The following is a 72,089-nucleotide window of genomic DNA, read 5'->3' as shown; positions in this document are numbered from 1 at the left end:
GCAATGACCAGGGCAGGATAAGGATGCTAGCTACCACTGACGCGATGCCTGCCATGTACCCAGCCTCCTTTTACTTGTTACGTTACCTACCCACATTCACATATTCAATTCTCATATCAACCCTTTGAGGTCAGTACTATTAATACTCCATTGTACAGATGAGGAAACAGGCACAAGTGGTTCATTGACTTGCTCAGGGTCATCTAGCAAATGAGTAGAGGACCTGAAGTTCAAATCTAAGCAATTGGCTCCAGTCTGGGCTTGGAACCAAGATAGGGGTAGGGGTTGCTTTGGCTGCCATATGTATTTCTCCTTGCCTGCATCCTATGGACAGATATAGGACTAGTTATCCAGGAAGTGGATCCTGTTTTGATCTGCTGTGTGGTCACAAGTATTGGGGTGGAGGGATTCAGCTTGGAATAGGCATCCTTCCTGCTTGTGTCTACCCTTCTCCATTCTGAGGATTTGCTCAGATACCACCTTCTCTATGTTTACTGCCTTCTCTATGCTCAGTATTTTGCTAACGCTTGCCTGGGGCACTTGCTGTTTGTACCTTGTTTCCAAGTTACTGGCACAGATCTACTGATGCCCCCTAGACAAGTCATAGCTGTTTGAAGGCAGAGGCAAGTTCTTATTCCTATGCGCAGATTGCCCACCTCAGAGCTTTGCTCAGTCATTGTTGTTAAATGAATAAAAGAATGAATTCAGAACCCTTGAAGAGAACCTAAAAAACTCCCTGAAAAGTGGAAACACCACATGTGGAAGTCATTTAGTGCTGTTCCTGAAATATTTCCATCTTCCAGGCACATGATAAAAATGGCATTCCTTTACTTTCTTTGAAATTGTAGATGGCCATATAATCTGTTTTGAGAAATGAAATGTGAGCAGAAAGGGAATGAGTGTTACCTCTGGGGAAGAGATTTAAAAGGCAGTGTACAGTTCATCACGTTCTTTCTCCGTCATTATGATGGCAGTGTTTCAGGTGGTGACTGCTCCACTAGCCTTAGTGTGGGAGTGGCTTGGAGCAGAGGCCCCAGACGACCCCCATGGACTTGTGGCACAGATGAACAAGGAACATTTGTGATTTTAAGCTACAGGATTTTTTGGGCGGGGGTGGGTGATGAATATGGTTATTACCAATTGTAGTGATGATTTCAGGGGAGTATACATATGTATAAAAAGTTATCAAGTTGCACACTTTTTTTTTTTTTAATTTTATTTATTTATTTATGGCTGTGTTGGGTCTTCGTTTCTGTGCGAGGGCTTTCTCTAGTTGCGGCAAGTGGGGGCCTCTCTTCATCGCGGTGCGCGGGCCTCTCACCATCGCGGCCTCTCTCGTTGCAGAGCACAGGCTCCAGATGCGCAGGCTCAGTAATTGTGGCTCACGGGCCCAGCCGCTCCGCGGCATGTGGGATCTTCCCAGACCAGGGCTCGAACCCGTGTCCCCTGCATTGGTAGGCAGATTCTCAACCACTGCGCCACCAGGGAAGCCCTCAAGTTGCACACTTTAAATACATGCAGTTTATTGTATATAAATTATATTCTAATAAAGCTGTTAAAAAAAGAAAATATTCAAATCCATATTTATTTTGAGGGCTCAAAAAAAGGAAAAAATCTTAAATTACCCTAGATGCTATATTTTTATTCTAAGCAAGTATTTAAATATTTTCTTCATGTAACATTGCTTATTTTTTTATGTCTTTTGATGAGCAGGATTTCGTTTCTGACTTGAAAGATCAATAAAGAGAATTATTATAGCTCTTTTTGGGGAAAGATTACTATATTTTTAGTTCAAAATTACCTTCAGGGAACCAGGAGTAACCTATCCTGTGACACCTTACACACACTGATAGAGAAGCTGATCTGATAGACGTCAAAAACAGGAGCTATCGTGTTGGATGAAGATTGCTACTAGCATGATCTACTCAGGGAAAAATAACCTTTCATAAGGTACGGGGATTTTAATGCTGTTTGCTGTTGCAGCATAACCTAGCTCATCCTGACTGATGTGCCATGGGAGATCTTCTGGGGGATGATTCTGAAAATGAACATCACTGTTGCCAAGCATGAGGAGAGAGCAGAGAGGAAATTGGATCTTGAATTAGAGGCAAAGCTCTGTTATTATCAGTTCAGAATCCAATCTGAAGAATGGCAGAGGGGTAGAAATGGAACCATACGGATTGACAGCCAGGAAGATGCCAACTGGAAATGGAAGGGCCATTTGGTCTCTGCACCATGGCTAGGGAGGTGGTGAGGAGCAAGGCTTGTGGGTGACATGTGAAGGGATGGGTGGGTGGTGGGGTGCAGAGGTCATAACAGTGATGCATGTTCTATTCTGTTCGTTTAGTGTTTTTCAAATTTTGAATTAATTGCCATTATTTAAAAGTCCAGATTTTTGACTTCTCTGGAAAAAGCAGAAAATCTGAGTGATGTAGTATAAGTATATAGTATGAAACTTTCTTAAGACACAGTGTATATGCTGTAGGTCCCTACTGTCTGTGGCCATACTGGCTTCATTCATTTCTGTACTTGCCTGATCCCTGGAACCACTGGAATGGGAGATCCCTGTATGATTTGGACTTGGGAACCTAATTTCAACCTATGTTATATCTATTAAATGTTATTAGAGGCAAAATAGTGCACTTCCATCTCTGGATGGCAGCTGCTCTTTCCAGCACTAAGGCAAGATTGTCTTAGGATCAGTTTCAGTGCCTAAAAGAACAAAGATGTGCAAACCCTTTACATATTTTGCTGAGAAGAAGACAAAATGATTCTGGGTTGAGACTCAAGATAGAGGCATTGAAACCAGGGGCTTTTAAAAGTGAAAATGGCTTTGGGCAGAGGAGATTGGGTGGTTGTTGGTTCTGGCTCTGTTTGCCAATTAGCCATGGCCACTTTCCCTTTCTGCAAATGGGCTCGATTGAGAGAAGGTGAGGGTGAGGTCTGGGCAAGGGAAAGTGGAAAGTGGGCAGAGTGAGGGCTGTGGAGAGGTCTGAGCCTGGAGGAGAAAGTTATATTAAGGCTTCAGAGAAACTTTGGCAAAATTGTTTCGGCTCAGCAGATGAAAGAAGATGTGGAACAAACACAGGGAGAACAAAGGCAGTAGAGGAAACCCAGGCGGGCTCAGGAGATAAGTCAGGGGAAGAAGACAAAGGCAGCTAAATTTAAACAGGAGAGAAAAGATGCCTCACCCGGGGCCAGGAGCGTCTATAAATATCTGGAAGGCAACAGGCTCCAGAAAGAAAGGAAGAATTATTCACTGTCTTCCCAGATGTAGGACAGAAACAGAGGCCAGAAGGAAGCCGGGATGGCGTCAGGCTGCTGGACGCAGGAGAATAAAGCGGTGTTTGTGCCACAGTAGGAACTGGGCAGTGAGTGGGGACTCTGGCTCCTGAGCGGCTGCTCAGAGTGGGATCTCTTCCAGGCCTCCCAAGGCTGCCTGGCCTGGGGCTCTTCAGAGACCACTAGCCCCTAGCACAGATGCATCTCTGCTGACACATAGGAGCCCTGTAGGAGCAAAGGAGTACACTTGGCTCTAGGTGCCGAGATTGACTGGTGGCCTTCGAAGTCCCTTCCCTTCTCTAGCTCCTGTTTTCCTCTTTGTAAAATGGGGGAAATTGCTGGTAACCTACCAGGGATAGTGTGAGGATCAAATGAGCCTTTGTGTGTGAAAGGGCTTTGGAAGCCCTAAAGCCTGTGACAGTTGGAAGATGTTTGCTCTGCCTGATAACCACCGGCCTGCGTTTTCCCAGGCCCTGTGGATAAGCTGGTCAGGGGCATTGTTAAGGGGTAGGAAGTTTCTCCCTTTCCAGTTTCTCTCCGTCTCTCCCTCCTTCACTTTCATGATCCCTTATGTTCCCTCTTCAAACATTCCTTGATGCACTGGCACCACCTGAGGCCCTGGAGATATGTCTCAGAGCAAAGCAGAGTCCCTGTCTTTAAGGAGTTAGTGATTCAACAGGAAAAGGAGGACATGAACCCAGATCACTTCCTTCTGGTGCAACAGTGCCACAGCAGAGGCAAGGGCTTAGCCACAGGTGACCAAGGGAGAGAGGTGCGGTCCAGGCAGGAGGAACAGCATGTAGCCATGTGCAGAAATGGGAACAGCACACTGTGCATTAGGGAACCACAGACAGTTCAGTGAGGGCTGTAGCATGGGCTGCGTCTCCTGCAGAAAGGTTTGAGATGAGGCTGGAGGGGGACCCGGGGCTGTGCTGTGCAGGGTCTTGCAGGCTGGGCCAACGATGCTTATTCTGTCAATAGAGGGGATTCACTGAAGGGTTTGGAGCAGGGAGTGCCAGGACGCCCTTTCCATTTTAGATAGCTCTCTCTGTAGTCAGTGTGGGTGATGGACTGAGGTCCGTGGTCTGAGCAGAGCACTGCCCCACTCCTGATATGGATTTGCCAGGGGCGATTTGAGAAACCTGAGTCACCAGCACTCATGGAGAGAGGGAAAGGGTTACTCCTGGGGCTGAGCTGAGACTGATGGGTGAAAGTGCTAATTAGCAGAGGGCAGGTGTCCAGGAAATTGCTGAGATTGTGCTTCCTTGCTTAGGCTGGAGATAAGATACCACTCCCATCCCATATTTCTCCTTGGAGGAAACACCACCCTGGGGCCCAGTTTCCATAACCCGGGAGCAGGGCCAAGTGCGTTCTCTAGCTCCTTTCTCCTGCCTGTTGGCATTTCTGTTTGAGAAATGAAGGGAGTGGGCTTGGTAGAATAATGTCATCATTAAAAGTCCCCAAATAAGATGACCATGTTGTATCTGCGTTTCAGAATCTTCCTGGAACTCTTCCATCTTTGCCGCTGCCTCGCCTAACTTACCTGCGCTTATAGCTCACCCCTTTCATCCTCTCCGATTCCCTGATGATACGGTGTTATCTTGTTCACTCTGTTTCTGTCTGAATACAGAGCCTGCATATGAGCTGAGATTGGTTCCAACTGCTCTGCTCCTCAGAGAATTCCCTGGTTGTTTGCTTCAGTAGCTTGAAATAAAAACCCTGATGTTAATCTGAGGATGACACCAGCTCCCTGTGCAGTGTGGGGCTTGTGAGGAAGCGCACTGGTGTAGCCAGGCCCCGGGGAAGGGCTGCGAGCATCACCTACGCTGGGTGTAGGCCACCCGGTCCTGTAAAGACTCACCCAAAACAAAAAAACAAACAAACAAAAACACTCCCCAGATAGAGAATTTCATGGTGGAAGAAGGCTTTAAAGATCACGTGTAGTAGACATATTTGGAGGACACACCCAGCTTCCGCAATCTAACCTGAGAACAGTCCTCTGCCTTGCCACCCCCCATCCCACATACGCAGAAAAATGGACTCAAGTAGTGATCCTTTTATTGCATATTCTTGCTGCTCCAGACACAGCTGATTGGGAAAGGGGTGGACACCTGCCTCAGGAAAACCCACCCAGAGGCTGAGCTGGTCCAATCAGACCATCTCCAGAAAATCCAGAATTGGGTTACAGAGAGACTTGTTTAGCTTGCTGTGAGTCTTGTGCTTCTCAGGCCATGCAGAAATGAGGTCTGAGGGGGCCACGCTGGGTCATCATGGGACATGTGTGAGGAGGACAGAGAAAGTTTATTTGCAGAGAGAATGGATTAGAAACAAATTGAAGGACCATGTAATTAGAGAGAGTAAAAAAGAGAGGGAGAGAAAGAAAGAGAGGGAGAGAGAGAGAAGGATGGAGAACTTACTTTGGCTCTCGAGTGACTTTGTGTCTTTGGTGTTCCTGCCCTTGGCTCTGTAAGATACTGCTATTCTTCCAGTAAACTCCTTTTGTTTAAGTTAGTTTGGATGAGTTCTTTGTAACCAAATGATTGGTCAACTAGTCTTGTTCCTCCACAATCAAGAAAAGTTGCAACTAAAACTTTCCAGACCTCTTATTTTTTTTGGAAACTGAGAAAGATTCCATCATGAGCTTTCTTTTTTAACCCTTTCAATATCTCATACCCTCTGGTTAGGAAGTCCTTATTGAGGTCCAGTCTAAATGTCTTTTGTTACATTTCAAGGCTGATTACTTTTGTTCTATGACAGGCCATTTTTCTTTATATTCTATCCTCTTTTCCTTACAGTAACTTATACATAGTAGATGTTTGTACATATATTTTCCTATTGAATGGAGAAAAATTCCGTAACAACCATCAAGATTCAGCTGAAGAAAAAGGAAAGAGAGGGAGAACCATATGCCTTTGGACTATTGAAAAAATATCAACTTTTTTTTGGGAAAATGGTGCACTCTCCTAAGAAAATATGGTAGAAATGGGGATTTATGGTCCTGGTTGAAGAACCCAGAGTGTAACACTAGATTTGTCGCTTATTAGCCCTTCTTAATAATTTTGCAGCAATTTAGAATTTAGAAGAGTGCAAGAGATTCTGAAAAGAGAGAGATCTTAAATGGAACCCTTCTGAATGGTCAAGGATTTTTTTCTCTTGGCCCTCAGGGACTTTTTGGCTGACAGAAAATTTCTGGTTTTTCATGCTTTCTGATAGATAGGGGGTCAGAGCAAGGATGTCATGTCAGACAGGTTTCACATACTGACCCCATCTCAGAGTGGCTTTTGCCAAGTGACTTAACTTCTTTAACGTCTGTTTTTTCTTTAAGTGGGACTAAAGATAGTCCCTATTTCATACGGTTGTGTTGAGTTGTTTGTAAGGTTCTCTGTAATGTATGAACTGTTACTAGTAGTCTTAGGAACATGACTTTTAGGAGGTCACAGGGCTGGGGAGGATCGTGGAGTGTATCTGCTTGGATGCCTTCAGCTGCTATAATGGAAAACTTTGATTGGCTCTAATAAAAAGTATTTAAAAAAATCTGCCATCCCTGGAAGTCCTGAGGTGGGATGCACAGCAGGGTTGCTTGAGATAGTAAAAGAGGTATCATCACCCGCCTCTCCTCTTTGCCATCCTTGGGAACTGTCTGCCTCCAGGCTGGCTCCCTGCGAGGTCCCAACTAGCTGCAAATATTCCAGATGTCCCATTTAGACACACACATTTCTAGAAGGACAAGAGACCACATCTACTGTGTCTCCCCACTACAATTCTCAATTTGTTCTCTTCCCCTTTCTCTTTCTTTCACATCTTGTGTCTCCCTTCTTTCCTCCCTTCCTTCTTTCTCTCTCTCTTTCTTTCTCTCCCTCTCTTGCTTTCTCTCCCTCTTTCTTTCTCTCCCTCTCCCTTTCTTTCTTTCTTTCTTTTTCTTTCTTTCTTTCTCTTTCTTTCTTTCTTTCTTTCTTTCTTTCTTTCTTTCTTTCTTTCTTTCTTTCTTTCTTTCTTTCTCTTTCCCTCTCTCTCTCTCTCTCTCTCCCTCTCTCCCTCTCTCTTTCTCTCTTTCTCTCTTTGTTTCTTTTCTCTCCCAGATAGACAGACTCATATACACACATGCACAGAAGCGATAAAGGATGGTGCCGGTGTACATGGATTAAATAGAGCCCGCTGATGATGGGAATAGGTGCATCAGTTTGGGCGCTAAGAAATGTCAGGCCCCAGTTACAATAACAATCACACACGGACAGACACACACACACACACTCACACACAACTTTTTAACGTAAGAGAAAAGGCAGCTGAAAAATAGAACTGTGAGCTGGCAGAGAGATGCCAGGGTCCCAGAGAGCCCATCTCCTCTGACAGCAGTGGAATGACTTTCCTGGCTGCCTGTCCCACAGCTGCAGTGCCTGCACCCACAGCCCACTGCAACCCTGCAGGTTAAGGCAGAGAAGGTGTCACTCCCAGCCCGACACCTGAGCCACTGGGCGGCTTGGTGTCAGTCTGCTGCTCATCCCACTCTCCTCTCACACCCCAACTCCACCATCTCCACTTTCCCTCCAGCCAGAACTTGCTCTCTAGTTATATTAGGGCTGGGACCCTGCTTTGATTTCTCAACCATCTCTTTTCTTTTCCCAAAAGAACTGGAGTTCCGTCACCTGCTGTTATGGACTGAATTGTGTCTCCCCAAATTAATATATTGAAGCCTAACCTTCAATGTGACTGTATTTGGCGACAGGGCCTTTAAAGGGGTAATTAGGGTTAAATGAGGTCATAAGGATGGGGCCCTAATCCATTGTGATTGGTGTCCTCATAAGAGGAGAGAGATTCCAGGGATGTGTCCATGTTAGGACACAGTGAGAGGGTGGCTGTCTGCAAGCCAAGGAGAGAGGCTTCAGGAGAAACTAACCCTTGATCGTTAGTACCATGATCTTGGGCTTCTAGCCTCCAGAACTGTGAGAAATAAATTTCTGTAGCCAAGGCCATGGTATTTTGTTATGGAAAAGTAAGCAAAGTAAGACACCTGCTGTTACCTGCTGCCATGTTCCTTGTATTGATGGCTTTAAGGCAGGTTGTTTAGTTTAGAAGAAAGATGGCTTTGAAGTCCTTCCTGTGTTTGAATCTTGGTCCTGCCACTTACTAGCCAGGTAACCTCTAGCAATTTGGGTAACCTCTTTAATCTTCATTTCATTATCTGTGGAAGGGGAAAGTAGTATTTTCTCAGAGGTTCAAATAAGTTATATGCAAAGTGCTTAGTACTGGGTCTAGAGTATGCTACTATAATAATACTAAAATGAAGTTATTAAAAATTCTGGTTTGTTACATTGATATAATAACACAACTTACCTTGTACATGTTGTGTTTGGCATGAAGTTGGGGCTTAATAACTGTTAGGTTCCTTTCCTACAAATCCCTCATGTTGCACCCGTTTGCATGCATTTCCTGCCAGGTGCTGAACTTGCTGCCTGTGGATCCCACATTCCAACTGCTAGACTGGCCTTCCTGCCCTTGTCATCATATCCCTCTTATTTGCTTAATTTTTTCCCCTTAATATTAATTACTAGCTTACCTACTATATTTATTCATTTATTTTTTACATATTTACCTTTTTGTTTTTTCTCCCACCTAGAATTTTTTTTTGAAGTATAGTTGATTTATAATGTTTCAGGTGTACAGCAAAGTGATTCAGTTATACATACATATACACACACATATATATACATATATATTCTTTTTCAGATTCTTTTCCATTATACGTGTTACAAGGTATTGAATATAGTTCCCGGTTTTATATATTGAATATAGCCATCTTCAAATACATAAAAACCTACCTATAGAAATGAGAGCCAACTTTTTCTGAGTAGCTATAAGGAGGAGGGAGCTCTGACCAAATTACAAAACAAAAATGAAATAAAAATAATTCTAACGGAAGAGTAGATTTTTTAAATTGAAGTATAGTTGGTTTACAATATTGTGTTAGTTTCATGTGTACAGAATAGTGATTCAGTATTTTTGCAGATTATACTCCATTATAGGTTATTACAAGATAATGGATATAATTTCCTGTGCTATACAGTAGGACCTTGTTGGTTATCTGTTTTATATATAGTAGTGTGTATCCCAAACTCCTAATTTATCACTCCCCACATTTTCCCCCTTCGGTAGCCATAAGTTTGTTTTCTATGTCTGTGAGTCTATTTCTATTTTGTAAATAAGTTCATTTGTGTCATTATTTTTAGATTCCACATATAGATGATATCATATATTTCTCTCTCTCTGTCTGACTTACTTCACTTAGTATGATAATCTCTAGGTCCATCCATGTTGCTGCAAACCTCCTAGAATTTTAAGCTTTGGGAGGACCTGGCACATTATAGGCACTTACTCTTAACTGTTGAGCAAGTGAATGAAGGAATGAAGGAGTGGTGTGGGCGAAAGCCAGATCCCAGGGGGAGGAGGGGGAAGTAACTCTTTCGGTGGCTAAATGTTCAGGATCTGGAGCCAGAGGAGCAGGATTCAAATCCTGGCCCTCCCTCTTCCCAGCTGTGTGATTTTGACTCAGTTGCTTGGACATGAGGATTGAATGAGCAAACACAGGTAAGTGCAGAGAATCGTGCCTGTTGGAGCCTGGGAAACATCAGTTAGTGCTCCTGAGAAATTACAGAGAAGTTTGTGAGGAAGCAGTGATGGAGAGTACCCATCTTCTCCGTATCCGAATGAGAAGGAGGGGAGAGCCACTGGGTGAAAATTAGACAAATAGGCTCAAGAGCATGAAAGTGGGATTTCCTCCTTGTGGGAGTTAATTCTTTTCTGGATCACTGTGGTTCCCTTTGTATCACACTCAGCTGCAGAGCAGAGACTTGGGACCAGGCATTTCTACCTAGAAAAATCCACAGGAATAATGGAGTCCAGTTAGCTGTGGACTAATGTTGGTGTGGAGGTAGCTCTTCTTCTCATTCTATCTGTTGTATGAGGACAGGAAGGTTCTCAGCAGGTTAGCACTTACCGGAGACCATAGAGCTGCAAGTGTTAGGGCCAGATCGTAAACTCAACCCTCCTGAGTCTAATGCTAGTAAACAGTCTCTCAGTCATAATGGAGTGGGGAGGAAGTAGAAACTTTGGTGCCATTTTCCCCCTGAAATGAAAACCAGTCTTATATCTTCATGTAAGTGGTATTTGGACCCTCCTGTGAAAAGAAATTGGTTTTTTCCTTTTGCAAGCTTTGGGTTTCTATCGTGTAAGATTGTAAGAGTTATCACAGCCTGTGTGGAAGCTGAACTTAACGCCATGGGGTCGATCAATTCTAAAGCAATTGGAGAGTGGGGAGCTGAGCGTCTTTTACTGGGAAAAGGTAATTGTCTTTTATTGACTTTTTTGATTCTCAAGAAGTTTTCCTGCAGTGGGTGACTATGGAGTTGCCTTAGTGCCGGTTGTTGAAACACAGGAAGGTCTCTCCAAAGGTAGAGTTGAGCTGTATAGAAGAAGCTCAGTCTAGAGTAATGTAGTGATGGCAGAATGGGGCTTAAGGCTATGCCTAGCCCATGACTGTTTTGTTTGGAATGCATAATATCTTAAAAACATTTTTTTGGCCAGTACTAAAAAAATCAGACTATTTCACATAAAGATCTGGATTTCCCATTTAAAAAAAAAAAAAAAAACCTCTGGCAACGCTGGACCTTGTTCTATGACAACAATTGGCTAGACCCAAATAGTGATGCTCCCTTCAAATGAGGCATGTGTCTTTCAGTTTGTCACAGTTCCCTCCACCATATGTGTGGTCTTATACCTCTCACATTTCACTTATTACTGTAGTGGACATTTTAGTTTGTAATCCACTAAATAATGGAAATAGCACTGCACTGGTAATACAAGACTTGAACACCAGTTCTGATGCCAAGATGCTGTAGTGGTATTGGGCAAGTGTCTTAAGCTCACCAGACCTTGGTTAATTCATACATGAAAGGGAATATTGTCTCACCATGTGAAGGTCTTTGGGAAAGCTGATTCATTCATTCGTCTAAGCATTCAGTTAATGTTTATTGAGTATATATATTACATACTCAGTAATGGAGAAGCAGTGTGACAAAAGCAGATGTGAATCTTATTATTCAGTGGAGGAAACAGGTAACTACATAAGGGGGAGAAATACAGGGTGCCCTGAGGACACATTACAAGAACATTTTGCCCAGTCTAGGGTTCAAGAAAGGCTTTCAGGAAGAAGTGAGGTTTAAATCAAGACTTGAAGGATGAGCAGCAGTGGGTAAGGGAAAGAGAAGAGTGTCCTGGGCAGAGAGAACAGCACGTACAAAGACTGGAAGCAAGAGAAAGCAAGGTGTGTTAGAGAAACTTAAAGGATGTGATATAGGCAGAAAAGGATGGAAAGTGAAAAGAAGAGCTGGAGTTAGAGAAATGAACGAAGGCCAGATTATGAGGGGATTTGATGTCAAGAAGTGCTCTGGCCAGTTTAGGACTTTTAGTTTTGAGACTTGTCTGTCTCTTTAGCTATTCAAGAAGGAGAAACAACAAGTAGATGGGTGGACAGATCCCAAGTATCAGCATGAGAGACAGAAAGCAGTTCCCAAAGAGTAAACAAAGAAAACAATTATTAGCTAGTTAATGATGGATCACAGTTGAGTCTGATGCAACTAACTCATCACCGAAATGCATTTATAGCTAGCAAACAGAACACATGATGAAAAGATACTTGTAATAAATCATATTTTAATAGGAAACAAAAACTGCCGGCTCAGCTCCTTTTGTCTTTTATCTTGAAAACTTCACTATGTGTTGTCAATTAACTGAACTGGTGGCAGAAAACATCTGAAAAATTAATTGGCTTCCAAATGGGTTTCCCAGAAACCCATTCTTATAAACTTGTAACGGTAACTGCAGAAACGTTGCCTGGGTGATATTTAAACATAAAGACAGTAACAGAAAGAAATCATCACCTAGGGCTCTTTTAAAACTTGATCTCTCTATGTTTCTGAAAAATCTAGGCTTCACCAACAATTAGTTGACATTTCCAGGTAATTGAGGACAAAAAGTTCTCTTGATCCAAATACATCGGTTCTTCATATCCTTTGGGGGTGAAGAATCAGGACCAGTCTCATCACTGTAATTGCCAGTGGGGATGGGAATAGAAAAATCTCTTCTTCTGGGTGGTTATCAATGTAAAGAATTCCCACTGCTCCCTCTGCCCATTGTTATGGGGAAAATGAGCATGTTCACGTCCTCCCTCATCTGTGTCAGAGTCCTGGGCCCCCCTCCAAGTCCAGCGCTTGTTTTAAATTGGAGCAGAGTATGAGGCAGGTCTTCCCACATAGTCTAAAATTTCCTCTTTAAAAGGATTATCTATATTCTGGCACAGAAGCATGAATAAAAAGAGCAACCATCTCTATTCTTCTGACTATTTCCCTTCATCTGAGGTCTGGCCCATCCAGGTTAATTATAAATGATCAAGAGCCACAGCCAGGGCTTGGCTGGGTGAACTGTCTCCATGGAGTGACTGGAGAGATCCATAAAAATCCTCAGACTAATAACTCTCTCAATAGCTCTCTCTGAGGTTAGATGTCCCATCATTAGAGATTCTTTCTTAAAAATGTTATTTATAGAGGAGTAGTATATTAGAACCAAATCAATCTGTTCAGCAAACATTTATTGAACCACTACAATGTGCTATATTATATGATAGGTGTAAGGAATGAATAATAACGCTTATGGTAAGAATCACTATTTATTGAGCTATTAGTAAGGGATAGGTACTGTGCTTGGTGCTGTATATACAGTGTTTTATTTAATTCTTTGAAACTCCTTGAGAGGTAAGTATTATTGCCTTTATTATGAAGATGAGAACACTGAGATTTCGAAAGATTAATTATCTTGCCCAAAGTCAAAATCACCCATATAGAGTTTGTTGGAGGCGGATTTGAACCCAGCTGTCTGACTCCAAAGCCAAAGCCCTCAATCAATATGCTGTCCTTGGGGGAGTCTACAGGTTGGGGGGAGAGGAAGACATGTAAACTGGTATAATGATAGCAAGAGTGATTTGTGCCTACAAATAGTGACATAAAAAATGGCCAGGAGGGCCAAAGAGGGAGCTAAACTAGATGTTTGAGTGAAGGTGATATTTGAGCAGGACTCAATGGGAACTCAATAGAAGTCTGGAAAATACTCCAGGTGGAGGAAGCTAGAACATGTGCAAAGGATGAGAGTGTGGCATACTCAGGGACAGCCAGGAGTTCCACGTGGTTGGAGAAGGTCAGGTGGGAGAAGGCTGGAATGCAGATTGGAAAGACATATTGGAGTAAAATTGTGAAGGATTTCAAATGCTATCCCACGGAATCTGGATTTCATTCTACCGAATGGTGGTCATAGCTTTATCATACCAAATGGCCTTTTTAATAACAATTTATAATTAAGTACAACTCCTTACCCGTCCTAAAATAAAATGGCACAACATACCTACACATATCCTTTTAAAGCAAAAATCAATATAACATTATTATTATTATTATTATTATTTTGGCTGCACTGTGCGGCATGTGCCTGTTCCCTGAGCAGGGATTGAACCTGTGCCCTCTGCAGTGGAACCACGGAGTCTTAACCACTGGACTGCCTGGGAAGTCCCGGTATGCACATTTTTTAAGACATACAATTGTACACGTAATAGACTATAAAATAGTATAAGCAAACATAACATTTATGTGTACTGGGAAACCAAAAAATTTGTGTGACTTGCTTTATTATGATATTTGCTTTATTGTGGTGGTCTGGAACCAAACATGAAATATCTCCAAGATATTCCTGTAATATAATTGAACCCCCAGACAAAGCTTAAGAATAATGAAAGGAATACAAAAATATCTAGTACTTAAAACCTAAAATTTGCAAAGTCTGGCATCCAATCAAAATTACCAGGCCTGCAAAATAAAAAAAAGGAGGAAAATATGATCCATAACAAGGAGAAGAACACATCAATACAAGTAGACCCGGAAATAAATAGATGAGAAAATTATTAGACGAGGACCATATAACAGTATTAGAAGTATATATCGTACATTCAAGAAAATAAAGGAAGCAGCAACATGTTAATGTCTTTTTATAAAACCCAAAACTAACTTTTAGGGTGAAAATATGCTGTCTGAGATGAAAAATACACTGGATGTTTCTAAGAACAAATTAGCACTAAAGAAGAAAATTTTAAAGTTGAAGATATAGCAATAGAAAATATCCAAAATGAAACATATGGAGAAAAGTGATTGAAAACAAATAAACAGACTATCAGTGAGCTTTGGGACAATTTTAATCAGCTTAATATACGTACAGTGTTGCAGTTACCCCCCAAAAAAAGGAGAGAAAGAGGGAGCCAAAAAATGATTGGGAGAAATAATGGCTGAAAAATTTCCAAGTTTGATGAAAACTATAAACCTTCAGACACAAAAAGCTCAACAAACTCTAAACAAAAGAAACATTAAGAAAACAACATCAAGGCATATCATAATCAAATTGCTCAAAGCCAATGACAAAGAGAAATTCTTGAAAGAAGCTAGAGATTAAAAATAGGACACATTATATACAGAGAAATAAAGATAAGAATGACAGCCTTACTGAAAACAATGCAAACCAGAAGACAAACAACATCTTAAAATACTGAAAGAAAAAAAAAAAGTTCACTTAGAGTTCTAAACCCAGTGAAAACATATTTCAAAAACTGAGACAAAATAAAAACATTAAAAAAATACAAAACTGAAAGAATTCATCACCAGCAGACCTATACTACAAGAAATATTAAAGGAATTCTTTCAGACAGAATAAAAATGATACAAGTTGGGAATACGGATTTATGCAAAATATTTAGTAAAGAACACCAGAAATGGTATATCTCAATATTAGATTGAACTCTGATCTTACTCCTCAAAACTGCTCTATTCACAGTCTTTCCTAACTCAGCTGTTGTCACTCCATCCCTCCAACTTTCAAGCTAAAAACCTGAGTTATCTTTGACTCCATTCTCTTTCCAACACTCCATATCCAACCTATTAGGAAGTTCTCATGGCTCCACCCTCAACATATATCCAGAGCAGAGTCCAACTACTTCTCACCACATCTACTGCTACCACTGTGGTCCTGGCCACCATCGTTGCTGACCTGGATTACTGTTAAGTCTCCAGAAAGGTATTCCTAAATCCACCCTTGCTCCTCTACATTCTAGTCTTGATAGAATAGCCAGAATCATTCTTTTAAAACATAAGTTATTTCATGTCACTCTTATGCTCAAAACCTTATAACGGTTTCCTGTTTCACTTAGGGTCAAAGCTGCAGTTATTATACAATGACCTACAGGGCCATACATGATCTACACCACCTGCCCCCACTCCTCTGACCCTGTTTCCTGCTATTTTTCTTCTCACTCATTATGTTCCAGCTATACTGGCCTCCTTGTAGTTTCTTGAACACACCAAGTACACTTTGGCCTTAGAAAGCCCACAGGAAGTCCTCCCGCTAGACCTCCTTCCCCCAGACACTTAGTTGGCTCATGCTCTTACCTTTTTAAAGCCTCTGTAAATGTCATCTTCTCCACGATTCCTGCCCTGATCACTCTGTTTTATACTGTCTCCTTCCTATTCCACCTGTTCTCCTTCTTTTTAAAGGGTACTTCTTATCTTCTAATGCAGTATATAATTTACTTATTTATTATGGTGATTTAATTATTTCTTATGTCTCCCTCATTAGAAGTTAGGGTCCATAAGGGCAAGCATCTTTGCTGTTCTGTTCACTGATGTATCCCAAGCACCTAGATCCATGCCTCTCACACCTAGGGTGCTCAATAAGTGTCTACCGACTGTTGAATAAAAGGCCTGCTCTAGGTCTCACAGTTGATGAATGACTGACCTGGATTCTGAGCCTAGTTCTTTCATTATCAAAGCCCATAAATTGTCTCCTTTACTAATGTTGTAATGCTAGCAACATAATACATACTCAGTCTTTTAAAAAATGGAACTCTGTGTTATTCTCCATTTGCTTTAATACTGCATTTTAACACATTCAATTAGGAAATTTAAAGAGATATTATTTTGAAAAAGTATTTTGTAAACCACTAAGGTGCCTATGATTGCTAGTCATTATTAATCTCACTTGAGTTAATCATGTACTTACATAAATTTGTTTTTAAGGAAAACTATACTATCCCACTAATTGGGAAGTAGATTCATTTGACATAAACTGAAGGAACATTAAATATACATTAAAATAATACATAGCTATTAAATTAAAAAATAGTTTATGACCTGCCTAAAACATCTCCTCTCCTCTTCCTGGTATCCTTGCCATGATTTGGGAAATACTCAGATGCTAGAATACACTATAAATAAACCATGATGGAACATGTAGTGTTCTGCATGTGAAATGGTAGTGATTATATGATTATTACTACTGTACTTTTTGTGGTTCATAAAGAAGCCATGCGTTCAACCCTCATTCCATCCAGCTGGTACAGGTGATTATTTCAAAGATGCATACTAAATTTTGTCTCCAAGAAACACACATTCATACAAATGGAGAAAAATATTAAGATCAAGGGTTAAGTGTATCCTTTGTACATGACGATCGTCCTTGAGAATACATATTTCTAATGTGAAGTAAGTGATTATATATGATGAAGTCAATCGCCAATCAAGCCTTTATGAACCACAGTGGGTTCCCAGAGATTATCTAGCTATATCCATTAAAGGGGGATGTTAAACTGCTGTAACAAAGAGACCCCAAATGCAATGACTCATTTTTCCTTTGGGGTAAGTAGTTGGGCTCTGTCCAGGCCAGAAGTTGTCCAGACTAGCTGAACAGCTCTGGTATCCTCTTGGGTATCCCACTGCCTGCATGTTAGAGGCTGGGTGGGTGTTTTGCTCAGTCTCCGGTTGGAAGGAAAGGAGAAAAGAGAATATGTAGAAGGCACAGCTGTTGTCTTAAGGGCTCCATCACTTCTACTCACATTCCATTGGCAGGAACTTAGTCACATGGATGCCCAACTCCTGGGCAGTCATGTGCCCAGCTAGCTTTCCTACCATAGAAGAAGAGGAGAACATATTCTGATGAAGAGCCCACAATCCCACCCACACTGGCCCCAACCCCTCCTTTTAAAGAGGAAGAAGCAAAAGCCCACAGGGGGAAAATGATTCACTTCTATCACTAAGCCAGTTGGGAAATTTCAGTTATTCAGTTATTCATTCAGCCAGCCCAGCACATATTTATTGAGTATCTAAGTGCCAGGCATGGTTCTAGGCCCTGGAGATAATAAAATAGACAAGGTCCTTGCACTTAAAGGTTTTACTTTATAGTTGGAGGAGGAAGACAATAAACAAGTAAGAAGAGGAAAGAGAACTTAAGATTAGAAAGAAGGCCGATGAGAGAGTGGGAGGGAAGGACAAGGTGTGGTTGGCACCAATCATGTAGGTTATAAAATAATGTCTAGGTCATTATTATATGCCTCTTTCCCCGCTCCAGGTCTTCTGTTATAGTGATCAATAGGCGATTGATGGGAAGGATCACCCATCCTTAAATGCTAGTTCACCAATGCAAGTTCAAAGTGCAGGTAAAGTCCCACTAACCCTTTGCCCTATCAGTTTGCTACCCTTAGATACCAACCACGATATTTGAATTGACTATGACTGTTAATGGAAACTGGCAGCTTTCTTTCAGGATCAGAATTTTGAATTCCTCCCAAATGAACAGTGCTAGCAAACAACTAGTGACTATTAGGTGCCTGATGTGACAAGATTTTGATGTCTTAATTTAGTTCCCAGTGGGAGGATACATGTCACACAAGCTGTCTAGTACCACAAAGGGAAAAGTGAGCTGTATATAGAGGCTGTAGGTGAGAGTCTGGGGAAGGGGAACAGCCCTGGCAGAAGAGAAGGGCCCTGCAAAATATTTTGGACATCAAAGGAAAGGAGTTAAAGCAAAAGGAAATGCTTATAAAGTTAAAGAGAATTGGTCCCTTATCTCAGAGTATAAGCTCAAGCTCTCTGATTGGTCTGGAGAAGTAATATTTATAAAGGATTGCCTGAAAGGTACGTCATCCACTCAAATTAAAAAATATAGTTTAGACATTAATTTTTAGGTTTACCTAGACTATAAAGGTTCAAACAATAATTTTCTGGCCTGTGAAAACTGTTTTTACTGCATTGTGCCCTTGGGTTTTCTCCCAGGAACACTGTCAAAAAAACAGCTTCAAGGCTTACATTATTATTTGCTGCAGGGGTTTTGTTAAGGACAATACCCATGACATTAATCAATGCCCCCACAAGAACAATTCCCTTCAGGGCTTAGTGCCAGGGGAAGTTTTGCGTGTCCTGAAGATCTGATATGTTTTTTCTTGTGAATATTGAGAATCATGTGACTGATTTCCTTTTTTTTTTTTTTGGCCACCAGAAAGCTCAATGCCAAATTCATTGTTCATTTCGTAACTGAATAGAAACTTAAGTGACCTAATAATATAGTTATTCTATATAATATAGTTCCTAACTCTTTGCTCTTAGAGTTGATCTTTTCTAATTTATATTTTCTTTGGTCTAGATTATTATTTACTCCCCCCCCATACACACTTCTTATATGGTATGAGAAAGGGAGTATGAATAAATGAAGAAGGACCTTAATGCACATGAAACTCTCAGTTGATGATATCTTTCAGAGAGCGGCCAAGATGGTGGAGTAGAAGAATCCTAAGATCACCTCTTCTCACGAGCACACGAAAATCACAACAATCTGCAGAATAATCATCATTGAAAAAGACTGAAACCTATCAGAAAAGATCCTCTATAACTAAAGACGGAACCAAAATGAGACTGGGAGGAGGAATGGACTCGTGATATAATGAAATCTCATACCCCACCCCCGCAGGTGCGTGACCCAAAAACTGGAGAACAATTATATTACAGAATTTCTCCCACAAGAGTGAGAGTTCTCAGCCCCACATCAGGCCCCCCAGGCTGGGGGTCCAGCACTGGGAAGAAGAACCCCCAGAGCGTCAAAGGCCAGTGGGGTTTGACTGCAGGAGCTCCACAAGATTGGGGGGAAAAGAGACTTCATTCTTAAAGGTCGCACACAAAGTCTCATGTACACCTGGACACAGGTCAAAAGAAGTAATTTGATAGGAGCCTGGGCCATACCTACCTGCTGGTCTTGGAGGGTCTCCTGGGGAGGCAGAGGGCAGCTGTGGCTCACCCTGGGGACATAGACATTGGTGGCAGACATATTGGGGAGCATTCATCTGTGTGAGCTTTTCTGGAGGCTGACATTTTGGCACCAAGATCTGGCTCCACCCAATAGCCTGTAGGCTCCAATGCTGGGATTCCTCAGGCCAAAAAGCAAACTGGGTGGGGACACAGCCCCACCCATGAGCAGACGGGCTGCCTAAAGACTTCCTGTGCCTAGAGCCACCTCTAGACATGCCCCTGCCCACCAGAGGGCTAGGACCCAGCTCCACCCACCAGGAAACCTGTATAAGGCTCCAGACCAGCCTCACCCACCAGGGGAAAGACAGAAGAAGCAAGAGAATTATAGTCCCACAGATTTCAGGCTGAGTTTGCGAACGCAGGCCAGATACTTACCCTGGGACCCTTGGGTGACGGGAGGGGAGTGTACTGCTGGGATGCATAGGCTGTCTTCTACAGAGAGCCACTTCTCCAAGGTCAAGAAACATAATCAACCTACAACATACATAAAAATACAAATAGCAATTTAGACAAAATAAGGTGACAGAAGAATATGTTTCAGATGAAGGAACAAGATAAAACCCCAGAAGAAGAACTAAGTGATGTGGAGATGGGCAACCTACCTGAGAAAGAGTTCACAGTAATGATCGTAAAGATGATCAAAGAACTCAGGAAGAGAATGGATGCACAGAGTGAGAAATTAGAAGTTTTAAACAAAGAATTAGAAAATATAAAGAACAACAAAACAGAATTAAAGAATACAACAACTGAAATGAAAAATACACTAGAAGGAATCAATAGTAGACTAAATGAGGCAGAGGAACAGATCAGTGAGCTGGAAGGCAGAGTAGTGGAAATCACTGCTGCTGAACAGGAAAAAAGAAAAAAAAATGAAGAGAAATGAGGACAGCTTAAGAGACCTCTGGGACAACATCAAGTGAGCTAATATTTGCATTATAGGTCCCAGAAAGAGAAGAGAGAGAGAAAGGGCCTGAGAAGATATTTGAAGAGGTAATAGCTGGAAACTTCCCTAACCTGGGGAGGGAAATAGTCACCCAAGTCCAGGAAGCTTAGAGTCCCATACAGGATTAACCCACAGAGGAATGCACCATGACACATTGTAGTCAAAATGGCAAAAATTAAAGATAGAGAATATTAAAAGTGACAAGGGAAAAGAAAAAAATAACATAACAAGGGAACTCCCATAAGGCTATCAGCTGATTTTTTAGCAGAAACTCTGCAGTCCAGAAGAGAGTGGCATGATATACCTAAAGTGATGAAAGAGAAAAACCTACAACCAAGAATACTCTACCCAGCAAGGATCTTGTTCAGATTTGATGGAGAAATCAAAAGCTTTACAGATAAGCAAAGCTAAAAGAATTCAACACCACCAAACCAGCTTTACAACAAATGCTAAAGGAACTTCTCTAGGTGGAAAAGAAAAGGCCACAACTAGAAACAAGAAAATTACAAAATGGAAAAGCTCACTGGTAAAGGCAAACATACAATAAAGGTAGGAAATCATCCACGCACAAAGCTAGTAGGGAGGTTACAAGACAAAAGTAGTAAAATCATTTGTATCTACAATAAGCAGTTAAGGGATACACAAAACAATTAGGATGTAAAATATAATATCAAAACCAGTAATCACGAGGGGAGGAGAGTACAAATGCAAGGTATCTAAAATATAATACTTTTGAAATTAAGAGATCAGCAACTTAAACAAGCACATCTTTCCATATTTGCTTCCAATTTTAGCCTTGCACACCTTATTTTCACATACTTAAATTCAAAGTCTTATAGATGTAAGATTAGAATAGAGAAAAGGATTAGAAGGGATCTTCTAAAGGGCACATTGACTCATTTTTCTTTCTACTACATTTCTACTACTTTCCACCAGGTGTTTCTCCAGGTTATGCTTAAGCACCTCCATTGATGGTCAACTTACTATCTGCTAATGTGATTCATTTCTGGAACATTCTGATCGTGGGGCCATCTCACTTCACCTTCTGCCCTTTGATCCTACCCTGATGGTCCACACAACAAATGCTCATTCTTCATCCATAGCTAGTAGCATTTGAAGTAGGCTATTATATATCCCGGAGACATTTTTTGGGACCAGATCCTTCAAAAATTCTGCAGATGATAAGGTTGAGAGCCCTCATTGGTTGTCCTGGTCACTCGTTTCCAAACACAAACACTATTCTGCTTATTTCCTTCTTAAAGTAAGTTGTACAGAACTAAACTTGAAACTCTCAGTGTGTCCTTGCCCACCCATTCTAAATACCATAATGCTATACATTCACCTTGAGATCATATTAGCTTTTTGTGGAGTCAAATTATAGTATTGACTCACAGCAGACTTCCTGCTAGCCAAGTTCTCTAAATCCTTTCCATATATGCCAGAGTAAATTATGTCTTCTCCAATCTGTTTTTGGGCAATTAGTCTTTTAAAATATAAGTGGAAGGTCCTATATTCCCCTCACTAATTTTCATCTCGGTATGTTCAAACCATACCTTAGAGCTTAGCAAAATTATTCTATGTTCTTGTTCCACGATCCAACATATCTGCTCCCTTTCTTGGCTTTTTCCCACTCACACGTTTGATGGCCTGAGCTAGTATATCACTACTGATGCAGAGATAAAAGTTTTATGGTGGGCAAAGCCAGAAGCCCTGGTGCTTGTTAGCAAAGGCCTTCTTCTAGGTATACACTGTTCTATTTTTAAGATTGCAGTCTGTCTGCACCATTATTCATTGTCATTAATCTTGATATTAGCATCCAGAATAAAATGTAGTACATCTATTGAAAACAAATTATGTGTCAGGCATTAAATTAAGAGTTTTACATGCATTTAAATTTATTCTTCACTGAATCTCTGAGACAGAAGTGTTATATAGAACAAAACCAAGACATGGTTTGCTAAACTTGTGTGGAAACTGGAAAAGATTTAAGTTCTAATATTGGTGATAATGAACTTAATATTTCATATTCAATGCAAATTGAGACTAAAATAAAATTTATTGGGAATGTCAAAAATAGTGAACTCTCTGGGCTTGAGCCTTCAGACTTCAGGTTCAGTTGGAAAGAAAATAATAAAATTAAAGATTATATAAATTGCCAGAAGCGAGTCTGAAAAGATGGTTTCAAGAAGGCAAAATATATTAGAGATTTTACATATTTTTTCATCTCTGAGAGCAGAATCCTTTTTATGACATGTAAGTTAATTTCCCAACTCAGGCTTTTAAAAAGTTTTTGAAGACAGAAATGCATTATCTCCATAAATAAGGGATTGCCTTTAACCAGTCTAATGCTACTCAGCTAGTTTCTGGTGGAGCCAGAATTGGACATCAGCTCTTTTCTCTAATAATGAAGCCCTCATTTCTCCATCTTGTCTAGGAAGCTAATGTGATAGGCCTTTTAAAATGCCTTATTGAAGTCCCAAGGCACTACTTTGGTTTTCTTTTTTTCTCAGTTAACATGAGGTCATACAGACATTTCCAGAATCAGCTCAGTCTGCGAGTTCACCATTGCCTCTCTTTATGAAGTATTCCATCCAGTTAATCGACCACTGTTTGTTTAGCCAGTGCCCTATTGTTGGCCATTTGGGTTCTTTCCAATTGCTAATTATTATGAATGGCCTTTGAAAACTGGTAAGTGCTAGACAGTTGCAAGGCTTGATCATCATTCTTTTGTTATTGCACTCCCAGGATGCAGGCGTCTTCTGTCTTCCTGACCTTTTTGTTTCTAATGGCATTCTTATAAAAGCACCAAAGATCTGAAAACATATGCCTTATTAAATCTTGCAGGGCTGCACCATTAATTTCTTTTTCTCTTCAAGGGTGAAAGAGTAGTCCAAAAATTCTAGGCCTGCATCTATAATCCTTCAGAGAGTAGCTAATCAAATGCCACATTTTTCCTTCCTCTCTTTGCTTTGGCTCACTTTCAAGTAAATTCATATCAGTTCTCCTAACCCATCTATAATTCTTTTGAAAGTAAGAAGCCAAGAAAAATATAGATTAAGTCAGTTAATGTTCTAAATTAAATGTCCAGAAACTAAGATATGAAAATATACATATTAAACATAAGGTTTACTTCCCAAGATGTCTCATTATATAGAATACATATTTATTTTACAAATGTTGGAAAATATAAAAAAGTAGACGAAAGGGGGAAAAAAAGCTCAGAACTCCATTTTCTCAGAGCCCCTACTATTAACATCTTGTTGTATTCCCTTTTAGCTTTCTCTTTCTCTGCAGAAATTTTTTATTTACATAGATATTTTGAAAACTTTTAAAAGTTTAATTCATTTGAAAATATTTTTAGGTTGTGTGAAAGGTGGAAAGAGCACTGGCTAGTGTCTGGATTCCTCAGGTGGAATCGTTTCTTAGGGCCAACCTATCTTAATCTCATTTTACCCGATGACTTTGGGTAAGTCCCATAAACATGTAATTCTTAATGTAAGGTAGTTGCTTGCATCAGAATCTCTTAGGAAGATTCTTAAAAATTTATATTCTTGTATACCACAACAGACTTAATGAATCAGAAACAGAAGTGAGAACTACTGCCCTAATTTCTTTGGGAGTGTTCTTTCTAAATCAGTATGAATGGCAGTAGATTTTGGGCTGGGTTATCCAGGCTAGGAGTTCTTACCAGAGGGCTCTGTGGCTGGGGAGGGGAACTTCAGGTTCCCAAGAATCCTGGGAACTTGTTTGAACAGGTCAGGTGCAGTGGGCATGGTGCAGAACTCTGCCTGGGCTCTGTGATGGCCCATGGCCCTGATGCTTACTGTTTAAACTGAGTAAGTAAAACATACAGTGGCACGAAGGAGAGTCCGTCATTAAGGAAGTTTTTGTCTTTTCACATGTGTGCATTTTTGTGATGAGAATGTCTATAGCTTTAAACTTTTACAGATTTATCCAAGAGATTCTTACCCAGTAAGATGTCTGAGCCTTCACTGATCTATGATCTGTTCCAGAAATCACTCTGTAATGGTCATTCATGGCTGGGAGAAGTATCACACTGTCCCCCATGATCGTCCACTTCCTCCCACCCTGGCCAGCAAAGGTGTGAGACTATCTTCCCACTTTTTCATTAGTTGTGTGGCCTCAGGTAAATTGCACAGCTCCCTTAGCTTAATTTCCCTCTTGAAAAGCTTAATAGGAGCAAAAATATTTTATTCAACACCTACTATTTGTCAGGCACTACTCTAAGCCATTTTAACTGATTATCTTACTTCAGTCCACTTGACAACCCTATGAAAGAGGCACTATTATTATCCCCCTTTTACGAATGAGCAAACAGGCACATAGAGGTCAAGTACCTTGTCCCTGATCACGCAGCTAGTAGATAATACAGTTGTGACTCAAAACCACATTGGCTGCCTCTAGAGCCTATGCTAATACTACTAAGAGTACTATTAGTAATAATATTACTGCTAATAATAATACTTTCATTAATTAATAATACTAATTAATACTAACAGCACTATACTATTATTACTAATAGTACTACCTGCAGCACAGCATAATGGAATTGAAAGCATGCATTAGCTGGGTGACCTAACTAAGGGAATTACTTAACTTCCAGGAGCCTCTATTTTTTCATTTGTCAACTGGGGATAATAAATAGCATCTGCTTCCTAGGGCTGCTGAGAGGATTAAATGGACTAACGGTTGCAGAGCACTAGCCTGCCACTTAGCATTACCTGATAGACCTTTTTTTTGTGGCAACTATATATAGCATAAAATTTACCATTATAACCATTTTTAAATGTACAGTTCAGTGACATTAAGTACATTCACATGGTAGTGCATTTACTGAACAGACTTTAAGTTTGTTTTTGTTTTCTCGACTCTGTAGACTGCTTAACACAAAATCTGGCACACTGCAAGGCTGAATAACTTTCAGCTCTTTCCCTCCCCTCACTCATGGCCTTCTACTACCTCAGCTTTCAAAAACTATGATGCTGAGAGATTTCAGTTAGTATTCTTTTGTGCAGTGTGAGGGGCAGGAAGACAATAAGTGACCTTGGGCACATGACTTAACCTCTCTCTGCCTCAGTTTCTTGGTCTGCAAAACGGGGATTGAAACAGCATCTACTAAATAGGGTTGTCATAGAGGATATAGTGGTCATGAAGCTCCCAGAATAGCTCTAGCCCTGTTAGATGCTCAGTAAATGCTAGAGGCAACTTTTGCTATTTTCTTGTTGCTGTTGCTCCTGGGAAGAGAACGCTTGCACGGGGGGCAGGGGAACTGGAGGCTGGCTGCGGCTCCAGATGTCTGCTTGCCCTTGTTCCCTCCCTGACACCCTGGCAGTGGGCGCTCAGGAGAAACAGAACAATGGCATGAGGAGGAGGAGGGAGGCCTTCAGTAGTCCATGGAACTTTTCGTGCCATAAAAAGCATCGACTAGGCTGCCATAGTGGCCTCGGTATTTTGTATCTCTTCAGCTTCTATTTCGAGTGCAGAGTTGGCGTGGGAATGTTTTCCTTATTTCAAGCCTTAAGTAGTTGTTGGGTAACAGCTGTTTTTAAAGATAATCTTTGAGGCACTGAGATTCTGCTGACAAAACAAATTCCTTGAATTAAAAAAAGTCTTCCCTATTTTTTCCGCCCGATTTTATTTTTCTCCATGCCTTTACTCATGCTGTCGCTTCTCCTAGAGATCTCCTGTTTGCCCTACTCCTGCTTTTCTGCTCCCATCAAAATCGTCTTTTTTGGCTTGCTGCCACTTCTCTCACGAAGCTTTCCCTGGTTCCCTCAACCAAAGTAAATCTCATACTATGGGTTTGGTGTTGCACTCTGACTTGAGTGTTGGTTAGTTTTAAAGATGTCTCTTCGCACATTGATCACAGGTTTTGGATGACTCTAAAGCCTTGCTTGATTCATGGTCACTTCCTCACTGTCAATAAGTAGAAAACTACAGTGAATCTTTGTCTTTGCCAGCTCAACATCCAAACACCCTGCTTGTTTGGTGGCGGGGATTCTAAATAGGAAGGTGGAGGGTCCCACCTCTTGCTGTAGAACCCAGATGAGGGATGAAGAAATCCATGTTCCTTGTCCCTTGACCGACAGAACACAGGCAAGACCTTGGTTAGTGTTAACATTACTCATTCCTGCCCAAGGCTGATTCTCCAGCTTCCTTTTCAGCTTTGAAAACTACCAGAGACTCTCCAGAAAATTCTTTTTCTGTTTAAGTTGATTAATCCTGGTTGCTGTTATTTGCAACCAATAATTCTTACTAGGATAACATCAGGAATGTAATGAGAACTTCAGAGACGTTTATAAACTTCAGTTTGCTGAAATGTCATATAATGATGATCTGTTTTTCGTGTCTCCGGAGCATTCTGGTACTCCTTCTGGTACTAGCAGCCTGATTTTCCTTTTCCAAACCATCCATCTCCATTCTCAGTCCATGTGGTTCAAATGGAGTTGATGGCAGTCATGGCTGCAGGGTGGGCATGTCAGGCCAAAGCACTGCATCCCTCTGGCTACTGTGATTGGTTCATGGATGAACATGTGACCTCATTCTGGCCAATGAGATTCAGTCCCAGGACTTTTGCTAGAACTATTGAGAAAGAGATGTGTTTTTTTGTTGCATCTGCTACACTAGTAGCATCTAAGGCTGGAGTTCCCAGGGGCCACCATGAGAGCTTGTGAGGGTGAGCCAATATGGAGGAAAACAAAGCTGAGAGGTGAAGAGAAAGAAATGCCTGAAGACATTCCTTGAGGACCTGGACTGAATTGTGCCTGAGTTGTAATAATAACACGTATTAAATTCTATGTACCAGGCACTGGTGTAAGCATTTCACATGTATTAGTTTCCTAGGACTGCCATAACAAAGCACTACAATCTGGGAAGTTTAAAACAACAGAAATGTATGGTATCATAGTTCTGGAGGCTAGAAGTTCAAGTTTAAGGTGTTGACAGGGCTGTGCTCCCTGTTATGGTCTGAATTGTGTCCCCCCCCAGCACCCCCCCACCCCCCACCTCTCAAATTGATATATTGAAGCCCTAACCTCCAATGTGACTATGTTTGGACCTATAAAGAAGTAATTAAGGTTAAATATGGTCATAGGGTTGGGCTCCGACTTGATAGGATTAGTGTCCTTATAAGAAGAGACACCAGAGAGCTTTCTCTCTCTCCACCATGTGAAGCACAGCGAGTCTGGGCCAACCTTAAGCCAAGAAAAGAGTTCTCACCAGTAACAGATCCTGTTGAATCTTTTTTTCTATTTTCTATTTTGTTAATTTTTATTTTATATTGGAGTATAGTTGATTAACAATGTTGTGTTAGTTTCAGGTGTACAGCGGAGTGATTCAGTTATACATATACGTATATCTATTCTTTTTCAAATCCTTTTCCCGTTTAGGTTATTATCAAGGATCTGCTGAATCCTGATCTGGAACTTCTAACCTCCAGAACTGGGAGAAAATACATTTTTGATGTTTAGCTGCCCAGTCTATGGTATTTTGTTATGGTGGCCCAAGCAAACTAATACACTCCCTCCGAGACCTATAAGGGAGAATCCTTCCTTGCTTCTTTCTTACAGCTTGTGGTTGCCCCAGTACTCCTTGGCTTGCAGCTACCATACTTCAATCTTGGTCTCTGACATCACATGGCATTATCCCCTTGTGTCTGTGTCTCTTCTCCCCTTCTTATAAGTATAGCAGTTATATTGGATTAAGGCTCACTGTACTCCAGTATGACCTTGTCTTAACTAATTACATTTGCAAAGATTTAATTTCAGAAAAGGTCACACTCTAAGGTACTGAGGACACCAACATATCTTTTTAGAGACACAATTCAACACATAACACATGTATCGACTTAATTTCCATAGAATATTTATGAAGTGGGTATGGTTATTATGATCACACCCTAACTCCGATGAGGGAAGAAAGGCCCAGAGAAGCTAAGTAACATGCTCAAAGTTCTACAGTGAGTAAGAATTTGGGTATGGATCTGAACTCAGATGATGTTGTGACAAAGCCTGCAACTTCAGCCACTGCGTAAACCTGCCTGGATTTAGTTCAGGGACAGGATACAATCAATTCTTTAATTGGCTTAGATAGTTTGAGTTGGGTTTATGTCCCTTTTAACGATCCCCTCCTTCTGTCATTGGCCTCGTTCTTTCCTGTGACTGACATCTCAGCCACAGGACTTCATTCAGACCTGCCCCTTGAGGTCTACCCCAGGCTCCAGAATTATCTCTTCCTATTTCTTTCCCCTCCTTCATCCCCATTAGTATTCTTTTGTGCATCAGATGCTAGCCCTCAGCTGGGTTAGGAGGAAGCCAAGGGAGTAAATCAATACAGAGTGAGGTGTGATTTATAGATTGTAATTTTCCTACAGGCTTTTAGCTTTTATAAGTAGGTTGTTAACCCGTTGACTATCTGTCTGTCAGAAGTACAGATATTAAGGTAAAGAGATGGAGTTCTTCAGGCCAAATGGAGGAGAACTTTAGGGGCAGGCCCTCTCTTCATTCCTGTAACAATTCCAAACAGATGACATGTGTGGGAGTTCAATGTCTGAATCCTCCTTTTGGGGTGTATTTATTGATCTGTTCTGGAGAGTAGGGATGTTAATGTAGCTTCAGAGTCTTGAACTTATGAAGATTGCTGCTTTAATTGATTCAAGATCTTGTCTTTTTCAAGGAAAATCTCTTCCCCCGGAATTCCCTCTGCTTTGTATCAACATTTTAAACCTTACCTATAATTCAAACATGATGTAAATGCCTTATACATAGAGGATTCTTAGCTAACTCCTTTTAGAATAAATTTCTCCTCAACCAGCATCTATCATTACAGTTGATCAGCACTGTTTTATTTATTTATTTTTTTTGAAAAGAAAGAGAGTTAGATGTTGTTCCATTTTTCTCCTGAAAACTCAGCTACTGGAGACAAGGGGTGAGTCTGAGTCTTACCCCTTCTTAACTTCTTAATCTTCTTAACTGAAGGTGGTCTGACACATTGGTTAAGGGCCTCAGCTTTAGAGTCAGAGGTACTTAGATCAGAATTTTCACTGTGATATTTATTCATCCTAGTGCCTTAGGAAGATGAACTAAACTGGCATTTTCAGTCATAACGTGGATATTATACCATATTGCAGAGCTGATGTAAGGATTAAATGATGTATTGATTTTAAAGCTCTTAATTCAAGTTTAACATATCATAAAGTTCAACAAATGGTATTATTTTTTATTTTAATCTTTTCATTCATTTCTCAGCAGTAGGGAGTGACTTGCATGCAGTTTAGTGCTCAGAAAATGTGTGAATTTTATTAGGTTGAATACAAAATTTCCAGGCCAGAACACTGAATTTCTAGGTAAATGTGCCAGGAAGGAGAGGTTACATCAAGTTCAATTTCCATGAATGGGCCTTTATTTCCCAGTGGCCCTGTAAGTTGAGATAAGGCATAGTCTTCTTAGTGGGTTTAATACTTACAGCAGGACTGACAATGGCCATTTTGGTTTATCTAAAGCCCCTTTGCTCTCTGGAATTGCTAATTGCAACTTGAAATTTAGGAAGTTCTTCACCTGCTTCTCTACTCATGGGGCAGCTGCTCCTTTTCTGTCCTGTTTGTTTGGATTCACTAAATTAGAGATGAGTGGGAAGTCCCAGCAGGGGCACTGGGAAAGCTTATTTCATGGCATTATGAATATTTCACAAGAAGTCAGGAAGAATGGGAGTCTTGGGCAGACTCCTGCAAACAGGGATGGGGTGTTTTCCACCCTGGCTTGGGTAAGTCTCCATCTTGAAAGGATGGGGGTCCTGAAATGAGACCTGAGTTCTGGCTTTGATGTGTACTAGCTGCCAATTTTGTAATTTGGGAGAAATTACTAAGCCTCCTGGTAACTCAGTTTCCTCATTCATTCACTTATTCATTTAAGCTCTTATTGTGCAATGTACACTGTTCTAGGCTCCAGAGAGATGACAATAAAGGAAACAGATAAGAATCCCTGTCTACATCAAGCTCATGGCTTAATACAACTGAAATATATAGGAAGTTATAGTAATTTTCCTCCTGTTAAGGAGAAAAATATAAAGCTAACATGGGGGATAGGAAATGTGCATGTGGGAGGGTGGATTTTAGGTAGGGTGTTGAGGGCAAGCCTCAATGAGAAGTCAACATTTGAGATGTTTGAGTAAAGATCTGGAGGAAGTGAAGGAGTGGGGATGGCCAAAATATGGGAGAAGATAATTCCAGGCAGAGGGAATATACCCAGAGCAAGGATACGGAGGCAGAAGCAAGTTTGTCATATTAGAGAAACAGCAAGCAGGCCAGCATGGCTGAAGCAGAGTGAGGGAGTAGTGGGTGCTGGTGTCAGAGAGGTGATGGGTCAGCCTTGCAGAGCTCTGGAGCACGTGGTAGAAAGCTTGGATTAGGACCCGTTGAAGGGTTTTAAGCAGAGGGACTGACTTATGCTTTAACATGGTCCTCTGGATTCTGTGTGGTGAATAGCTTGTAGGACATATACAGAAGTAGGGAGACCAGGTAGAAGAGTATTGCAATGATACAGGGGGAGAGTTGATGGCAGCTTGGCTCAGATCAGTGTCATAGCAGTGGAAATAGTAAGAAGCAATAGAATACTGGATATAGCTTGAAGATACAGACAAAAGACGAGGCTGTATCTGAGAGGATTTGTTGACAGATTGGATGTGGGAAAATGTAGGAATTAAGGATGACTCCAGTGTGTTTGACCTGAGCAACTGAAAGGATGAATTTACCATTAAATGGTACGGAAAATACTGTGGGATGAGCAGGTTTTATGGGGGAAAATCTGGGGGTTTGTAATAGATACATTGAATTTAAGATATTTAGTAGGCACTCAAGTAGATATACAGTGGGCTACTGGGTATAAGAATCTAGACTAAAGGGGAGGGGCTCTGGTTAGATATATGAAAGTTACAGGCATCTAAATGATACTAAAGCCCTGAGCGTATATGGATAAAAATAGAGGTTCAAGGACAGAGCCCTAGGACTTGCCTTCTTTTAGAGGTCTGGGACATATGGAGGAGCTAGCAAATCAGGCTGAGACATGGCAGCTAGAGAGGTCAGAAGAAAACCAGGCAAGTGTAAAGTCCTAGAGGCCAAGTGGGAAAGTGCTTGAGAGATAAGATTATCATCAACTGTGTTAAGTTACTAATGAAAGATGAAGTAAGATCAGGACTGAGGATTGACCAGTGGAATTAGCTATGTGGAAGTTATTGGTGACCTTGAGATAGACAGTTTTGACAAAAGCCTCATTGGAGAGGGAATGGAAGGAGAAAATTTAGACACAGTGGGTTTAGACAACCCTTTCAATGAGTTTTGCTCTAAAGAGAAGAAAAGGAATGGAAAGGAAAGGGGTTTTTTTGGGTGGGGGGGGTTGTTATACTAATATTGGGAGAAAGAATAACATATCTGTATGCTAATGGGAATGATCCAATAGAAAGGGGGAAGCTGAAAATGCAAGAAAGAGAAGGGAAAATTGGAAGAGCAATGTCCTTGACTAGGTAAAAGGAGATGTGATTTGGTATACAAACAGAGGGGTTGATCTTATGTAGTATCATGAGCGTGACAGGGATGGCAGAAGTATTAGGGGCCCAGAATCAGGCAGGTGGGTAGATGTGGTGAAGGAAAGTTGTGGAAGTTCTTTTTCATTTTCTATGTGAAATGATCAAATTCATTAGCTATGAGTAAGGATGAAGCAGCAGTGTTAGAAGTTTAAGGAGAGAAGAGAGGGGATGAAATAGTTGTCCAAGAGAGTAGATAGGCTAAGGAAATATAGTATGGTTGCCAGACAGCAATTGGAGCTTTGAGAATAAGGAGAGGGTAAAGTGGTATCAGCCAGCATGGGAGCATGTCCTTCTACTGGCTGAATGGATACCACTGCAGAGAAGCCAGTGAGTTGGACTGAATTAGAACTTTGATTTAGCCAAATAAATATGACAAAGCAAGAGAGAGACAATGGAATTGAAGGTGTATGCAAGAGGATGATGATGATGATTGATCATAGAAGATAAGGAGAAAACAAGATATGAGGGGCAGTGAAAAAGTAGCAGAATACATAGATTAAAGTTTCGGGGGCAGTCAAAGAACTGTTGAGGTTGGGGCCCAGAAGGTAGTTAGAGAGTGAAGTGTTTGAATTAGTGGTTAGGCAAGGGTTGCAAATATTGATAAACAGGCCTACACTGTTATTGGCAGCCACTATGGAAAACGGTATGGAGGTTCCTCAAAACACTAAAAATATAGTTGCCATATGATCCAGCAATCCCACTCCTGAGCATATATCTGGAAAAAACTAGTCAAAAAGATACATGCACCCCTATGTTCACAGCAGCACAATTCACAATAGCCAAGACATGGAAACAATCTAAATAGCCATTGACAGACAAATGGATAAAGAAGATGTGGTACATATATACAATGGAATACTACTCACCCATAAAAAAGAATGAAATAATGCTTTTTGCAGCAACATGGATGGATCTAGAGATTATCATACTAAGTGAAGTAAGTCAGAAAGAGAAAGACAAATATCATATGATCTCACTTATATGTGGAATCTAAAATATGACACAAATGAACTTATCTATGAAACAGAAACAGACTCACAGACATAGAGAACAGACTTGTGGTTGCCAAGGGGGAGGGGAGGGTGGCGAAATGATGGATTGGAAGTTTGGGGTTAGAAGATGCAAACTGTTACATATAGAATGGATAAACAACAAGGTCCTACTGTACAGCAGAGGGAACTATATTCAATATCCTGTGATAGACGATAATGGAAAAGAATGTGAAAAAGAATGTATATATGTGTATAACTGAATCGCTTTGCTGTACAGCAGAAATTAACACAATACTGTAAATCAACTATACTTTAATAAAATAAATTTTAAAAAAATAGGCCTGGAGCAGGACCAGAAAAGGACAAGATTGATGGTGGAGAGGAGGCCAAAATACTGAGTGGCCAGAATATGGGAAGGATTTTCTATGGGGATATTGACCTATGAGACCTATGACAGGAATTGTGTGGGGGAGAATGACAGTGACCAGAAGCTAACATCTTAAGAGCTGAAGAGTAGTGACTTGGCTTTGGAGGAGTGGGGAAAGTGACTGCAACCTCAAGGGGTAGTGTAGGCACAGTTTCATGATGTGAGAGTCAGAGCTTTAATTTTGTTGATGAAGAAGGAGAGAGAATGATCTTGAAGCATCAGTGAAGCAATAAGGAGGGTATGTACCGCAACTCCAGCTCCAGTGCTACAGGAGTGGAAGAGAAGAGAGCCATCATTAGAAATAACTGCAGTGTCCTCAAGGAAGAACCAGGTTTCAGTGAGAGCACGAAGGTGAAGGGGAATATTATCGAAGAGGTTGAGGATACAGGGGCGTTTGCTGATAAGAGATCTTGAGTTCCAGAGTCATAGTGAAATGATTGCAGAAGGAGAAAGGTGGAGGATGAGTTCAGAAAATGTGATAGAACCAGACAGGCATGAGAATTAGCGGATGGGGGTGAGCTGGGAGTCATGGGCTTCACAGGGTATCTGACATGAACAAGGATAAACCATAGTAAAATGATCTTAACAGTCCTAAGGCAGGGGTTGAGAGAAAAGCTGAGTGTTGAAAGGAGGGAAAAAGTGATAAAACTGGGTCTTTCAGACTTGACATCCAGTATTTTCCTGGGACCTAGCAGGTTGGGATGGGAATGAATTTTGAGCAATAGCTACTCTGCTGGACTCAGAATTGTGAATAAGACTTTATTTCTGAGTTAAGTTTTTTTGTATGTGTGAGTGTGTGTGTGTTGGGTTCCTTCCTTCCTTTGCGATGACCTAGAGGGGTGGGATAGGGAGGATGGGAGGGAGGCTCAAGAGGGAGGGGATATGGGGACGTATGTATGCATATGGTTGATTCACTTTGGTGTACAACAGAAGCTAACACAGTATTGTGAAGCAATTATACTCCAATAAAGATCTATTTTTAAAAAAAAGATTTTTTCTATAGATTCTCAGCAGCCGTTCTGAAAAGAGACGGTGGTCAGGAGTTCTGCCTGTTTCCCAGATGCACTTGATCCCAGTCTAGATTCAAGATGAAATCACAGCTACCACTGAGTTAAATCATGTTTCTTTTGCCAATCTCTCTGCTACTTACTTACAGAGAGACAATGGAGGATTTTCTTCTATAGAGATGTGCAGTCCCTGGGAGGAGAGGAGGCAGATGCTGCTAAGCTCTGAGCGTCAGGTTCTTCTAGTCTTGCAAATCACAGTGCTGTGGGGAGGAACCTTCATATCTAATCCCCAAGGAAGACAGTAGAGCCTGAGAACCTTCATAAAATGGGCTTTGGTGCAAGATTTAGATTTAAAACCCTGCCCACTACATCCTGACTGCATAAACTTAGGCAAATAATTTAAACTTTTAAGCCTTTAATTTTTAAAATCTTGATTAAAGGTGTGCAATTTTAAGCTGTTGAATAACAATAGACCTGTGATTTATGACACAATTTACAAAATTCTCAGCAGCATTGAATAATGTTGACTCCTTCAGACTCTCTCTTCACTTGGCTTCTGGTGCTGAATATTTTCTTGGTTTTCTTCCTAGCTTAGAATATTCCTTTTTTACTTTCGTTTGCTGATGTATCCTCCACTACCCAATCATTATTTTGGAATTCCTTAGGGTGTAGTCTAAAGCCACTTAAAAAAAAAATTATTCTGTATCCTCACCCTACATGATCTCATTCATGCCTTCTACATGCCAGTGACTATTAAGTACATATCCATAACCTAGACCTCTCTCTGAACTCTAGAAACATATATCTGCAGAGTATCTCTACTTGGATATCCCAAAGACGTTTTAGTCTCAACTTGGCCACAAAGAAATTCATGTATTATCTTTCCCCCAAATTGGGACTTCTTCCAGTGCTCCCGATGTCAGCAACTGGCTCTTCCAAAAACCTGCAAGACATTCTTGATTCTTCCTTTTCCCTTATGCTCCATACCCAATCCATCCTTTAGTCCTGTCAATTCAATTTACTAAATAAATCTCAGAAACTCCTTCACTTTGTGCTATTTCCTCTATTGCTATCCCAAGCCATCATCATCTCTAACTTGGACCACTGCTATCATTGCAAAACAATTTCCCAGTATCCATTCTATCTTTTCCTTCTCATCTATTCTCCACATAAATAGCAAGAGCCATCTTGTCAAAACCTCATGTGAACATGTTATCCCACTCTGTCTCATGTTCCTGACAAGTCAACCTTAATAGAATGAAAATCCTTGGTGGCTTTTCACTGATTCCCACCAGGACACATAGGGCACAACACCTGCCTACTCAGCCCTCTTCATGCCAGCTTCATCTTACACGACTCTTTCTACCTCCATGCTTTAGCCACGCTCATCTTTTATTTCCTGGACTGCACCATGCCCTCTCCCGTTACAGGCACTTGCCACATGCTGATTCTTCTCTTTAGAGTGCTTTTCCACATCCATTTGTTAGCTCCTATTCCCTTTCCACATCTCAACTCAAATTTTGCTTTGTTTCCTGACCCTTTCTAGATTAGGTATCCCTAGACCAATAAATCTCAGATTCCTTCACTTTGTGCTATTTCCAGTTTTACAATCTTTTGTCTCTGTGTGATTTTATAGCCCTTAGAATAATTCACAACTAATATTTTTGGTGATTATTTCATTATTGCTTATTGCCCCACTAGGCTGTGTACTTTATGGGCACAAATACCATGTCTTTTTTTGTTGTTGTTGAACATTGTATCTCTGGGCTTGGATCAGTGATTGCCTCAAAATAAACCCTCAGTAATACCTATTGAATACATGAATAATAGCTTCTATTTATTGAACACTTACTATGTGATAGGCATTCCATTAAGCACTTTATAAACCTTTACCCCTCTTGGCAACCGTACAATGTGAATATTATTATTACATCCCATTTAAGGAAATAAAGTTAGAATGGTTAATAGACTGGTCCAAGTCCCCTCTAGCTGACTAGGATACAGATCCATTTGTCTGCAGCTCTGTGACCTAATACCCAGGTGATATTGCCTGTCCTGTCCCGCTAGAGTTAAAAAGGCTTTGTCCTTTGGTAAGGAGCTGGCCATGACCTCTCTACCTTAGACTGGAACCCTCCCACCCCTCGCCTGTGATGGCCCTTCCCTTCTTCCTCCTCCAGCACTACTAATGATTTCAGTACCCAATTCTACAGGATTGTTGTGAAGATCCTGTGAACTCATAGATGTAAAAGCTCTAGTCCTATACACTGTACACTGCACCATGGTTGTCAGATGCAAAGTTCCTTTTCAAAATTTGAACTCTTTTTTTCAAGTAATTAAACCACTTTGATTATTATTTGTTCTTTCGTACTTCAGGCTGCTTGTTACTGTTAACCCCTCTACATCCCATCCTCCATCACTCTCTTCTCCCTTTGCCACAAGTTAACATCATCCCATTCTTCAAACGTTAGGTCACAGGGTAAAACTCCTCCATGAAGATCCCACGCCAGAGAAAGAAAAGCAGTATTTGGGTCAAATAGTCTTGGGTAGAGGGAAAATAATTTGAGGCTAAAGAGTCGTTTGCTGACCTGGACATTCCTAGAGTAGCTCTGTAGACATTCCATCTGAAGATGATGGGATGTTTTCTTGCTTTGTAAGAGACAGCCTTTCTCAAGCCCAGGGGTGCTCTAATGCTGGAGACTGAGGCTGGCAACCAACTTTCCCGCTCTGAGGCTCAGTGCTCTTGGATTTGCCCATATGGAGTGCTCTGACCATCTACACCTTCTGTGCTTTTGCTTGCTCATTTTGTATATAGTTTAGAGCAGTTCAGTTTTTTGTTTTTTTTTTTTTCCTGGAGGCTTGAGGAAAGGGAATAACTACTGTAGGGCCACCTCTTAGGGTCGTGTAGTTGCATCCTGCACAGGTGTGCCCTGCAGAGGGCATGAGTGGTGCTAAAATCCAGCTTGTGCTTTGCTTGCTGAGCTGTGTGCCTGTCACTGTCTGTGTCTGTTCAGGGGAAGAGGCACTTATTTCTAAGTGCATAAGAGGGCCAGGTAAGGTAGTTCAGGCTCCTCTCCACATTTAGACATGTGTGTATGTGTGCACATACATGTGTTTACTGTCTGTAACATTACTTTTGAGAATTCAGATCAAATAACCAGAGGCTTTATACTACCAGCAGTGATATGATTCTTCCAGAATTTCAGATGCAAATTCTCACATATTCTGTGGTTTGTCTCTTTGTTCTCCCTGGTGTACCCCTTTCCTCCCTCCCTCTCTGGCTTTAAGTTGATGGTACATTATCACCATTGAGTGTTCATGACCTTGCTTTCTCTTTCTTTTAAAATTTTATTTATGATTTTAATTCCAATTCTCTACTCTTATTAAGTATGTTTCATAAACATTTTTTATGTGTATATTTTTGCAAAATGCAGGTTGTCATTTTGTGTCCAAGTCTTTATACTATAGAAATTGTTTAGTGTTATAAATCTCATTCTTATTTTTTTCACTCTGCACAATGTTTTTAAGATATAGCTGTTTTTAAATTTTCTATTGTTTTACCCACCTCTCTAATTCTCTTCAGTCTTCTTCTTTACATGGCTTATGAAGGTAAGGTGCAGTTGAAATATTCCCTTCTCTGGGAAGTTTTCCCTCATTCTTCCAATGTTATTAGGCTCCCTCTTCTGGGCTCCCAAAGCATTTTCATTCTTCTCTTATTGTAATAATGATCTCATTTTGCAATTAAAGCATCTGTGTTGAGCTCTCCATGGAAGAGACTGACATATATATATTTATGCAATTCTAGCACTTAAGATAGCTCTTGGAACATATATTCTCAACAAATGTGTGAATGTATGAATAATAATGATAGTAGCTAACATATATTAAGCATGAACTATGTGTCAGACACTGTTCTAAGTGTTTCATATCTATTGAATCATGTAGTTCTCAAATACCATTAAACTGAGGGTTAGGGCTTCAGCATATGAATTTGGAGGGAGGAGGGACACAGACACGAGGTCCATAACATCCAGCTTAACCCAGTAGGACACCACTCTTTCCAGGGCATAGCGATTGGCTTAGGGATGGTTGTACAACCCAAGCCTATTCAATCAGGACCATTAAAAAGAGGGAATCTTGGACTATCTGCTTGAGTAACCAGATGAAGAATAATCTTTTCCTGTTTGATGTGTAGCAGAGAGAATATAAGCCTGAAGCCTAAAGTGGCTATAACATGGAGATTATACACTGAACTCCTGAATCAATGCCTGAAGCCAACTCTATCCCTGGACTTTTCATTTTAATAAGCTACTATAATGTGAGCTCTGTGAGGACAAGGACTTCACTTCTGTGGTAACTTCAGTGCTTAGAACAATGTTCACCACTCAGTAGGGTTCGGTAAGTATTTCCTGAATAAATACCAGGTATAACAATTCTTTTCCCCTCCTTAAGCCAATTTATGTGATGTTTCCTGTTGCTTGCAATCAGAGGAGTCCTAACTGATAAATACCCATGGCAGACATTATTAATCAGTGATGACAATTTTTGTAGCCAAACTTAGGTGCAAATTTTGAATCCTTTTCATTATGATGCTCCAGGCAGACATTCTCAATCATTACAATTAGCAGGCAAGATGGCACTCCAAAATCTATATTAGCTTTCCATCTCCCTTCTGATTTATTGGAAAAGCAACTAACTTGGGACCTTAACTACATCTTTAAAAATCCCTTCATTTCTTCCTTTCAACATAACTTAATCATGAGAGTGAGACGCCATCACGTACATGTATCCCTCCCACACTCTTGGGGAGAGGGTGCCATAGGGCATGTAACACCACGGGGTGGGAATCTTGGGAGCCCTTCCTAGAATCCTGCCTCCTACAGAATCCGTGGTCTAGCCCAAATTCTTTGTTGTACAGATGGAAAAACTGAGGCTGGCACAGCTGGAATTAAGACTCTAGGTCTTCAGCTTCCAGCTCTGGTGCTCTTTGAGGTCATTGATTGTAGAGCTATTGTTGAGCCTTTTTTCAGGTCTGTGTGGACTCTGAACTTGTGGAAAAAACCTCTGTGCTTTGGTTATCTTTGCATCGTTCTCTGCTCTCCAACTTGCACTGCACCCAGCAGACAGATATACAATAAATGTTTTTTGGAGTTGATTTGACTAAGGATCCATGGGTTAATTTTTAGTAATTTGAAGGCTGAAGTGAACTGATCTAATGTCTGATACCAAACCAGTGTGGGATTCAGACACAGAAGTGAGCCTTATAGGACTTCGATGAAATATTAATAGAGTCCCTGTCAATGACAGTAGTATCTCTTCTTCCAGCAGTAGCTGTGACCTTTATGAGTTAAGAGGCACCCTGGGGACCTTTCCTATAGGGCTGGGCCCCCTGCTTTTCAGCTACCGAAGCCACTCACCAATGATGGTCATGCTGGGGCTTGTGGAAGAGCATGATGAATAGCTGAAAAGGATGCTCGAAATGTCAGCTAATGCCCCAAAAGTGATTCACTTGGGAATCTGCTGGGTTCATAAGAAGCTTTCACTTCCCAGCTGTTTCAAGACATTTGAATAGACTTTGGTCTTCTTCTCATAGTGCAGGCTTATTAATATGAAATATGTATCTATCTGAACTGATGGGCCAGAAAACAGACTTATGTGGGAAATATAGCTATAAAATATTTTATCTATAAAATAGTCCAACTTTCCTGGACTACATTTTTAACAAGAAAGAATTTTTCTGAGTTTCGGATACCTATACAATTTGTTGGAAAAGAGTCAATTTCATGGGGACCATCAAATTCTGAGCTTAATTCCTTAGACCAGCATATTACCTGAAAAAGTGTAGACTTCTGAAGAATAACAAGGCCAAAGAGTGATTTGTAGAGTGAGGGACAGATACAGGGCAAGAAGGAAAAGTTTTTTCCAAAAAATGTAGGATTCTGGAAGGCACATTTGATTAGTTAATGTATGAGTTTTCTACTGCCGTATGGCAAGTTAACCCCAAACTTAGTGGCTTAAAATAATGAACATTTATTATATCACAGTTTCCATGGGTCAAGAATCCAGATGTGGCTTAGCTGAGAAGCTAAGCTGAGCTTCTGGCTCAGGGTCTCTTACAGGCTGCTATCTAGGTGTTAGCCAGGTCTGTGGTCTTATCTCAAGGCTCTGCTGGGGGAATGTCTTCTTCCAAACTCACATGGCTTTGGCCAGAGACATCAGTTCTTTGCCACATAGATGTTTCTGTAGGAAACTCACAACATGGCGGCTGGCTGCCCTCCGAGGGAGAGTGGGAGAAAGAGAGAGAGAAAGGGGAGAGAGAGACACACACAGAGAGACAGACAGAGATTGAGAGTGGAAGCCAGAGTCTTTTCCTAATCCTAATCTTGCTAATCTCAGCGTCTCATTACTTTCTCAATATTCTGTTCACTATAAAGGAGTCACTATGTCCTACTTATGCTCAAGGGGTCAAGGGGAGGAGATTACACAGGCCATGCATACCAGGAGGAAGAAATCACTGGAGACTGTCTCAGAGGTTGCCTATCACAGGCACAGAAAGTGATGGAAAAGTCCCTTTTGATGTTGGACCTTATCATAGCCTTCTGTCACTTAGGCAGGCATTAACCAGGCCCAATTCTCAACAAGGTCCAGAATGAGGCTTTCCATAATGCCGGAGCCAAGTCTTTTTGTGACTGTGCAGTTTGAGCAGAGATCTCCTTCAGCAGGGCACTTTCTCATCACTGATGTAGTAGAGATGGAGGTAAGGTGCTGTGCAAGTTCAGGGGTATTCGTATCATTTCCAGCAGAGAGATCAGGCAAGACTTCCTATGGGAGACTACATTTATAATGAAATTTGAAAGGAAGAGAGGATAGTGTGGAGAGCAGAGCTGGGATGGGAGGAAAGGACATTCCAAGAGGAGGATCATGTGGACAGAGCCCCAGAGGTGGGGAAGAGCAGGCTGTGTCTTGAGGAAGCCATGCTGTAGGTCAATGCTGAAGGTCAGTGAGATATTATTAAAGGGACTTGGAATGCAGCTTCCCTCCACATCTCCTCCATTGTTCCTTCATGCTCTCTCCAAGTCACACCAGATACTTACTCTCTGTGGAAGCACAACCTCATAATTCACACAGTTTAATGTCTCCATGTTTGTTTCAGGGAAATGACTTTAGCTCACTCAAATCTCCTATGTCAAAGAGGAATTACCAATGTTTGTACAACAAGTTCTTTAATATATTCACTGCCCAATATATTATATGACTATTAAAGTCTGAAAGCTTGGCTTCTCCAAGTCTGGTTTTCCTTAATGATTCTAGGGCTAATTGTATGTGAAGGCAGCCAAGTTCATGGATAATTTCAGAAAGGACCCACAGCCCACTTGGTTAAAAACAAAATACCTAAATTTCCATCACTCTAATAAATCTGTTGTGTTAAAGCGTAAGTTCTAGGAGGCTTTTGTCAAAATGCAAATGACAATCCCATATCAAAGATTCTTTCATTACTCAGCTGGGAGTTACTCACAGTAAAGTAGTTACCTGCTGGTTGATGTCAGGGGAGAGGGCAGAATACAGAGAAGGCAGGACCAGCTGAGGCATCACCCTGTAAGGGATGCATAGGCATCAGGACACCTGAGGGCAGAGGGAGGAGGGCACCAACAGTGGAGGCCACAGCGAGAATCCTATGAGGTCAGAGCTGGAGGAGCCTAAGAGTTTACGATGACCATTTTTATTTTGTAGGTGAGGAATCTCTACGGAGGAGAACCGAGTTGGTGTATATGGCATGACAGGCCAGTGGGGGAGCAGGAGCTGGAACGCAGGGTTCCTGAAGATGAAACTGAGTGACCAGCTCCCATTGTGCTCAAGTCTAAGTGACCTTCCCAGATCCTTCTCCTCAGAATCAACCTCTCTCTGCCCCATGCCCTTTGCCCTCTTGCCTTTTGCCTACACCTTTAACTTGGCCAATCTCAATCTACCTTGTATTAAAATGATGTGCACAGGAATTTATCTTTCCCCAAATAAATGGACATCTATCACTTGTGGTCCAGTATTCAGTCTCTCTTCTTTTGGTAAGAGTGCCCTGAGTTTCCCCTGGGAAACCATTCTGCTCATTTTATTTTGCGCTTGGGAATGATTGGCTCTATCTGCAGTCAGAAGCATGATCACTCCTCCCCTAAGCCATTGTTTCAGAGAGGGGCACACAATCCAAGCAGAGCCGGTGAGCTCTGAGGAGATATTTTCTGGGATTCATGGAAAGAAAGGCTTTCTGTCCATCACCATATTTGGTCACGTGAGGCTTGGAGCTGCTACAGCCATTTACCATCAGGAAGGAGACCAGCTTGAGGCTGAGGACGACTCATGACAGAGGCAGAGCTGAGAGATGCAAAGAAACGATGTCTTGATTTTATTATTTGAGCCTTTGGATCAAACTCAAACAGAACCCATTTCAATCCTTGGAGTATTTATCTATTTGAGCCAACAACCTAAAGTGATCCCACTCAGGTCTTCCTCTCAAAAACTAGCAAACAATGAATGAATGCTCACCTAGCATCTGCAAAGCTAAATGTACTAAAGAGCTCCTTCCAAAAATAATAGACTCTTGCAAAGGCAAATTTTATTCCTCAAACCAGATGGTAGAAACTTCCTTATTACTCTAAAATGGTGCCTCTTTGAGCTTAAGAAAATCTTAACACAGGGCTTTTAGGAGGGATTATATAAGAATTTTCATAGTGTATTTGACTACATTTTCTCAAAGAATTCTAACAATCATTTTGATAGGTTATTGTAAATGAGAACATGACCACCCTGTGAGATTTAGATATGGGACTGTTGACAAGTGCTCCAGACACCAATGGCCTGGGGCCTATTCCCCGTGTAGACAGTGGTTTAGGTACATTAGTCAGACTGACTCTGGCTCTCATTATTGTTATGAATAAGTTGTTATAAAAATATAGACTCCAGACCTCCTATGTCTGACTCAGTTAAAATTTCACATGTTAAAAAGGGAAGATAAGAATGTTCTCTTAATGAGCAAATCATCACACACTTACTTAACTGTTGCATACAGAAGGCTAGGTATCCTCTTTAAAGATGGTTGACTTTAGCCTCTTGAATCATCTCTCTAAGCACCCAAAATCTACCTAATGAACACTTTCAGGAAGTAAACTCTGACTTCCTTTTACCTTCCTTGTGAAAGGCCCTTTATCTCACATTTTTGAGTGTGGTTGAACCATATCCTCTTTGATGCAATGACTTTGGCCTCTTCAGCTAAGTTCTGGATTGGCTGTGACACTAATGCTAGATTGTAGGCTCCATGAAGGGAGAAGTCATGTCTGTCTTGCTCATTTTTATGTCCCCACTCAACTCAGAATCAGACACAGAGTGTCCATTTCAAAAACATTTGTTGAAGAAATGAATTTCTGAAAATTGATTAGGGAATGTCAAGTAAGATTGAAAGTTGAGTTGGGATGATTAAGTAAGATTTCTGTAATAGAATCATAGACATGAGTTGAAAAGGAATGTTAAAAATCAGAGGTGTAACGAGCTGTAGTGGAAAGAAAATAGAATAATACAAAAACCCCTAAACGCCCATCTTTGCTTGAGATTTCCTGGCTGAGGGATTTGGAAAGCCCTTTGACTACCTTAAGTATCATTTTCTTCAACAACACAGGGTGAATTCATAGAGTTGCTGTGAGGGTCAGACAAGATGGTGTATGTAAAATCTTTTGCACAGTTTTGGACACTCTACATATCTCTGGTGCAGAAATTAGGGAAAGGAAATGGTAATTCTAATGTGAGTTGAAGGAGAGCATTTGACGTGGAAACTAGCCAAGTAGAGGGCCCTTCCTTGATCAGCCGACTCTAATTTATTGGGAGATCTTAAGGTCTTATCTGGTACATTCACCAGTTGATGTCACAGTGTCTTCTATATTGATAATAAGAGTTTTAAGGGGCATTGGTGGTAGGGGGTGCTTATAAAGATCTTCTGGAACTATCTGGGTGTGTGCGGGGGAAAGGGGCCCTGGAAAAAGAGGAAGCTTACAAATCCCATTTCTGAAGTCTTAGTTTAATCTTAAAAAAGTAATTCTCAAGCTCTGGAGACTAAATAGGGATGCTGTAAAAGATTTCAGTGACTCATAAAGGACAGAGGACATGACGGATGTTTCTGGAGTTTTATATAATTTTGAATTTCTGTGACACAGGGATAGATATGGGCTGCAGCATAGTTTAGTAGATAAGATCTAAACTTTGGAGTCTAACATACTCCTGTATTATATTCAAATACAGCTTACATCTCTGTCAGTGCAATCCTAGGTGTCTCTGAAGATCAGTTTTTTCATCTGTAAAATGGGCATGTATATTAACTTTTGGTTATTAAACACATACCATGTGCCAGGACTTGTGCAAGGCTCTTTACATACATATCAGATTTAATTGAAAGTATCAACCTTATGCAGTGGTAGTGAGATCAAGTAAAACCATGCACATAAAGTACGTATTCCAGGCACATAGTAACTATTCAGTAAATGGTTGTTATAATTATTATCATTATTGGTTATTATTACAGAATTTTAGATTTCAGGTTTGGGGTTATTGTAGGTTGTGGTTAAGCTTGAAACTGAACTTTTTATAATAACAATCTCTTACCTTCTTATAATCTTCCTTATGCTTGTCAGACCCCTGAGAATGTATTGGGGCTCAGTTCTCTGAGTCTTCAGCCGGATTTGTTAATCAGAGCCCACTTCTTTCTGAAGGATGTGAGAGGCATCCTGGCCAGGAGAAGATGCAATTCCAATAATTCTGGAATGTCATGACAGGTCCAATTGCCACACAGAGACTCATCTACCAAGAAAGGAAGAGGGAATAAAGGATTGATCTGGATTTGCTTTAGACTAGATGTTTATAAGATTCTTAGTGTCCTGAAGAGTTGAGCAGCCTTGCCTCTAGATGATGCTATGGGTTGAATTGTGTTCCCCCTCAAACTTCATGTGTTGAAGTCCTAACCCCCAGTACATCAGAATGTGACCTTATTTGGAGATAAGGTCTTCAAAGAGACTTTAATCAAATTAAAATGAGGTCATTAAGGTGGGTCCTAATTCAATGATTGGTGTTCTTATAAAAAGGGGAGATTTGGAGACAGACACATACACAGAGAAAACACCATGTGAACATGAGGACAGCCATCTGTGAGGCAAGGAGAGAAGCCTGGGACAGATCTTTCTCTCACAACTTAGAAGGAACCAATCCTGCCAACATCTTGATTTCAGACTCTAGCCTCCAGAACTGTGAGACAATAAATTTCTGTTGTTTAAGCTACTCAATTTGTGATAGTTGTTACAGCAACCCTATCAAACGAATATAGTTAGGAACATGTTGGCTCTTTGAAGGCCATTGGTAGTATCCTGATGGGGTGAAATGGTCAGGGAAAGGTGATGCATAGGTATGACCAGCCATTCTTGAAACAGAAGTGGATCACACCTGGAATTCACTTCCACTCTTTGGGTAAACATAAGCTGGGATTCCAGAAAGTGTTTACAAGGTTCATTTCCCTTAGGCGAGGGAGAAAGCTGACTCATATTATGGTAGTAAATAATGACAGTAACGCGTGTTTTCAAGGACTAGGAATTCACCAAAATAAGTAGATTCTGTGAAAGGGCCAGCCTGAATCATCGGATACTTTTTAAAGAAATAAAGACATTTAGCATCCACAATAACTGGAGCAGGGTAAGTAGCATGCTTCCTAGTAGAATTCATTAAATCACTTGTGTTTATTTATTTATTTTTTACATCTTTATTGGAGTATAATTGCTTTACAATGGTGTGTTAGTTTCTGCTGAATAACAAAGTGAATCAGCTATACATATAAATATATCCCCATATATCCTCCCTCTTGCGTCTCCCTCCCACCCGCCATATCCCACCCCTCTAGGTGGTCACAAAGCACCGAGCTGATCTCCTTGTGCTATGTGGCTGCTTCCCACTAGCTATCTATTTTACATTTGGTAGTATATATATGTCCCTGCCAATCTCTCAATTCGTCCCAGTTTACCCTTCCCCCTCCCCGTGTCCTCAAGTCCATTCTCTACGTCTGTGTCTTTACTCCTGTCCTGCCCCTAGGTTCTTCAGAACCTTTTGGGTTTTTTTTTTAGATTCCATATATATGTGTTAGCATACGGTATTTGTTTTTCTCTTTCTGACTTACTTCACTCTGTATAACAGACTCTACGTCCATCCACCTCACTACAAATAACTCAATTTCGTTTCTTTTTATGGCTGAGTAATATTCCATTGTATATATGTGCCACATCTTCTTTATCCATTCATCTGTCGATGGACACTTAAGTTGCTTCCATGTCCTGGCTATTGTAAATAGAGTTGCAATGAACATTGTGGTACATGACTCTTTTTGAATTATGGTTTTCTCAGGGTATATGCCCAATAGTGGGATTGCTGGGTCACATGGTAGTTCTATTTTTAGTTTTTTAAGGAACCTCCATACTGTTCTCCATAGTGGCTGTATCAATTTACATTCCCACCAACAGTGCAAGAGGGTTCCCTTTTCTCCACACCCTCTCCAGCATTTATTGTTTGTAGATTTTTTGATGATGGTCTGACTGGTGTGAGGTGATACCTCATTATAGTTTTGATTTGCATTTCTCTAATGATTAGTGATGTTGAGCATCCTTTCATGTGTTTGTTGGCAATCTGTATATCTTCTTTTTATCCTTACTTTTGTTCTGCTATTTATAATGTGTCTTTTTTCCCTCTGTATGCATTTAAGATTTCCCCTTTATTCCTGGTTTTGATTAATTTGATTATGATGTGCCTTGCTGTAGCTTTTTCATGTTTCTTTTGCTTGGAATTTCTTGTGATTCTTGAATGTGTGGTTTTATAGTTTCATCATATTTACAAAATGATCAAAAACATTTAGTATATCAACCCTGTTTCTCCTGTCCTTCAGGGATTCCAATTACACATACATAAGCCTTCTTAAAGTTGCTCCACAGTTCACTGATGTGTTGTTCATTTATCTCTTTGAGTCACTTTTCTATTATTTTGGATAGTTTCTATTGCTAGGTCTTCAAGATCACTAATCACTTCTTTTGGAATCTCTAATCTGCAGTTACTCCCATCCAGTGAAATTTTTTTAATCATCAGGCTCTATAGGATTTAGCTTGTCTTTCACATCTCTACTTGTCTTTTTTGAACATATGGAGGATGGTTATAATAATTGCTTTAATGTCCTTGGCCAATTCTGACATTTTTGGCAGTTTTGGTCAGTTTTGTCCATTGATTTTTCTTCTACTTATGGCATGTTTTCCTGATTTTTGTATGTATGGTAATTTTTGATTGGATGCCAGGCATTGTGAATTTTACCATGTGTGTTGCTAGGTATTTTCATATACTTATAAATATTCTTGAGCTTTGTTCTGGAGTACAATTAAGTTACTTGGAAATTGTTTGATTCTTTTGAGTCTTGCTTTGTAGATTTGTTGGTTGTAACTGGAGCTGAGTTCAGTATAGAGCTAATCATTTTCACTACTGAGGCAAGTCCTTTCTGTGTGTTCTACCCAGCGCATTATGAATCTTGAGGTTTTCTAGTCTGTCTGGTGAGAACAGGCACTACTCCCAGCCTTATGTGAGCATCAAGCACTATTATCTGTAATTAGTTCCTTCCCTACCTCAAATTGTTTCCGCATGTGTATGTACCGATTAGTACTCAGCTAAATAATTGGATCCTCTGCAGATCTTGGGGTTCTTTCTCTTTACAATGAACTTCCTTCAACATTCTGTCCTGCAAACTTTAGTTGCCTTGCTCTCATCAAATTTTCAGCTCCATTTCCTTTAGGAAGTCCACTAAACATTTCCTGAGTACTCCCTCTCTGCACTGTGGTCTAGGAACCTTCTTAACACAGAAAGCTGGGGAAATTTTGGGTTTATTTTTTTCTTGCTTCTCAGGAACCACTGTCCTTTATTGCTTGATGCACAGTGTCTTGCAAAGTAGTATTTCATATATTTTGTCCAATTTTTATTGTTTCAGGCAGGAGGGTAAATCCAGTCCCTGTTACTCTATCGTGGGCAGAAGTGGGAGTTCTGGAAGAGACTTTTATTGGATGAATAAGACCTATGCTTTAAAGTTGTACAAATTATATTGTATCCAATTATATTGTATTCAAAGCAACTTTGAAGCTTTATCTTATACCACCTGCAATGACAAGCGGACAAGCTTTGAAGTTGGAAAGATCTAGATTTGAATCTTTGAACTGCCATTTAATAGGTATGTGATTTAGGGCAAGAAATGTAAGTTCCCTCAACCTCGGTTTAATCTTTGATAAAATGAGATGGAAAAAAATTTACCTTAAACACACAGGAGTCTATGCATTATTTTTTTTTTTATAGCAGAAATTTGGCAATAGATAGGGTGATACTAAAACAAATCAGAGTTAATCTATAGTTTGTATTTCTGTGAAACACCTAATAAGAATGAGAGAGACCTATATGTATTCTTAGGAAAAATGTTAACAACATACTGTTAAGTGAGTAAAGCAGAAAAACAAGTGGAGTGTGAACTGAATTTTAATTAAAAAATTCTGTGTGTGTGTGTATGTGTGTGTGTTTGTGTGTTTATGTGAAGAAAACACCATCTGCAGGGATATATGAACAATTTAAGTAGGAAGTAGGAATAAGAAAAATAGAGAATCTCTTTTTTTTTTTAAACTTTAAAAGGAGTTGTATTTAAAAAATAATGGATACATATTAATTTATTTTTGCAATAAAAATGAATAACAAGAGAAACAAAGTTCAAGAGAGATAATAGATGCACCTGGTGCAATTCACACCATCAACGTCCAGTAGCCAACAAGCACCAGGAGCACATATGTAGTCAAGTAAAGTTAGGCTTATTTCATAATAAGGAAACACACATCCCAGAGGGACCAGAGTGTTGGATAAGAGGAGATTGGGAAGGCCTCTTGTAGGATTTAGGCTTGTGCTGGGTGATTCTAAGAAGGATTTAGGAAGTGGAGGTGAGTTCTCTTTTGAGTGTTTTTAGGAATTCGGTGGTTGAATATTTTGGTAATTTATACGTAAGAGGTGAGAAAATTAAAGTGGGTAAAGGAGGAGTATTTTCTCATTTTAGTTGGAAGAGGGGAATGTTTAGCTATTTTTTTTTGTTGCTAAGAGTACTTGTCCCTGTTTTATTTCAGACAAACTTAGAGTGGCCTTTTTTTCTGTCTTGGCCCATCTCAGTCATGGAGTGGCCTTGTCTATTTATTGCTCATATTCTGTAAGGGTTGTTTATTTTCAGTTGGGAGCATTATAGCTAATATATCAGCTATCATCTCCAGGGCCATTTTATGATTTCTCCATACCATCAATAATTTCCTCTCTCCATTTATAGTTTATTTTGCTGATGATAAGATGACTTTACCCAATCTTAGAGTTAATTATGCTGGCATATTGGCTCTAATCCTATAGATTTTACTGTGGTCCTCATATTCCAGAATAATGCACAGCTAAATAAGAAAAAGTGTAATTTGCTTTATTCACAGGACTTTTGTCTTTAGATTTTCTTCCCAGGCTAGTGGGCTGATTGCCCACCAAATGAATTCTCCTTAGACAGAGCTCATAGCTGAAGCCTATGGGATTACTACCTGTTCCCTTGAGTGTTTGTGACTATAGGCGCTGAGACAGGATCAAAGGAAACAACCTGTATTAGTTAGTTTTCTGCTGCAGGAGAGAGGAGCTTCCCAGAGGGGAAAGTTTTCATGTTGTAAATCTTAAGAGACTTCTTATTTGCTGTGTGTGTGTGTGTGTGTGTGTGTGTGTGTGTGTGCATGTGATGAGATTGTTTTTGTAATATCTGTCACACCCATGTTGAAATAGTCCTTGTTAGTACTCATTAGTTTTAACATTTACCTAGAGTTTAAGAGTGCCAGGCACTATGATTTCTATGCATTATCTTATCTGTTCCTAACAAACAAGCAAACAAACACATTGAAAAGTCTCATGAGATATGTATTATTATGAGAAACAAGGTTTGAAAGCTCAATTAGCTTCCAGGAAGACACTTCTGGGGAGTGGCAGGGGTGGGATATAAACCACATTCCAAAAGATTCTAAATCCTGTGCACTTAAAAACTACTTTCTAGTGGAGCATGCAATTAAAGCAACATTCTACGTATGCAGATATTTAAATATATTGGGCTCTATCTAATATTACTGAATCAATATCTCCAGGTCTGGGGTATAGTAATTTACACTTTAAAAAACTTCCCCTGGTCATTTGAATGCTGTTGTCCACAGATTGATATTTAGAGACAAGTGTAGGCTACATACTCACATAACTTCCAGTTAGAAAGCTGCCCATATTATTGTTTTTTGTCATCATTCATCCACCCATCCATTCATTCAATATTTACAGAATACCTAATGTGTCTAAGGCTCTATACCAGATGTTAAAAGGTCATAGAAAGAAAGCATATTTCAATTGCCTTATAGATGATAGTGAAGGTCTTATATGTAAATAAATAATTTAGATAGGAAGTGATAAATAATAAATAATATTTATTGATACAAGTGAAGTGCTGTGGGTACTCAGTGGAAGAAGAAATTACTTCCAGGGGCAGAAAGTTGACAGGAAACAGTGTTGACCTGGGAAAACTTCAGGGAGAGACTGACTCTTGAATTGGTAGTAAGATTTGGGCATATGGCAATATTTTGTTTCACACGGTGAATGTACTGAATAACTGTATATGGCTTTCTGGCTTTGAAGAAGTAAGCGGCCATGTTATGAGAGGGCTTATGAAGAGGGCCTCGTGCCAAAGAACTGTGGATAGTCTCTAAGAGCTGTGAGTAGTCCCTGGCTGACGGCCAGCAAGAAGGTAGGAATCTGTCTTAAATGGCAAGGAGATGAATTCCGTCAATAAATGAGTGAGCTTGGAAGCAGATCCATCCCCAGTTGGGCCTCCAGATGAGTTCCCAGTTCTGGCTGACAACTTGATTGTAGCATCTCAGAGGATGCAGTTAAGTGATGTGCAGATTTCTGACCATAAAACTATAAGATAACAATTGTGTGTTTTTTAAGCCCTTAAATTTATGGAAATTTGTTATGCAGCAATAGACACAATTTGGAATTACGATAATACAGATTTATTTCCCTATTGAGGAACAGTTACTTTCTTGGTCTTGTTTTTCAAAACAATGCTACAGTAAGCATCCTTACATATATGTTCTTACAGATTAAAACTTTTATTTCCATAGATCCATTTGCAAGGCTGAAATTCTGGATGGAAGATTCTTCTTTTAAAAAGATATTGCCAGATTCCTTCTGAAGTAAGGTAACACTTCAATTATCTATTAGCAAATGTGAGAGCATCCTTTCCCTTACATCATAGCAATTCATAGGCATTATCATTCTTTTTCAATTTTTGGCAGCCATATTGGTGGTTATCTCATTGTTACTTTAATTTTCAGCTCCATATTAATAGATTGAGCAACCTTTCCTATGTTGTTTGGCTCTTTGCTTTGATTTTTATTTGTTTACATCTTTATTGGAGTATAATTGCTTTACAATGTTGTGTTAGTCTCTGCTTTATAACAAAGTGAATCAGCTATACACATACATATATCCCCATATCTCCTCCCTCTTGCGTCTCCCTCCCACCCTCCCTATCCCACCCCTCTAGGTGGTCACAAAGCACCGAGCTGATCTCCCTGTGCTATGCACGTTTTGATTTCTTAAACATTGGCACTGTTAGTCTGGTTGTTTACAAGCACAGAGAACTAGAAATCAAGGATCAAACTTGAAGTACTTTTTTCCAACCCCTTTTAGGGCTTCTCTCACATCTTGGTTTCTCAGGCTGTAGATGAGGGGGTTTAACATGGTGATCATGACGCCATAAAACAAAGAAACCATTTTTTCTTGCTCTTGAGACTCTGTGGTGCGATGGTGCAGATACATGTAAGACAGAGTCCCATTGCAAATGGTGACGGCTGTCAGGTGGGAGGCACACGTGGAGAGGGCTTTTCTCCTCTCTGCAGCAGAAGAGATCTTCAACATGGCAGCCAGGATAAACATGTAGCAAAAGATGACTACCGACACAGTGAATGTCAAGTTAAACCCCCCACAAAGGCTGCTAGTAGTACGACATTGAAGTAAATACTGGAGCATGAGAGGGCCAGAATTGGGGGTTCATCACAGAAAAATGGTTAATTTTATTGGATTTGCAAAAGTTCAATGAGAAAGTAAAACTTGTGTTTACAGAAGCATTTAGGAAACTGATGAAGTATGAAGGAAACTCATGAAGTATGAAACCCATGAAGTATGAACTGCAGACTCTCTTGGGCATAACTGTTCCATAGTGAAGTGGGTTACAGATGGCTACATAACAGTCCACTGCCACAGCAGCGAGGATGTAGCAGTTACTTGTTGCAAAAGTACCACAGACTAGTAACTGCACCATACATCCTATGAATGAGATGGATTGTTCTGTCCCTACAAAGTTTTGCAACATCTTGGGAGTGATAGCAGAGGTGTAGCAGAGATCAACAAATGCCAAGTTTTGGAGAAAAAAGTACATGGGAGTGTGAAGCGAAGAATCAATCTTGATGAACAGGATCATGCCAATGTTACCCTCTAGAATGAGCACACTTGTGTTGACCAGCAAATCCCAGGAGGATGAATTCAGTCACTTCAGTGCCATTGTTTTGTTCCATGGCTAGCAAAATTAAATATATAAAGTTGCAAAGGAGGAGGAGCAGAGAAAACTAAGACCATTATGATCCTTTAACTAATGGTATATTTAATTTCATAGTGGGGTGTCAGAGAATATTTTCCATGATATAATTGAGTCAGATTTTAAAGGCTGAACCTTGACACCTAACTTAGATATTTTCATCTATAGTTTGAAGAAGTTGCCATGGACGAGTAGCTGTGTTCTCAGTGTGCAAACTGACAGTATTTAATACATACATCAATTCGGGAAAATATAAGAACATTGTTTTATTTAATTAGGCTTTCTTTTATACTATCTATATTTTAATTAGAAATCCCAATTTGCCTAAATACTAATCATTTTATTTGAAATTTTGACATATGCATGGGGTTCTACATGATCTTGTTCCCACCTAGCTCCATATTTTCATTTTATTCCTTTTCATTCCTTAGAAGCTCTTCTCTGCCATGATGGTCACGTGGAATTGTAGAGTCCTTCACAGAACTGTTTATCAAAGTATTTATGGTAAAGGATAATTTTCTTTATAAAATGTCCAATCTGTTGTGGTCCCATGTTTGCAAAAAACATAAAAAGTTCTCAGCATTGTCAAAACTTTGTGGTGGTTTAAATGCTCAATCTCACTTTCTGTAGTTATCTCATCATAGAGTGGAAACAGAGAGTCCAAGGACTGGTGCTGGTTCATGGGCCACACATTGAGTAGCACTGCTCTATGGTGTCCATCCATCCTAATTTACCTATGTGCTTTCCTAGTGATGGATAGCAGATTGCCTACAACTTGTCTCCACTACAAACAACTCAGTGTGTAATTTTTCTAGGGTGTATTCCTAGGGACAAAATTTTTGTGTCTGAGGGTATGCACATATTTCATTTGACCAAGTTTTTCCAGATCATTTTATATAACAGATGCGCCAGTGTACACGCCTACTAATTTTGCATGGGGGTCCCCACATCCTCACTTCCTAGTGAGCATTGATATTTTCCTAATATTTTTTGGTCAGGAAAATAGGTGTAAAATGATGTCTCATTTTTGGTTTTTTCCCTTTAGTTATAAGTAGATTTGATCATTATGTAAACGTTCTTAGAATTTTGGGATTTTATTATTTTGTAAATTGCCTGTTAAATTTTTTTGTAAATGTTTCTAGTGAACTGATTTTACATTTTCTTTGTTTATCCAAGATTTAAATCTCTTGTCAGTTGACTTGACAAATATTTTCTCACATTCTATCATCTATTATTTTGTCTATGATATCTTTCACAGAACAGAAATCCTTAAATTTAAAATAACAATCTAGGGAGGAGCTTCAAGATGGCAGAGGAGTAAGACGTGGAGATCACCTTCCTTCCCACAAATACGTCAGAAATACATCTACATGTGGAACAACTCCTATAGAACACCTACTGAACGTTGGCAGAAGACCTCAGACTTCCCAAAAGGCAAGAAACTCCCCACGTGCCTGGGTAGGGCAAAAGAAAAAACAGACAAAAGAATAGGGATAGGACCTGCAACTCTGTGAAGGAACTGTGAAGGAGGAAAAGTTTCCACACACTAGGAAGCCCCTTCACTGGCGGAGATGGGGGGTGGGTGGGTGGGGGAAGCTTCGGAGCCACAGAGGAGAGCGCAGCAACAGGGGTGCAGAGGGCAAAGCAGAGAGATTCCTGCACAGAGGATCGGTGCCGACCAGCACTCAGCAACCTGAGAGGCTTGTCTGCTCACACGCCGGGGCGGGTGGGGGCTGGGAGCTGAGGCTCAGGCTTCGGAGGTCAGATCCCTGGGAGAGGACTGGGGTTGGCTGTATGAACACAGCCTGAAGGGGGCCAGTGCACAACAGCTAGCTGGGAAGGAGTCCGGGAAAAAGTCTGGACTGGCCGAAGAGGCAAGAGACCATTGTTTTGGGGTGTGCGAGGAGAGGGTATTCAGAGAACCACCTAAACGAGCTCCAGAGATGGGCGCAAGCCGTGGATATCAGCATGGACCCCAGAGATGGGCATGAAATGCTAAGGTTGCTACTGCAGCCACCAAGAAGCCTGTGTGCAAGCACAGGTCACTATGCACACCTCCCTTCCCAGGAGCCTGTGCAGCCCGCCACTGCCAGGGTCCCGTGATCCAGGGACAACTTCCCTGGGAGAACACATGGCGCACCTCATGCTGTTGCAATGTCACGCTGGCCTCTGTTGCCACAGGCTCGCCCCACATTCCATACCCCTCCCTCCCCCCTGGCCTGAGTGAGCCAGAGCCCCCTAATCAGCCACTGCTTTAACCCCGTTCTGTCTGGGTGGGAACAGATGCCCTCAGGCGACCTACGTGTAGAGGTGGGGCCAAATCCAAAGCTGAACCCCAGGAGCTGTGCGAACAAAGAAGAGAAAGGGAAACCTCTCCCAGCAGCCTCAGGAGCAGCGGATTAAATCTCCACAATCAACTTGATGTACCTGCATCTGTGGAATACCTGAATAGACAATGTATCATCCCAAAATTGAGGTGGTGGACTTTGGGAGCAACTGTAGACTTAGGGTTTTCTGTATGCCACTGACTTGTTTCTGATTTTTATGTTTATGTTAGTATAGTTTTTAGTGCTTGATATCATTTGTGGATTTGTTTATTGGTTTGGTTGTTCTCTTTTTTTGTCACTTAAAAATTTTTTTTTATTTTATTAATTTTTAAATTTTAATTATTTTATTTATTTTATTTTTCTTTCTTTTTTCCTCCCTCTTCTGAGCTGTGTGGCTGACAGGGTCTTGGTGCTCCTGCCTGGTGTCAGGCCTGAGCCTCTGAGGTGGAAAAGCTGAGTTCAGGACATTGGTCCACCAGAGACCTCCTGGCCCCACATAATATCAATTGGCGAGAGCTCTCCCAGAGATCTCTGTCTCAACGTTAAGACCCAGCTCCACTCAAAGGCCAGCAAGTTCCAGTGCTGGACACTCCATGCCAAACAAATAGCAAGACAGGGACACAAACCCACCCATTAGCAGAGAGGCTGCCTAAAATCATACTAAGTTCACAGACACCCCAAAACACACCACTGGACGTGGCCCTGCCCACCAGAAAGACAAGATCCAGCCCTACCCGCCAGAACACAGGCACCAGTCCCCTCCACCAGGAAGCTTACACAACCCACTGAACCAACCTTATCCACTGGAGGCAGACACCAAAAACAACGGGAACTATGAACCTGTAGCCTGTGAAAAGGAGACTCCACATACAGTAAGTTAAACAAAATGAGAAGACAGAGAAATATGCAGCAGATGAAGGAGCAAGGTAAAAACCCACCAGACCAAACAAATGAAGAGGAAATAGGCAGTCTACCTGAAAAAGAATTCAGAGTAATGATAGTAAAGATGATCCAAAATCTTGGAAATAGGATGGAGAAAATAAAAGAAATGTTTAACAGGGACCTAGAAGAACTAAAGAGTGAGCAAACAAACAATGATGAACAATACAATAAATGAAATAAAAAATTCTCTACAAGGAATCAATAGCAGAATAAATGAGGCAGAAGAACGGATAAGTGACCTGGAAGATAAAATAGTGGAAGTAACTACCACAGAGCAGAATAAAGAAAAAGGAATAAAAAGAATTGAGGACAGTCTCAGAGACCTCTGGGACAACATTAAGTACCAACATTCAAATTATAGGGGTCCCAGAAGAAGAAGAGAACAAGAAAGGGTCTGAGAAAATATTTGAAGAGATTATAGTTGAAAACTTCCCTAACATGGGAAAGGAAATAGTCAATCAAGTCCAGGAAGCGGAGAGAGTCCCACACAGGATAAATCCAAGGAGAAGCTCGCCAAGACACATATTAATCAAACTATCAAAATTTAAATATAGCTGTGTAGTGGGTTTGTGGCGGCTGGCTGAGACAAAAGGCTTGGTCCAATGAGCCAGAGAGAGAAAAAGAAAACTCGAGCTTCAACCCGGGCAGTGAGATGGCTGTTCTGAAATCAGAGATCCTCCAGAAGATGCAGCTGGTGGAGGACAGGAACCTGCTGGTGGAAAATAAAAAATATTTCAAGCGTAGTGAATTTGCAAAAAAAGAAGAGGAAGCATATTTTGAAAGATGTGGCTACAAGATACAGTCAAAAGAGGAGGACCAGAAACCATTAACTTCATTGAATTCAGTATTAGAATTTGAACTGGCAGAAGAAAAATTACCCATGACTCTTTCTAGGCAAGAGGTTATCAGGAGATTAAGAGAAAGAGGAGAACCAATCAGACTCTTTGGAGAAACTGATTATGATGCTCTTCAGCGTTCAAGAAAAATAGAGATCCTCTCACCAGAAGTTAACAAGGGATTGAGGAATGATCTGAAAGCAGCTTTGGATAAGATTGATCAGCAGTACCTCAATGAACTTGTGGGTGGCCAAGAACCTGGAGAGTAAGATGCCCAGAATGATTTGAAAGTTCATGAAGAAAACACCACAACTGAAGAGTTAGAGGCACTGGGATAGTCTTTAGGAAAAGGTGATGATCATAAAGACATGGACATCATTACCAAATTCCTTAAGTTTCTTCTTGGTGTTTGTGCTAAGGAGCTGAATGCCAGAGAGGATTATGTGAAGCACAGCATGTAGGGTAAACTGAACAGTGCTACTCAGAAACAGACTGAGTCCTATCTCAGACCCCTTTTCAGAAAGCTACGGAAAAGGAATCTTCCTGCCAATATTAAAGAATCCATAACAGATATCATTAAATTCATGTTGCAGAGGGAATATGTGAAGGCTAATGATGCTTATCTTCAGATGGTCATTGGAAATGTCCCTTGGCCCATTGGTGTCACTGTGGTTGGCATCCTTGCCAGAACTGGTAGGGAAAAGATTTTTTTCCAAGAATGTTGCACATGTTTTAAATGATGAGACACAGTGGAAATATATTCAGGGACTGAAGAGGTTAATGACCATTTGCCAGAAGCACTTTCCTACAGATCCATCAAAATGTGTGGAGTACAATGCACTATGAGATCTGTGTGTGGTCTGTAAATATCAACAGAAACTTAAGGAAGACTGGCATGGACTTCCAGAATTACCAACAGGCATGAGGAAAGAAGAAAAAGGGAGTTTCTGGTCTCTGAGTTCTGCCTAATGCAACTGTTGGTTTTCAGAACTGTGTTGGCTCTCATGTCACATCTGACTGCCAAGTGATTTTTGTGTCTTGCTTTTATTTTAAATAGTAGAAAAATTAAGTTCTAAAGACTTTTCCCCATAATTTAAATGTGTAGACAACAGTCACAGGGCAGGGTTTAAAATAAGTTTTCCCCTCTAGATATGAAAGTTGCAGTTAGAGGATTAAAAAGGAACATTTGAGGATGGACTTAATTATTTCTGAAAAATATGGTAATTTTCACATTGCCTCTTATGAAGTGTTTATAGAAAAATATTTTTACATTTTTCACCAAAAACATGGAACCATTTAATGAAACTTGATAGTACTTAAATGTTGCTGAACTTTTGCCATCTTGCAATAGATTTGAATGTAAATGCTAAAAAAAATTAAATACTAAGGAAAAATATTAAAAGCAGCAAGGGAAAAGCAACAAATAACATACAAGGGAATCACCATAAGGTTAAGAGCTGAACTTTCAGCAGAAACTCTACAAGCCAGGAGGGAGTGGCAGGACAAATTTAAAGTGATCAAAGGGAAAAACCTACAACCAAGATTACTCTACCCAGCAAGGATATCATTCAGATTTGACAGAGTAATTAAAAACTTTACAGACAAGCAAAAGCTAAGAGAATTCAGCACCACCAAACCAGCTTTACAACAAATGCTAAAGAAACTTCTCTAGTCAGGAAACACAAGAGAAGGAAAAGACCTACAATAACAAACCCAAAACAATTAAGAAAATGGTCATAGGAACATACATATTGATAATTACCTTAAATGTAAATGGATTAAATGCTCCAACCAAAAGACATAGACTGGCTGAACGGATACAAAAACAAGACCCATATATATGTTGTCTACAAGAGATCCACTTCAGACCTGGGGACACAGACGGACTGAAAGTGATGGGATGGAAAAAGATATTCCATGCAAAAGGAAATCAAAAGAAAGCTGGAGGAGTGCTAATCATTGGAAAGAATGAGCAGCATAATTGTGTGTTCTCAGATTGTAACTAGCAGCAAGAAAAGAATGAGGATTCAGAGTTCAGTGAGGAGGCTATTGCATGGATATAGGTGAAAAATAATATACACTTGTGTCTTGGCAAGTAGGGTAGAGCTAAGGAAGAAGAGCAGCCAAGAGAACACTGTGTAGGAAACTTGCATAAGCCTCTTAGATAGCCTCATCCACCAGAGGGCAGACAGCAGAAGCAAGAAGAACTACAATCCTGCAGCCTGTGGAAGAAAAACCACATTCACAGAAGGATAGACAAGATGAAAATGCAGAGGGCTATTTACCAGATGAAGGAACAGGACAAAACCCCAGAAAAACAACTAAATGAAGTGGAGATAGGCAACCTTCCAGAAAAAGAATTCAGAATAATGATAGTGAAGATGATCTAGGACCTCGGGAAAACAATGGAGGCAAAGATCGAGAAGATGCAAGAAATGTTGAACAAAGACCTAGAAGAATTAAAGAACAAACAAACAGAGATGAACAATACAATAACTGAAATGAAAACTACACTAGAAGGAATCAATAGCAGAATAACTGAGGCAGAAGAACGGATAAGTGACCTGGAAAACAGAATGGTGGAATTCACTGCTGCAGAACAGACTAAAGAAAAAAGAATGAAAAGAAATGAAGACAGCCTAAGAGACCTCTGGGACAACATTAAACGCAACAACATTCGCATTATAAGGGTCCCAGAAGGAGAAGGGAGAGAGAAAGGATCAGAGAAAATATTTGAAGAGATTATAGTCGAAAACTTCCCTAACATGGGAAAGCAAATAGCCACCCAAGTCCAGGAAGTGCAGAGAGTCCCATACAGGATAAACCCAAGGAGAAACATGCCGAGACACATAGTAATCAAATTGGCAAAAATTAAAGACAAAGAAAAATTATTGAAAGCAGCAAGGGAAAAATGACAAATAACATACAAGGGAACTCCCATAAGGTTAACAGCTGATTTCTCAGCAGAAACTCTACAAGCCAGAAGGGAGTGGCATGATATACTTTAAGTGATGAAAGGGAAGAACCTACAACCAAGATTACTCTACCCGGCAAGGATCTCATTCACGTTCGATGGAGAAATCAAAAGCTTTACAGACAAGCAAAAGCTAAGAGAATTCAGCACCACCAAACCAGCTCTACAACAAATGCTAAAGGAACTTCTCTAAGTGGGAAACATAAGAGAAGAAAAGGACCTACAATAACAAACCCAAAATAATTAAGAAAATGGTCATAGGAACATACATATCGGTAATTACCTTAAACGTGAATGGATTAAATGCTCCCACCAAAAGACACAGGCTTGCTGAATGGATACAAAACCAAGATCCATATATATGCTGTCTACAAGAGACCCACTTCAGACCTGGGGATGCATACAGACTGAAAGTGAGGGGATGGAAAAAGATATTCCATGCAAATGGAAATCAAAAGAAAGCTGGAGTAGCTATACTCATATCAGATGAAATAGACTTTAAAATAAAGAATGTTACAAGAGACAAGGAAGGACACTACATAATGATCAAGAGATCAATCCAAGAAGAAGATATAACAATTATAAATATATATGCACCCAACATAGGAGCACCTCAATACGTAAGCAACTGCTAACAGTTATAAAAGAGGAAATCGACAGTAACCTACAATAGTGGGGGACTTTAACACCTCACTTACACCAATGGACAGATCATCCAAAATGAAAATAAATAAGGAGACAGAAGCTTCAAATGACAAAATAGACCTGATAGATTTAATTGATATTTATAGGACATTCCACCAAAAACAGCAGATTAAACTTTCTTCTCAAGTGTGCATGGAACATTCTCCAGGATAGATCACATCTTGGGTCACAAATCAAGCCTCAGTAAATTTAAGAAAACTGAAATCATAACACGCATCTTTTCTGACCACAAAGCTATGAGATTAGAAATGAATTACAGGGAAAAAAAGTAAGAAAAAACAAACACATGGAGGCTAAACAATACGTTACTAAATAACAGAGAGATCACTGAAGAAATCAAAGAGGAAATCAAAAAATACCTAGAGACAAATGACAGTGAAAACACGACGACCAAAACCTATGGGATGCAGCAAAAGCAGTTCTAAGAGGGAAGTTTATAGCTATACAAGCCTACCTCAAGAAACAAGAAAAATCTCAATAAACAATCTAAACTTACACCTAAAGGAACTAGAGAAAGAAGAATAAACAAAACCCAAAGTTAGAAGAGGGAAAGAAATCATAAAGATCAGAGCAGAAATAAATGAAATAGAAACAAAGAAAACAATAGCAAAGATCAATAAAAGTAAAACCTGGCTCTTTGAGGAGATAAACAAAATTGATAAACCATTAGCCAGACTCATCAAGCAAAAGAGGGAGAGGACTCAAATCAATAAAATTAGAAATGAAAAAGGAGAAGTTACAACAGACACAGCAGAAATACAAAGCATCCTAAGAGACTACTACAAGCAACTCTATGCCAATAAAATGGACAACCTGGAAGAGGTGGACAAATTCTTAGAAAGGTATAACCTTCCAAGACTGAACCAGGAAGAAACAGAAAATATGAACAGACCAATCACAAGTAACGAAAGTGAAACTGTGATTAGAAATCTTCCAACAAACAAACGTCCAGGACCAGATGGCTTCACAGGTGAATGCTATCAAACATTTAGAGAAGAGCTAACACCCATCCTTCTGAAACTCTTCCAAAACATTGTGGAGGAAGGAACACTCCCAAACTCATTCTATGAGGCCACCATCACCCCGATACCAAAACCAGACCAAAATACTACAAAAAAAGAAAATTACAGACCAATATCACTGATGAATATAAATGCAAAAATCCTCAAAAAATACTAGCAAACAGAATCCAACAACACATGAAAAGGATCATACACCACGATCAAGTGGGATTTATCCCAGGGATGCAAGAATTCTTCAATATATGCAAACCAATCAATCTGATACACCATATTAACAAATTGAAGAATAAAAACCATATGATCATCTCAATAGATGCAGAAAAAGCTTCTGACAAAATTCAACACCGATTTATGATAAAAACTCTCCAGAAAGTGGGAATAAAGGGAACCTACCTCAACATAATAAAGGCTATATAGGACAAACCCACAGCAAACATCATTCTCAATGGTAAAAAAGTGAAAGCATTTCCTCTAAGATCAGGAACAAGACAAGGTTGTCCACTCTCGCCACTATTATTCAACATAGTTTTGGAAGTCCTAGCCACAGCAATCAGAGAAGAAAAAGAAATAAAAGGAATCCAAATGGGAAAAGAAAAAGTAAAACTGTCACTGTTTGCAGATGACATGATACTATACATAGAGAATCCTAAAGATGCTACCAGAAAACTACTAGAGCTAATCAATGAACTTGGTAAAGCTGCAGGATACAAAATTAATACACAGAAGTCTCTTGCATTCCTATACACTAATGATCAAAAATCTGAAAGATAAATTAAGGAAACACTCCCATTTACCATTGCAACAAAAAGAATAAAATACCTAGGAATAAACCTACCTAGGAAGACAAAAGACCTGTATGCAGAAAACTATAAGACACTGATGAAAGAAAATAAAGATGATACCAACAGATGGGGAGATATACCATGTTCTTGGATTGGAAGAATTAATATTGTGAGAATGACTATACTACACAAAGCAATCTAAAGATTCAGTGCAATCCCTATCAAATTACCAATGGCATTTTTTACAGAACTAGAACAAAAAATCTTAAAATTTGTATGGAGACACAAAAGACCCTGAATAGCCAAAGCAGTCTTGAGGGAAAAAAACGGAGCTGGAGGAATCAGACTCCCTGACTTCAGACTATACTATAAAGCTACAGTAATCAAGACAATATGGTACTGGCACAAAAACAGAAACATAGGTCAATGGAACAGGATAGAAAGCCCAGAGATAAACCCACGCACCTATGGTCAACTAATCTATGACAAAGGAGGCAAGGATATACAATGGAGAAAAGACAGTCTCTTCAATAAGTGGTGCTGGGAAAACTGGACAGCTACATGTAAAAGAATGAAATTAGAACACTCCCTAACACCATACACAAAAATAAACTCAAAATGGATAGGGACCTAAATGTAAGACTGGACACTATAAAACTCTTAGAGGAAAACATAGGAAGAACACTCTTTGACATAAATCACAGCAAGATCTTTTTTGATCCACTTCCTAGAATAATGGAAATAAAAACAAAAATAAACAAATGGGACCTAATGAAACTTCAAAGATTTTGCACAGCAAAGTAAACCATAAACAAGATGAAAAGACAACCCTCAGAATGGGAGAAAATATTTACAAACAAATCAACGGACAAAGAATTAATCTCCAAAATATATAAACAGCTCCTGCAGCTCAATATTACAAAAACAAACAACCCAATCCAAAAATAGGCAGAAGACCTAAACAGACATTTCTCCAAAGAAGACATACAGATGACCAAGAAGCACATGAAAAGCTGCTCAACATCACTAAATTTTAGAGAAATGCAAATCAAAACTATAATGAGGTATCACCTAACACTTAGAATGGGCATCATCAGAAAATCTACAAACAACAAATGCTGGAGAGGGTGTGGAGGAAAGGGAACCCTCTTGCACTGCTGGTGGGAAGTAAATTGATACAGTCACTATGGAGAACAGTATGGAGGTTCCTTAAAAAACTAAAAATAGAACTATCATACTATCCAGCAATCCCACTACTGGGCATATACCCTGAGAAAACCATAATTCAAAAAGAGTCATGTACAACAATGTTCATTGCAACTCTATTTACAATAGCCAGGACATGGAAGCAACCTAAGTGTCCATCAACAGATGAATGGATAAAGAAGATGTGGCACATATATACAATGGAATATTACTCAGCCATAAAAAGAAACGAAATTGAGTTATTTGTAGTGAGGTGGATGGACGTAGTCTGTCATACAGAGTGAAGTCAGAAAGCGAAAAACAAATACCGTATGCTATTTTTAGCATATGGCATGTTTCCATATACATATATATGGAATCTAAAGAAAATAAAAAATGGTTCTGAGGAACCCAGGGGCAGGACAGGAATAAAGATGCAGACATAGAGAATGGACTTGAGGACACGGGGAGGGGTAAGGGTAAGCTGGGACGAAGTGAGAGTGGCATGGACTTATACATACTACCAAATGTAAAATCGATAGCTAGTGGGAAGCAGCCGCATAGCACAGGGAGATCAGCTCGGTGCTTTGTGACCACCTAGAGGGGTGGGATAGGGAGGGTGGGAGGGAGATGCAAGAGGGAGGAGATATGGGGGTATATGTATACATATAGCTGATTCACTTTGTTATAAAGCAGAAACTAACACAACATTGTAAAGCAATTATACTCCAATAAAGATGTTAAAAAAAAAAAACCCCAAAAATGTTGCAGACGTTAGATGGTAGCTATATGAATGGTTGTTACATTATTTTAAATGTATTTTTATGCACCTTAAATATTGTGCAATGACAGAAGTTCCTCACAAAAAAACCCACATCCCCATACATCACTAGAGGGCTCCTTACTCTGGTGTCTGTAATGCCAGGCAGAGCTGTAGCTCCACAGGTGCGATAGTCAGTTTGGGATAAGAAGGTGCCTTTAGTGGTGGGGAGTATAGCAAAGCAAACCTGTGGTTGATGTGGAGAGTCTGGATCTTTCAAACAGCTTGAGAAATGAACAGAGTGGGATAACTCTGTCGTGAAAGAAGAAGAAACAATTCTCTTCTTTCAACATTTAGTGAGAGCTAAAGGCTAATAAGTATGTGTGATTTGCCTCCTCAGGTAAATTTGCTGTAAAATAGATGAAATGCAACCCTTTCAAGGAGGCTTCCACCCAGTGGGTGATAGCACTTGTCAGAAGAAGCTAGCATAGGTCATGAGTCCACTTAAACTAGTATCTTGATGAGATAATGAGATTTGCTATGTTAACTTAATCATTTTGAATTCAAATAAAATGTATGACATGACAGTTTTCAAGAGCTATGTAAAAAGCAGTACAAAGAACACCACGCAAACACACACACAAATACACACACACAAGAACCTGAGTATCCTGAACATGCTTAACCTACACTGAAACCTGGTGCTTTTGAAGCTTCATTTGTATTAAGCACTGTGCAGTAGAAAGTACCTGGGTTTGAAATATGGTCCCACCACCTCATAGAGACAAATGATATAACTCCCCCATCCTCAGTTCTACCTTACATAAAACAGGGATCACAGAATTACTTAGAAGGTAATAATGCTCATTGTGACACTGTACAATAGCAAAAGTTTGGAAATAGAGTTAAATAAATCAGAATAGATTCATATTATGAATCAATACATAGTCCAAAAAGCACGTGATATATACTCTTATGAAAAGGTGATCATATAATATTGTCAAATGAACAAAGAAAGTTGCAGAATAATATGTAGAGCTGGACCCTCTTAAAATAAAACTTGTTTTTTGTTTTTTTTTTTACTCCCTCTCTCTCTTTTTCTCATTTTTAAAATTTATCCATGAAAAAGCTCTGGAACGATTCACACCAAACTTTTAATGACTATCCCTGGGCATGTGAGTAGGGAGAGGAAGTCTTTAAACTTTTAAACTTCATCACCTTTTCATTTTAAAATAGCTTTAATTGTTTTAAGAAGGAAGGGGAAGGGAAAGAAGTAAAGTCTGCTTTGTAATGCTGTGACTTAAAGTGATGTGATTTATATAAACTACCCAGCACAGGGCCAGACATTGAACGGGCACTCAAAACTGATCATAACACATGCGGATAACACACTAAAGCCATAAACTACTCACTACTCATTCATTCATTCATTCGTTTAATCCTTCAATCATTTGTTCATTCATATCCTTCTCAGGCAACACTCAGCCCAGTTCACTTCCCTCACTCCATTTCCAGTGTCACCAGGGATGAAGCCTTCGTTCCTGGGTCTTGGGGTGAAACTTCTAGAACTTTGGCTCTGACCCCTTTGCTCCACCATTTCCAGCACACACTGGGATGACACATGGCTGATTTTGAAAAATGGGCTGTGCTTTGTTTTACTTACATGAGAGTTGCATCCAGCTTCTCTTTCTGCAACTGGTACAGGCAACTTGTCCACCAAGGTCTCTGTGTGCTTCCTTCTAACTGGGGAGTTTAAAGCTGGAGCCTAAGGGATCAATACTTTCTCCCTTGAGAACCTGAGCTTCCAGGGGCTGTAATGGAATCGGAATAAACAATGTTGAGTAGTTATTTTCAGCTGGAGAACACTTAAGCTTTCTCTAGAGAAGATATATTTAATCATGTTATGTCATTAGGGACTTTTTTGTCTGTGTGTTGTCTTGTCATAGAACAGCTCCATTAAAATTTTTTCTTGTGAATCAGGTTGAGCAAGTTTTACTACGTCTAAGAATTTGTGTTCAGTTCTAGAAAATTGACCTTGTCACCATAATCAGCTAAAAATAGGGCTATCTGGAAAAAAGAAATCCAGAGCTAATCTCAGTTTAAGTCCCTATGTCCCTAATCAGACAAATAGAGTTACTATTATGTGAATAATTTTTTTACATTACCACTTTGACCATTTTTTAATTTGAAGAAAAAAATTGACTCGATCCCTTCTTTCTTTTTTTCTAATAATGTTTATATTTTAAAAGTCAGTCCTGGATAAAGACACCCTTTCTTCCAGTTACAGTTTACACCATCAGAATACTTCAGATAACAGTCTGTAGAATAAGAGATTTTGAGTAGCGTTTGGCTATGATGCTGCTAGGGCTAAACCTTTAATCTATGAAAGGAGAAAGCGAGATTCAATGAGTCTGTAGCTTCTTGTCTGAAGGAAAGTTATTGCCAAAGGGTGGAGAGCTGACTTTCAACATTCCTTATTGGAATGACCAGTGTCTCAGTTAGCAGTGTGTTCCACTGCAAGTAGATGAAAATCCAACTTACTTTTGGCTGTTACTTTGGCAAAGACAGAGACTTATATTTCCTTCCTAGCATTAGTTTGGAAGTCAAAACTCACATTTTGTGATTTGCGTAATCTTTCCCATATGCTGGTTGCTTCACAGTCTAACATGTCTATTATAGTGCTAGACGTCACATTCCCTTTCAAAGCAGGAAAAGGATCCTGGAGGGTAGAGTGATAACCACATACACACCCTTGATCAGGAAAACAAAAGCTTTCCCCAAATCCAGCAGACGTCTACTTAGATCTCACTGGCTAGAACTGTGTTACCTGGAGTAGCAGAAACCTCTGTGCCCTACACCACATCTCAGCCACTCGATTTCAGTGCATCTGCAGTGGAATGCAGGTTTCCTACAGTATCTCTCTGCATCTCTGTCTCAGGAATATCCCAGAAGCCATGCAAGATATTGTGTGACCGTCAAGCAATGGGGGAGGGGAAGTGAATAATTGTCTTAAGCTCTTGTTCTTTACAAGGACAGCTGTGTAGGACATTCTACATAGTTTACCAAAGTTCCCTGTGGGATTGAGTTTCAGTTTCCTGGGTGTCAGTCAGCTAAGTTATTCATCCTTTCCTTGCTTTTGTCCTTCTATCTCATTATTCCTGCTCCCTCCCTGTGCTGCTTAGGATAATTCTCTTCCAAAAGCTTAGTCAACTGCATAGTATGAGGGAACAGTTCCCATAGGACAGATGTCAGTTAGACACTAGTCAAAAACTCAAGGGTCCTCGGAGCCACTCTCAATTGCACCTCTCATTAGGGGTCTCCACAATCATCCTCAGGTTTGATAATTCACTAAAATCACTCTGTGTCATGGCTTGAATGTTTCTGTCCCTCTACAATTCATCTGTTGAAATCCTAACCCATTGTGTGACAGTATCAGGAGGTGGGGCCTTTGGGAAATAATTAAATCATGAGGGAGCAGACCAAATGAATGGGACTATTGCCCTTAAAAGAGACCCCGGACTGTTCTCCAGTTGTTTATCCATCCTGTGAAGACACAATGACAGGGCAGCAGTCTGCAGTGGAGAAGAACACTCTTACCAGACCCCAACTTTGCTGGCACCCTGATTTCAGACTTCTAACTTCCAGAACTGTGAGAATTAAATTTCTGTTGTTTAGAAGCCACTCAGTCTATGAAATTTTCTTAGAGTCTTTCCTGACTTACACATCAGGAAAGCACTATATGTACAGTTACAGTATTAGTATAGCAAAAGGATACAAATTATAACCAGTCAAAGGAAGATGCATAGAGGGCAATGTCTATGAGGATTCCAAACCTGAAGCTTCCATCATCCTCAGGTATGCATTACCCCCCCACGTGTCAACATGTGGCAATATGCATGGAGCCTGGCCAACCCGGAAGCTCACCTGAGCCTTGGGTGTGCACAGTTCTTTTTTGGGCTCTATGTCATTGCTCATGTGGCTGGTCTTTAGTTCTCAATCCCTCCTAGAGGTTCAGTGTTATATCTTTGGTTCCCAGTTCCTCTGGAGGTTAGAACTGATAGGGCATATCCCAAAGCCCCCATCACATATCACATTGTCAGACTGTCTAGTGGCCAAAGCCTCCAGGCAAACAAAGATCCTCCTTTTAGGGTAGGTATTTCAGGGGCTTAGAGATCAACTCCACGTAGGTGAAGGCAAAGGCCAGACCTTTCTTTAGGTAAGGTTACTTCTTCACTGCACTCCCCCCCCATATATTACCTTTACCCAAGGCCATATCTCAGGAACCCAAACTAAGACACATAACACTGTAGCTACAGTGGAAGCTGAAAAGTAATATAGCTATTTATCAGGCTGCATCACCTTCCATATAATATTGGGTTCTTTTTAGGAAGGAATAAGAGGAGAATGGACAGTGGATAAAAAAACAAGTATATTTTGCCATATATAAATAGGGGGTGGTGAATAGATTCTTTGTCTTAAGCTTCTGTAGAGATTCTCTTCTCCATGTCATTCTTGTTCAAAACTTTTGTGTGATACCATATTTTCTTCCATCTTGGTCTGGACAAATATTTTCTATTAAGTTAGTCATTTTTGCTAATCTTTGACTTCCAATTTTGGTTGAAGAATTGAGCCTCCATCATAATGTCTTAGAGACAGTCGTTGGATCCCCAAAGCCCTTATAATATGGGATACTACAAGAACAGTTAGCTGTACTGTGCTGTAACTAGCGTTCTTTCTCACTGCACTGACCACAGTTAGGTTTTTTGGTGCAATCTCTACTCATTCTTTTAGTAAGAATTTCATGAGCACCTAATAAATTCCTGAATTATTAGATACTGGGGTTACAATAATGAGCAAACTACACATTATCATTGTGTTTACAGAGATTAAATCTGCGTGTTTCTCGTACATACACCTATGGCAGTATGAATCATATCCTGACCAGGGTGTCAGCTAAAAAAATATATATTTTTAAAATTTTATTGAACTATAGTTGATTTACAACGTTGTGTTAATTTCTGGTGTAGAGCAAAGTGATTCAGTTATACATATATATTTTTTTTCATATTCTTTTCCATTATGATTTATCACAGGATACTGAATATAGTTCCCTGTGCTGTACAGTAGGATCTTGTTGTTTATCCATCCTACATATAACAGTTTGCATCTTCTAACCCCAAATTTCCAATCTATCCCTCCCCCACCACACCTCCCACTTGGCAACCACAAGTCTGTTCTCTATGTCTATGAGTCTGTTTCTGTTTCATGGATAAGTTCATTTGTGTCATATTTTAGATTCCACATACAAGCAATAACATATGGTATAAAAAAATATTTACTACAGGCAAAAGCATGGTGGGTATGTTATAAAATGGTCACAAATTCTTTCCTTCAATGCAGCCTCAGCATTTCAAGGTGATATTGCAGAGCCTTCCATTAAGTGGGAGAGTCAATTACCCCAAATCTTTCAATCTGGGTTAGCCATGTGATTTGCTATGGCCAATGTGATATCAGCAAATGCAGTAGAACACTAACCACTTGGATATGTCTCGCATTCAGTGTTAGTAATTTATGTCTGAGCAAGAAGGACTTATTCCTTATTGATATATAGCTTCTTTTACTTCCTCATTTCATAGGCAGTAGATAAGGAGGTTTAACATGGAATCATAATGCCACAAGATGATGATGCTTTTCCCTACTCTTGGGAGTTGGTAGATTTAGGCTGTTAGTACCTGTAAGAGAGAGCCCCAAAGAAAATGATGAGAGATGTCAGGAGCAAGACATCTGTGGTTCAGGACTTTTTCTTCCCCTGTAGCAGAGGGCAAGTTCAGGATGGTGGAAGATATGTGTGTATGAGAAAATAATGATCAACACAATTCAAAATGAAGTTAATTACAGGATAGATTAAAAAACATTTTCACCAAATGTATTTTTAATTGAATTTTTGTTGAGATGATTATAGATTTATGTGCAGTTGTAAGAAATAATACAGTGAGATCCTTTGTATAGTTTGCCCAGATTCCTCCTGTGATAGGCAGTTCCCAAAGATCTTTGTATCCTCCACCTGGAATCTCTAAATGTGTTAGGTTACATGGAAAAGAGGAAATAAGGTTGCAGATGGAATTAAGGTTGCTAATCAGCTGACCTAGAGATGGAAAGATTATTCTGGATTTTCCTTAAAATTGGAAGAGGGGGCATAAGATTGAGAGTCAGAAATTTGAAGATGTTGTGATGCTGGCTTTGAAGATGGAGAAAATAGGCTATAAGTCAAGGAATACTGGTGGCTTCTAGAAGCCGAAATAATTAAGAAAGTAGATTTTTCTAGAATCTCCCCAAAGGAATGCAGCCCTGGTGATACTTTTATTTAGAGACCCATTTTTACCTGCTAACTTCCAGAACTCTAAGATAATATATTTGTGTTGTTTTAGGTCACTAAATTTGTGGTAATTTGTTAGAGCAGCAACAGAAAACTAATGCACCCCTAATGGCAGCATTTTGCAAAATTATAGCATAATATCACAACCAGGATATTGACATTGATGCAGTCCACTGATTTTACTCAGACTTCCCCAGTTTGTGTCTGTGTGTTTGTATTAAGTTCTGTAACATTTTATCACCTGTTGTAGTTTCCTTTGTACACCACCACAGTCAAGATACTGAACAGTTTCCAAACCACAAGGTTCCCTTGTATTCTTCTTTTTTAACCACCACCTTCTCGTCCCCTAGCCCTACTTCATCCTATCTCTAACCCTCGTAACCATTAATCTGTTTGTCCTCCATTTCTAAGATTTTGTCATTTCAAATATAATGAGCACCATACAGTGTATAACTTTTTGCTTTGCATAAATTATGCTCAGCATAATTCCCTGGACATTCATCCAAGTTGTTGTGTGTATCAATAGTTCATTGATTTTATTCTTGAGTGATTTCACTTTTTAGGAGGGTATCCTCTTGATGGTTGAGCTTTGCACTTCTGCTTCATGGATATTTGTTTAGTCTTCATCCTGTCTTGGTCTCTAGCTACCCATCCACTTGGCTCTCTCAGGCTCTGGGGTTGCTGTTTTAGGCTGGGAATGAGTCCTACATCTCTATCCATCCCTTTCCTTGCAAAACAGTGTCTTTTTTTTCCTTTTGAATCATGTAGTTACTTCCTAAATCTCTTCCTAGAGACGGTATCTGGTTCAATTACAGGTGTCCAGTGATTCTACACTAGGCCATCAGTAAATGTTTGACATTGCAAATAAATACACTAATGGATGAACAAAATACTGATTCAGTCAAGACTAGGATCTTTATTTTCTGCTCCTCTCAGTCTAGTCTGGACCCAAACAGCCTAAAGTGTAGCTGATGATTTATGAAACATATG

The 72,089-nt window shown here is 40.1% G+C and overlaps 2 pseudogenes; one reads left to right on the top strand and one right to left on the bottom strand.

The window, feature by feature from the left end:
• Positions 1-52,244: 52,244 nt before the first annotated feature.
• Positions 52,245-53,170, bottom strand: LOC137772319 (putative olfactory receptor 5AK3; annotated as a pseudogene).
• Positions 53,171-57,111: 3,941 nt separating this feature from the next.
• On the top strand, positions 57,112-58,141 carry LOC137771849 (pre-mRNA-splicing factor 18 pseudogene; annotated as a pseudogene).
• Positions 58,142-72,089: the final 13,948 nt, after the last annotated feature.

Source organism: Eschrichtius robustus, chromosome 11, assembly GCF_028021215.1.
Source record: "Eschrichtius robustus isolate mEscRob2 chromosome 11, mEscRob2.pri, whole genome shotgun sequence".
NCBI lineage: Eukaryota > Metazoa > Chordata > Mammalia > Artiodactyla > Eschrichtiidae > Eschrichtius > Eschrichtius robustus.
The sequence above is the reverse complement of the archived record's forward strand: the minus strand, read 5'-3'. Positions and strand labels throughout refer to the sequence as shown.